The 72,089-nt window shown below is 43.9% G+C and overlaps 1 protein-coding gene across 1 annotated transcript; it reads right to left on the reverse strand.

Annotated features, from left to right (window-relative positions):
- Positions 1 to 14,012: 14,012 nt before the first annotated feature.
- On the reverse strand, positions 14,013 to 33,966 carry AADAC (arylacetamide deacetylase). The gene is made up of 5 exons (XM_035133582.2): positions 33,757 to 33,966; positions 22,231 to 22,453; positions 20,447 to 20,516; positions 18,339 to 18,510; positions 14,013 to 16,276 (listed from the first exon to the last, which is right to left on the reverse strand). Exons 1-5 carry the CDS (start codon positions 33,892 to 33,894, stop codon positions 15,671 to 15,673), a joined length of 1,209 nt encoding a protein of 402 aa, XP_034989473.1. The 5' UTR covers positions 33,895 to 33,966; the 3' UTR covers positions 14,013 to 15,670.
- Between the last annotated feature and the right edge of the window lie 38,123 nt (positions 33,967 to 72,089).

The raw sequence follows: 72,089 nt of genomic DNA on the forward strand, positions 1-72,089 counted from the left end.
ACATCAACCGCACTATTCAAAATGCAGATAAGCATGGCTGAACATTTTTGGTTTCTTGCCGGGGGGGGGGGGAACCTTGAACATTAATATTGCCACTGACTGCTCTATTTCTCAGATTTCGTATGACCTTTTCAGCTATTTTTTGTGGTGTAACATGTGGCTTATTTATTGCTGCACACTGTACTGTCTACAAAAGTTAAAATATAAAGCAGTATATATTTGCAAATAAATGAATGAATCTGAAAACAAAACATTTTTTGTCAATGGTACACGAGTATCTTGGGCTCTAGGAAGTAATCATTGGAATCTCCCTCAGTTGACAGCTGTTTGTTGACATTTTCAAAATGCATAGAGGAAAGGAGGTGAGATTCTGAAGGATACCAATATATGCTGTAGAAATCACCACAGGAAGTCGAAACCAATCTCTGGCGAGACTGGAATGTACTTGCAGATTGACAAAAAGGGTCACCGTGCTAGGAAGATGGATTGGTAGAACAGGCTGCATCCGTCCTGAAGATAGATGGGCAATGTATCATAAGACGGTGGATCCTAAGCTCTGCATCCACGACAAAACTCTCAAGAACAAACTTGCTCTGTAAGCAGCAGTGAGGCACCAGCAAAATCAAGGAATTAGAAAAATGAGGCAAGCAACAGTCTTTCAGATTTAGCATGGGTGTTCAGGATAATTGTCGACAAGGCGAAGACAGCCAAAGGTGATTGTTACCTGCAATTTTAACATCGTAAAAATCTGCTCCAAAAGCACCCCCATGTGGTGAGATTCAAAATTTACCATGAGTCCTGCAGAACTCAGGAGCCGGTTTAAACGTGGTGTCGGATGGGCACATAACACTGACGAATGCAGGTCTTTATATGGCCTGCATCGCATTTTAAAAGCGTCTCAGCCCACCAGCTGCAGACTTAACATACAGACTAAGAGAACAAGAAGAACATACATTTAAAGATTGGAAAACGTCTATTGAATATGTGGGATATAATTGTGTACAGCTGAAAACGCTGGCAGCATTAAGACAAATTCAACGGTGTACAGTAAATAAGTTTTGATAGATGCAATAATGGAATACTGAATGGTATAGTTCAGGGGTCAGCAACCTTTTTCAACCGTGGGCCGGTCCATCATCCCTCAGACCATGTGGTGGGCCGGACTATTTATTTTTTGGAGGGGGGGGGAATGAATGAATTCCTATGCCCCACAAATAACCCAGAGATGCATTTTAAAGAAAAGAACACATACTACTCATGTAAAAACACCAGACAGGCCCCACAAATAACCCAGAGATGCATTTTTAAATAAAATGACACATTCTACCATAGCTGTCAACTTTTCCCTTTTTAAAGGGAGATTCCCTTATTCTGAATAGGATTCCTCGCAAGAAAAGGAAAAAGTTGACAGCTATGCATTCTACTCATGTAAAAACATGGTGATTCCTGGACTGTCCGCGGGCTGGATTGAGAAGGCGATTGGGCCGCATCCGGCCCCTGGGCCTTAGGTTGCATACCCCTGGTATAGTTTTTGTAAAATATGCAGGGATTTATGATATGTAAAATGAACCATGGAAAGAGAAGGGAAGTCATTGATATCTTAAGAATGTAAAATGAGTATTTTTAATTGCAAAACAGAAAAATTAATAAAAATTATATATATTAAAAGCGTCTCAGCCCTCTTGTAGCATTCACTAGCCAGGACATGATGGCTTGTGTCTGAATGGTGTGTGTAGGGGCAAGTGCACAGCTTTTTTCTTTATGATGCTCAAAGCAAGACTTTTCACCATTTGCCACCCCAACAATACTATAAAATAGTCACTGTTGTTGTTGTTTAGTCGTTTAGTCGTGTCCGACTCTTCGTGACCCCATGGACCATAGCACGCCAGGCACTCCTGTCTTCCACTGCCTCCCGGCAGTTTGGTCAGACTCATGTTCGTAGCTTTGAGAACACTGTCCAACCATCTCGTCCTCTGTGGTCCCCTTCTCCTTGTGCCCTCCATCTTTCCCAACATCAGGGTCTTTTCCAAGGATTCTTCTCTTCTCATGAGGTGGCCAAAGTATTGGAGCCTCAGCTTCACGATCTGTCCTTCCAGGGAGCACTCAGGGCTGATTTCCTTAAGGTTGGAGCATTCTTTGGCACTGCCCTTCTTTGGAATTGGGATGTAGACTGATCTTCTCCAATCCTCTGGCCATTGCTGAGTTTTCCAAACTTGCTGGCATATTGGGTGTAGCACAAAATAGTCACTAGTTCTCAGCTTAACCTAAGTCACCCAGTTTTCCTACTGGCTAAGTGGAGATGTGAATCTACCCCTTCCCATTTCTAGCCTGACATGCTAACCACTACGGTGGTTATTATTAGCTTCAAACCATAGCTGCCAAGTCTCCCGCTGAAAAATGCAGGATCAGCAGCGACGCGGCACCGGAAGTCGCTTCTACATGTGTAGAAGCAACTTCTGGTGCCGCACTACCCATGTCTGGGCACTGGAAATCGGGCGGTGCCAGGACCCAAAATGGAGCCTCCCTGGCAGGTAGGAAATCTGGGGGATTTACGGAATTTATCCCTATCTGGGCTGCCAGCGGGAAATGGTTTAAAATATGGGGGTTTCCCATGAAAAACGGGAGACTTGGCAGCTATGCTTCAAACCCCTAAATTGTGAAATCATGCTGTGTGGAACCCTGAACAGGCATGTGATTATTGGTATAAGAAGAGCCTGCTGGATTAGGCCAGTGGCCCATCTCATCCAGCATCCTGTTCTCACAGTGGTCCTCCAGGTGCCTGTGGGAAACCAGCAAACAGGGACCCTGGGTGGATCTCATATCTGACTTGGTAATGTTATGGGTGGTCACCATACAGACAAATGGGTGCTGGGCAAAAATTCAATTTATAGTGATTTGCAGTATCTAAATAAAATAAATGGAACTGAGAATCAGGCATTAGGCTGCAGACATGTCAAGGGAGAGAGAGAAAATTGCCATTGACTTTTCAGAAGCCCTAGGTGAACTGAAATGCAACTATCCTTTGAAATCCTCACATTTCCAAACTTTGTGATGCAGTTCTCTACATGTTGTTGTTGTTTAGTCGTGTCTGACTCTTCATGACCCCATGGACCAGAGCACGCCAGGCACTCCTGTCTTCCACTACCTCCCGCAGTTTGGTCAAATTCATGTTTGTAGCTTCAAGAACACTGTCCAACCATCTTGTCCTCTGTCGTCCCCTTCTCCTAGTGCCCTCCATCTTTCCCAACACCAGGGTCTTTTCCAGGGAGTCTCATGAGGTGGCCAAAGTATTGTAGCCTCAGCTTCAGGATCTGTCCTTCCAGTCAGCACCCTTCATGGATCACTGCCTTGTCATGGCAAAGGGGCTTAAATAACTTAGAGAAGTTATGTTTTGACCAAATGTGATCCACCTGGGGAAGGAACTGGCAAGCCACTCCAGTATCCCTGCCAAGAAAACTCCATGGACAAAGACAACAGGCATATAAAAGTTCTCTACATAATACGCAGAAAAAAAATGTATGTATTGGGGCAAAGTGTGCATAAAATGTGGGATCAATGTAAAAAGCATACAAAAATTATCATTTCTTGGTGGAACAAGAATGCATTGTATTAGGAGAAATTGCATACAAAAATGTTTATACAGGATGTTTATACACTGTCTACACAACGTAGACAGTGGTTATGTTCTGAGGTTCGAACCTAAGCCCAAACCATGTATGGTCAAAATCCATTGGGTTCAATGGTGGATGGGATTGCCAAAGTCATTTTTCTCTCCTAACCCCACCCACTTTCCACCCCCTTTAAAAAAAATCAACTTTTTTTTTTGGCCATGCACATAAAACTGAATACACACAAGTTAAATGTGCATAAGTTGTGGGCTTACTGTACTAGGAAAAAAGCACGCTCAAATCCTTGTGAATCTTCACCCAGCTTTTAAGTACCGTAGAAAATTTGCACACTGATGAGAAAATGTGGAGATTGGAATTTAAGAGTGGAAAAAGAGCAACTAAAATGGGCAAATTCTTCTATCCCTGTACAAAGGCATACTTGGAACTATGTCATATGGAAGTATATCCAACTGAATATAGAACCATATAACACCAGTCCTAAAGGATCTTCACTGGCTCCCAGTACTGTATGTTTCCAAGCATAATTCAAAGTGTTGGTGCTGACCTTTAAAGTCCTAAACAGCCTTGGCCCAGGATACCTGAAGGAGCGTCTCCACCCCTATCGTTCAGCCCAGACACTGAGGTCCAAGGTCCAGCACCCGAGGGCCTTCTGGCGGTTCCCTCACTGCAAGAAGCCAAGTTGCAGGGAACCAGGCAGAGGGCCTTCTCGGTAGTGGCGCCTGCCCTGTGTAACGCCCTCCCATCAGATGTCAAGGAGATAAAGAACTACACAACTTTGAGAAGACATCTCAAAGCAGTCCTATATCGGGAGGTTTTCAATGCTTGATGTTTTTATTATTTTTTAGATATGCTATAAGCCACCCAGAGTGGCTGGGGGAACCCAGCCAGGTGGACTGTGGCGGTATAAATAATAAAATTATTGTTATTAATTCATACATAGGATTGTGCTGCACACCAAGCAAGCGGGACAACATCAGTTTACAACCACTGCAATCCTGCGCACCTTTAAGCTGCTTTAAATTCCCTTGACTTCAACGCGATTTAAGCAACCAAAATATATTAGCATGTAAATACTGCTTTCTTCAATGGAGCATACAATTAATCTCTGAGTATAAAAGGCCAAGCATTTCCAATAGAATACAGTACTTTATTTTTCAAAGAATCTGACCCTGCTATAAATATGTTTTTGAGAACCGTATGTGAAGCTGTCAGCCAACAAGCCTTCTTATCTAAGCAGCACTTTCATCCTTTGTATTCTTGGTGCATTGATGTCAGTGCAAAAAAAAAAAAAAACACCCTGCTTTTATCATAGGATTTGCTCTTAGCTTGCAAGCCCCATGGCAATGCCTCTGAACGCTCCACGAAGGCTGCTGTGCTCAGAAAGGCATTTCTTCCTGTGAAATACACAAGGAGGGTACAATGGAACTTCCTTCAATGGAATTCTTGATAGATGCAGGCCAGCGCTCTCTCCGAAGGAGATTCTTTCATCTAGATTGTCTTGCTCTGTAGAGGGAGGCCCTTAAAAATTGAAAGAAAGTGTACCTGTTGTTATTTTTCTCTCTCATTCCATGTGGCACTGTAGAGTGCAAATGTTTGTGCGTGTGTGCACAAATCAGTGTGCCCCCTAAATCTATTCTGGGCTTTCCCCCAACCCTCTGAAGCAGATTTGGTGAGGATGTGGGGCAGGGGCCAGCAACCTTTTTCAGCTGTGGGCCGGTCCACCGTCCCTCAGACCATGTGGTGGGCCGGACTATATTTGGGGGGGGGGAAATGAATGAATTCCTATGCCCCACAAATAACCCAGAGATGCATTTTAAATAAAAGCACACATTCTACCCATGTAAAAACATGCTGATTCCCAGACCGTCTGTGGGCCGGATTGAGAAGGCGATTGGGCCACATCCAGCCCCTGGGCCTTAGGTTGCCTACCCCTGATGTGGGGCATGCACACCAAAAAGTCCCATTGTAGAAAACCTTGCAGTGATGGGGCAAGGGAGTTGGAATACTGCCCCAAACTGCTCCGACATAGAAAACCCCTCTGGTCCAGGGGTGGGAAGCCTCAGGCCTAAGGATCAAATGTGGGCCTTCAGGCCTCTCTGACTCTTAGGACACCCCTTCCCCAGCTACACCACCCCTCCACAGGCTAGACCTCTTCACCAGTCTTGTGTCACACACTCCCTGAGTGTTTTGAGCTGGCTATGATGTGTCTCAAACTGTAACAGCTACTCTTGCTTGTCTGGATGGAGAATACAGAGTGGTATGAGCGTGAGTGTAGAAATTATTCTACTGTACAAAGATTTAAAAATTACATCTGTTGCTCCACCCATTTTTCCTCTGGTCCTGACCACCACTTGCATGTGATGCTTGAAAGCTGCCCAGAATGGATTGAGGCTCTCATGCTGGAAAAGTTTCCTCACCCATGCTCTAGCCCAGGGCCTCCCAAACTCGTGTTTCCAGCTGTTTTTGGACTAAAGTTCCCATCATCCCTGACCACTGGTCCTGTTAGCTAGGGGTGATGGGAGTTGTAGTCCAAAAACAGCTGGAGACCCAGATTTGGGAAACCCTGCTCTAGTCCATTGATGGTTAGTGATTGACAAACTCCCCTTGGCTCTGTTCAATACCCATGTGCTGTTCGTGATCTTTCCTTGTAAGTGCAGGGCACGGAGCCTGAGATATTCATACCTCCATCTTCTCTGACAATTAGCCATGCTGGCTGGAGCTGTTGCAAACTGGAGCCCCTTGACCTATGGGGATCCACCTCTTCAACATTCCTGCTTTAGGCAGATGGCAAAGCCTGAGTTAGACAACCACCCCACCCCATCCTGCAGACCACTCATGAACCCCTAAGACTACTTTCCTTCTCCCAAGTAACCCAGGACGCCTCAACCACAGCAAAGTGTGTAAGAGAAGAGTTAAATATACACACAGAGAAGAGTTAAATATACTGAGGAGAGAAGCACCAGAGTACTTGGTATGGTCTATAGCAGGCATCCCCAAACTTCAGCCCTCCAGATGTTTTGGACTACAATTCCCATCATCCCTGACCACTGGTCCTGTTAGCTAGGGATCATGGGAGTTGTAGGCCAAAACATCTGGAGGGCCGCAGTTTGGGGATGCCTGGTCTACAGTCATGGATGTGGTCCATTGAATGTTCCACCAATGTAGAAAAACAGGTACATTTTAATATTTCTTGGCGACTTCTCAAGACACTGCGTTGTGTATTTTCTCAAGGAGAAAAGTGAAACGCTACAGTTGTTCAGAGAACATATTGCCATGGTGGACAGGTTACAGAGACAGCCCTCAACCCTAGTCACGGGCAATGGGAGTGAGTACTGCTCAAATGACACAACAACTCTCCTGGGAGAGGAAGCAATTGCACATGTGAGGAGTGTGGCCTACACCCTGGAACAAAATGCAGAAAGTTTAGGTTCTTTATGTGCATGCTAAAAGAGGCAAAACTTCCCAAACATATGTGGGGAGATGCAGTAGCCACTGAAGTGTATCTCCAAAACAGACCACCAACCAAGGAAGCTACATGCACACCTTTTGAGCTTTGGCATAGGAGAACACACAACTTGTGTACATATAGTTGTATTGGGCAGCATTGCCTATAGCTGCAAACCCAAAGAGAATAGGCACAAGCTGGACTCCAGAACAGACCAAACACCTGACAGACAGGCCATAGTCATGGTAGAACATCTTTTTCACACTCCCCCCTCTTTTTCTCTGGAGTAGGGGTGGACAAATTACTGTAGTTATACAGTAGTGCCTCAGTTTAAGTACACAATTGGTTCTGGAAGTCCGTACTTAACCTGAAGCGTACTTAACCTGAAGCGAACTTTCCCATTGAAAGTAATGGAAAGTGGATTAATCCGTTCCAGACGGGTCCGCGGAGTACTTAAACTGAAAATACTCAAACCAAAGCATACTTAAACCGAGGTATGACTGTATGTTGTTCTTGTATTTACATGAAAACCAATAAAAAAATTGGGGAGGGGAAGAGTATGCTGACAATTTTTTTTCCTGTTTCTTTTTCTGAGCTCCTCCGGAACTGTTGGAGAACTTCCGCCCTCCCCTTGAAAACACTGAGTGTGCTTGGATGTCTTAATTACGTAGCTGAATCAAAGGGCTATCTGCATCTCTACTTGTGATCAGGTGCTTGAAGGGCTTCCCCAAAGAGATAAAAGGAAACTATGGCACCAGAACATCTTCTTCCTTTTTTTTAAAGGGATTATGACAGATTTTGAAAGCAGACGCCTTGATCCTTAAGATTAATCAAGCTGAGTTCAGAAGGAGCCTGGAAGATAGGAAAAGAGGAGAGCGTTACTTTGTCATCGACGTAGCACTGTCCTTGTACTGTCATGGGCAGACATTTGTTCTTTATCATCTAAATAAGCCGTAAAGAAGCGATTATACTAAATGAAGCATTATGCCAAATGAATGTGATTTAGGATAGAGAATACATGCAGTAAACAATTACAGCGGGAAGTTGTATTACTGCAGTTTTGGGTTGGTGGGGGAGAGGACAAGTCACCAATTTGGCACTTATTCACAGAAAAAACGGAAATGGGGATAACCGGTTTGATTTCCCCCCCACCAAAACAAAAATATGTACTTCTGGTCAGGAAAAAAAAATGAATCACGCTGCCACTTCAAGGTTCCATCCAGGATTTCAAGTCTGAGCCTGTGAGCTGTCAGAAAGCCCCCATTTCACCATCATTTCTCCTAGTTTTGCCGAGTCATTTCCCCTTTATAAGCAGCCAAGCTTGCCATATTTGGGACCATGTTTGCAAGTGCTCACAGCATACGACGTACCAGTTGCGCTTACATCACAATCATCCCCAGACTCCCCCCCCCCCGTTATTCTCTTATGCATCACATGTATTCACTGGGAAAGGCTATTCACGTCCTTGCAACTACTGTTCCAACTGGAGTATTTGATTTCCGAAACCCTCCAAAATGATCGGAGCTCTTTAGAGAATTCCCAGGCTATGTTCTGGAGGTGCGTGAGGCTAAGGTCTGCCTGGGTGGGTGGATAACTGAGAAATGTTGCAAGTCCTCAGATAATATACCCATCTCAGGGACTGCTTGGGACATTTAGCCACTTCAGGCAAAACAGAAAAAGCCATGCCAGCCCCCATGCCCACCTCTGCCTCCACGAGTGCAGTGGTGGGCTGGCATGGAGGAGGGGAGGCAAGGGGTTTGGTGAGCAGTGACAGAGGAGGCTGGATCTGCTACCTGAGGCAACTGCCTCGCCTCACCTCAATCTCCACTCAGACAACAAAAGAGTAAACATTAACCTACTGCAGTCTCTGGCATTCATGAAACACATAGTGCCCCGACTGGTGGCTCTCCTTCCTCAAGTTCAATAACAGACTTGAAATATACTCAGAGTCCTGTAGTGACCTCATGCTCTTTATTACAGCTTGTAAAACAGTGATTGAAATGCCCCCCAAACCTCAGGCTTCTATATACATGATTGGCTGATTCTGCTTCCCTCCTGGAGCCTGATTGGTCTTTTCCTACAGGCCAATCACTTGCATAGCTGCCAAGTTTTCCCTTTTCTCGCGAGGAATCCTATTCAGCATAAGGGAAAATCCCTTTAAAAAAGGGATAACTTGGCAGCTATGATCACTTGTTGCATTCTATGACCCTACCAGCCTAATAGGCTGATTAACTTCTTCCTGGAGCCTGATTGGTCTTCTCCTGCAAGCCAATCAGTTCTTGCATTCTAGGATCCTACTTGCCTATTGTTCTAGGATCCAAGCTTAGTACATAACAAGACCCTAGGGTGCGATGTATTTATTTCCCTGCTTATTTCTGTATCTCCAGTATTTGTACAGAAAACTGCTGCTGTGCTGGGGAGTCTTATCTAACTAAAAGGTAAAGGGACCCCTGACCATTAGGTCCAGTCGTGACCGACTCTGGGGTTGCACGCTCATCTCACATTATTGGCCGAGGGAGCCGGCGTACAGCTTCCAGGTCATGTGGCCAGCATGACAAAGCCGCTTCTGGCAAACCAGAGCAGCACATGGAAATGCTGTTTACCTTCCCGCTGTAGCGGTTCCTATTTATCTACTTGCATTTTTATGTGCTTTCGAACTGCTAGGTTGGCAGGAGCTGGGACCGAGCAATGGGAGCTCACCCCGTCACAGGGATTCGAACCGCCAACCTTCTGATCAGCAAGCCCTAGGCTCAGTGGTTTAAACCACAGCGCCACCTGGGTCCCCTAACTACAAACATACAAATTTGCACTTCTGGGCAGAGGGGAAGGGGCAAAGCACAGATATTATTCACTCTCTACTTCAAAGGAAAACCTAGACCCTGCTGTTCCTTCATTGGCCAGAAGTTTGAAAATATCCTTGTCTTCACAGCTTCTCTGTACAGCCTCTTGATTTACTGACATATCCATAGTTTCTGTAGTAGTGCTTGATTGGTAGTATAAGCAACCGCCCACAGTCTGCATGGCAAATCCCTGACCTTGGGAGGATATGTTTACTAGTTCCATACCCTCTTGGGGATATTAGCTTCTCTGTGTAGGACTGCAACCAAGGCAGAATCCTGTAACTTGTCTTTTGGTGGAAGCTGAGGCTGCATTCACGTGGCCGTTTATTCAATTTCCTTGACGTTTCCCCAACTGTTAATCGCCACGTTATATTTCAGTTTCCACACAGTGTAAAAGCCAATTCTGGAAAGCTGATGGAATTTAGCAAATGTTTCGCACTCGTTTTCATGTTATTTGATTCCAGGGGAAAAAAACCAATCTGTTTGCAGTTCCCTAAACCCAGAAAATTGCAGGAGCAAAGTGATGAAGTTTGAGGTGGTTTATCAGCATATAGTTCTTTTCCTGCTGATTTTATGGGGGACTCATGGGGAGAAAGAAGCATTCATGTGCAGAAAAGGTGGGGGAGTGATGATGCTGTCCAAGAACTTCCACTGTTGTGTCACAGCATGCCAACAAGTGTAAATGAAATTTAGCACAATACGCTGGCATATCTGTCAAAAGCCACAGTTCCGTAAAAACAATAGGTGCTGCACCTGAAAGGAGCATTAGGAAATGGGACAGAAACAGCTAGCATTATAACGCAGAAAGCTAACACATTATTCCCCATTCCCGAATGCATCCTGGCCTGTTTCGGTGCTCCAGATTGGGTGTGTGATGACTTCAGACTTCTGCAACCCCATGATGAGTTTTTAACTGAAACTCCAAGATCCATTAGCTGTAAACTAGTGGTTGTTAGGCTGGCGGGGGCAACTGTAAGCATTAAGGAATAGGGTACCCCTGTACGCATCATGCTCAACCCAGGAATTTGTTTTCAATACCACAACGAGGCTCACAGCTCTCTCACACACAAATCTGCCCCTGATTTCTCCACCCAAACTTTCTTTGTCTCCGCAGTCTAATTTAGAAGGGTGACATATTATCTCTTGTTGCCATTGGGAGTCAGAAACCTTGCAGAACTATTGCAAATCACCCAGATCTGCCTAACCCTACTCTAGAACAATTCAAGGGAAAAAAATCTGACCTTAAAATCTATTAAACACTTGAGTGAGACATACCTGAGGGACCACCTCCATCCAATCACAGCCTCTGCAATCTGCTACTTAAGGCACAGAAGACGTTTCAAGGTAATGCCAGACAGGGCACTGGCAACATCTGCTAGCACCCCCATTGTCCACTAGGTGGCAGAAGCACAACACACAATTCTGTCACATCAGAAACCTTACAAATTGGGCGGGGGGGGGGTCATATAAGCATCAAATCTGACTGATTAAAAAGATTACAGCACATCACATCAATAAAGACCCATTCACAACAGGTTCATGTGACTCGTGGCTTAAACAGACTGTGGTCTGCTTTCCTCAAATAAAGCAATCAGACTGTTCCAATGGTGTGTGTTTGTTAGTAGTGAGCACCTGGCTTAGCTGACATAGAATATGCACAGGCATTCTAGCTAGACCAAAAATAAAGGTATCAACCCTAGGGTTGCCATGTGTCAAAAAGTGAAAGTTGTTAAGCTTTTTTTATTTTTTGCACCCCTCCCCATTTTTTTTTTCATTTTTAAATGAAATTCACCAAAAACTAACACTTCCAACATGAACTGCCATGCGCCCAGTTTGCGAGGGCCGAATACCAGCTATGTCCGGGGAAATTCTGGACGCATGGCAACCCCAGTCAACATTGAAACCTTCATTCTGGCATCTTTGTTCCCCAAGTAGCTGGAATTTTATTATTATTCTACACAGCTGTGCCAGCTGCAGCCCATTGCCAGTTTTGCTGTTGCACACAGTCTGCCTGATCAAATTGCCATTTTCAAAAAAAAATGTATGTTTCTGATTTCTTTATGAAAATATAATTTTAAAAATCGCCCCAGTAATACACAGCTATTTCCTTTCCCCCATATGTTGTTTAACCTGAAACCTATAATTGTTCCCTGGAGAAGAGTTCTGATATATATCCTTTGGGATTCCTGGGTGTGCTTTTTAAAGGAATCCCATAAGCATAATCTTCTTGGGACATTTATTTTAAAAGTAGAGTTGAATGTTATTTCACAAGTTTGGGGGAGCTTTCTGGGGCAGTTTTGAATGGGAAAAAAACTTTTCTCTGGCGATGATGTGAAAGCTCTTGGTACAGGCAAAACACAGAGGCTGAAAAACTGAGGAGATGTTGGTCAGGAAAGCTGGGAAGAGTTAATAAAATTAACATCTAATACATATGGGCAAGAGCTGGTACTGAATATCATCACTGCCTGAAACGAAGCATGGCTTTATTTGCAATAAGCTTGCTGGGAGACAGCTAATTGTAATTGGCCGTGAACAGAATTCTAAGTTTCTCCTTATTCCCTTATTTTCCAAGTCACATCTGAAATTAAGTCATTTGCAATGAGGTCACTGGAAGAGAGCTGAGCTACATGGGTTCTGAGGGTAGCATTGATTGCTGGCCTATCACATGTAAAATAAAATTTTAAAAACACCTCCAGCTTTTTTGCTTGAAAACCATCTTGTTTAAATTGCTAATATCATCAAAAGGGCAAAGGGTGTTTTGGGTTTTTTTTTAGGAAGCATGGAATGCTTTCAAAGCTACATTCTCAAGCAGCAGCCTCCTGGGGGGAAATGCTATGTTCCATGGGCATCACTCATTGCAACATAAAGTGCAACAACAACAACAACAATTGAGTTTGCTTTCGAAGGCAAACTTACCAAATTCACACCTTTCCCAAACAATGTGCAAACCAGAAGGCAGCCGTCCTTCCAAGTTTGCACTTTTCTGAATTTTGCGGAGTAGTTTCCCAGCCAAACAAAGTGCTTGCAAACATGGGTATACAGTGGTGCCTCGCTAGATGAATTTAATTCGTTCCACGGGTCTTTTCTTATAACAAAAAATTCGTCTAGCAAATCCCATAGGAATGCATTAAAAAAAATTTTTTTTGCCCATAGGAACGCATTAATTGAATTTCAATGCATTCCTATGGGAAACCGCGATTCGCTAGACGAATTTTTCATAAAACGAATTCGTCTAGCGAGGCAACCTCCGCTCGAAAAATCCTTTCGTTAAGTGGAAATTTCGTTAAGCAGGGCATTCGTTAAGTGAGGCACCACTGTATTTGTAAAAGCGGCATACAAAAATGTGTTTATTGGGAGAAAATTGCACTCAAATGATGATGAATATTTGTAAGTTTTTTTTTAAAAAAAAGGATGCAAAAAAGTGGAGAACAGAATTTACGATTGGAAAAATTAGATACAGAGAAAGCCACAAGGACTGATCTTCTTCCATCCATACTGATGAATATAGAACAAACATGTAACCAATCACAAGACACCTTCTAAGCAACTTTGCTTCTTATCTCCACTCCCATTGTAAATATAACTCTTCCTTGGGATCCTAGAACATTGAAAACCGAATCACTTCTTTTTCACAGAACTCTCATACAAAGCCAGTGTCCCAAGCCCCACATCACCTATTGATCAATGTGGAGTGACATACTGCTTTACCAGGATATTAGAATCATTTTCTTAGTGAGTGCTACAATACCATTAATTTGCACAACAGTAAATGAATGTACAGTACAGGTGAAACTCGGAAAATTAGAATATCATCGAAAAGTGCATTTATTTCAGTAACGTGATTTAAAAGGTGAAACCAATATATGAGATAGATGCATGACATGCAAAGATAGATATGTCAAGCCTTTATTTGTTGTAATTGTGATTATTTGTTGTTAGGCGGTTCAATTATAAATGGAATGTAATTAATGAAATGTAATAGTGATGTTTATTTTTGTATTATTGTAACTATTAGTTTTATTACTGTAGAATTTCCAAAAGAAAGCATTTGTAAAAATAAAAATAATAAATAATAAGTTGCATTACTGAAATAAATGCACTTTTCAACGATATTCTAAGTTTCCGAGTTTCACCTGTATAGCATAGTTCTATTATCTCAATGTTCAGAGTGATAAACACCCACAATATACTGAAGCAAACAATTTAAGTCAACATGCATTTTGTTTATTGTGTAAGGCACACCAAGTAAACGAGTCAAGAAAATAACATATAGTGAGCCTGTAAGAATTTGAGAGCTCTGTTTGAGTTGCAGTACTCAATAGTTTTAAAAGATAAACATCTCTGTTTCCCTCAGTAGGGGAAAAGAGAGAGAATTGCTAGACGAGATAAGATCTGGTCATTTGAAACATGACATTCCAGGCATGGATAGGGGAGAAATTAGTTTGATTTGCATTTTAACAAGATTCTGAATTCTGCAAAACATGAACCAAAACACATGCATTTTTCTAAACTTCTCTAAATGTTGTGATACAGTTATTCAACAAAAAATATATGTGGAAATGTATATATTAGAGGAGTAGGCATATATTCGTGAAAATGCATTATATTTGGGAACAGGCTTTCAAAAATGTGTAAAGTAGGTAAAATTCCATAGAAACTGCACAGGTGAAACTCAAAAAATTAGAATATCGTCGAAAAGTGCATTTATTTCAGTAATGCAACTTATTATTTTTTATTATAATTTTTATTATTACAAATGCTTTCTTGTTGAAATTCCACAGTAATAAAACAAATAGTTACAATAATACAAAAATAAACATCGCTATTACATTTCATTAATTACATTCCATTTATAATTGACCTGCCTAATGACAAATAATTACAATTACAACAAATAAAGGTTTGACATATCTTGCTTTGCATGTCATGCATCTATCTCATATATTGGTTTCACCTTTTAAGTTGCATTACTGAAATAAATGCACTTTTCGATGTTAATCTAATTTTCCGAGTTTCACCTGCATAATAGGAGAAAAGGGCACCTAAATACTGGTGCGTTTTTGTGAGGACTGTTTTTAAAAATGCAAAGTGGAAATGTGACAAATGGAAGTTTGGGGAAATGAGCAAGTGAGATAAATTGAAAATAACAGGTCCACACATTCTTAACCCAAGGCTGCTTTTACAGCAACAGCTGTTTACATCTGAACCCCATGAACTCTGTTGAGCAGACAAAAACTTGGAAAGGTATTGTCTACTAAAAGAAAAGATAGAATGGGCTCATATGAAACTGTCAAGTGATCTCAGCTATGGAAATTGGTCCAAACCCTTCAAAATCCTTACCTTTAAGTCAAGTAATAAACCTGCTATTCATCCAAAGTCTTAACTCGAGACAAATACCTGAAGGTACTATGAGCCATCGGCCAAAAGGTCACTTTGCAGAGCCAGGTAGAATCACATGAGTCCTCACAAAAGCAAGCCAGAACAACATGCAGGTCCAAAACAGCAATTTCACACCTGAAAAGCACCATTCATTTTGTTCCAATGTTTTATTTTAAATTAAGCATAATTTGACAGATACAACAAAAGAAACCCCAAACAACCCTCTCAGTCTTGTTCAAAGAAAGGACTCTATAACAATGACCAAACCACCACCAAAGTACAATATCAAAGTTACTCAGAGAAAAGATCATTTCCTCCTGTATAAAACCCAAGTCAAATTGATCGGAGCCAAAGGCATTCCGCAGATGTGGCTTCATTTATAAGTTCTTATTCAACCACTCAATGTAGTCATTTGCCATCTTCTCTCCCACAGTTAAGATTAATGGGCCTGCACTAAACATTGCAACCCCATGAACAGTATTCTCATGTTGATGTTTTACAGTAACTCCTGCCTCCCTAAGTCGCGAGACATACATGAGTCCATCATCCCTCAAGACATCATACTGGCATGTGATGACATATGTGAGGGGTAAGCCACGCAGTTTGCTTTCATCGACCAGTAGTGGCGCTGCTCTTGGATCCAGAAATCCTGGGTATTTTTGTCCGAGCTCAGAACTGCCATATACCGGCTTGGTATAAACGTGACCCTTCTTATACCTTTCAGGTAGCCAGCGACTCCAGTTTGCAAATTTAAACAAATGGCTTTGCTCTGCAGGAACATGTTGGTTGGCTTCCATTGCCCTGTTTAGAGACATGTCAGTCGTAAAGTATTCGCTCCAGAATCTCACCATTAACGGTTTAGGCAGAATTGGCATGTTCCCATTGTCTCGATAAGATGGCAAATCCAGATCAATAGTCTGAAGAGCAGGGTAAAGCAAAGCCTGGATCTTGAATTTAATTTTGACATCAGGATCATGTAGAACCTGTAACAGTTAAGGGGGGGGGGGCTGTCATTGATTACACAAGAATCCCTCCTCGCTCCATGTCAGATGGATCACCATACCAGAAAATATTTACAGTGCAAGGAAAAGGACACACACACACACACACACACACACACAGAGAGAGAGAGAGAGAGAGAGAGAGAGAGAGAGAGAGAGAGAGAGAGAGAGAGAGAGAGAGAGAGAGAGAGTACAGGCTTACAGATTGCCCGCCTCTTTTATTGAAAATTACACGTGCTGATATTTATACCTCCAATATTTACACTATCTACCATCTGAAGTGTTTAATATTCTTTTTAAAGTGATTCAGATTTACTAAGCTCTCATCTGTACCTGTGGAAGTTGCTATTGGAAACTCAAGATATACCCTGACACTACATCAGTCTTCCCCATCCTCGTGCCCTCCATATTATGTTGGATTAAAACTCCCATCATTGCCAATGGTAGATTTGGGCAGAAAGAAGTTACAGTTCAAAACATACAGACAGCACCAGATTGCGGAAGGCTGTTTTACACCTAAGCCTAAAAGACAGAAGTCAGAAGCCCACTAGGTTCAATGTGATTTTCAGCATAACCCTAAACATTCCTGCTCAGAATGACATTATAGTGTTTGATAGCATTCACTCCCTAGTTAGTAAATGTGTTTAGGATTTAAGCCTTACTTGGTAAGTAAACTAATTTACATGTGCTGTACTGCTAAGCATAAATAGGGACCCAGATGGTGCTGTGGGTTAAACCACAGAGTCTAGGGCTTGCTGATCAGAAGGTCGGCGGTTTGAATCCCTGCAATCGGGTGAGCTCCCGTTGCTCTGTCCCAGCTCCTGCCAACCTAGCAGTTCGAAAGCATGTCAAAGTGCAAGTAGATAAATAGGGACCGCTCCAGCGGGAAGGTAAACGGCGTTTCCGTGCGCTGCTCTGGTTTGCCAGAAGCAGCTTTGTCATGCTGGCCACATGACCCGGAAGCTGTCTGTGGACAAACGCCGGCTCCCTCGGCCTATAGAGCTAGATGAGCGCCGCAACCCCAGAGTCGGACACGACTGAACCTGATGGTCAGGGGGCCCTTTACCTTTTCCTTTAGTTGAGAAGCTCAGCTCCACGTTTTCAACAAGCTGATTGACCTGATAAATATTATGAGAGCTCCAGACACTTGATATATCCAAATCTACACATCCAGCTGCCCTATAAACTCCACAGAGGGTTGACTCAATTTTAGTAGTGAGATCACATTTTGAAATGATTTATACTAAAAAAAAAAGTCTCCTGGTTTTTTTTTAACCTCTCTCGAAAGAAATTCTGCAGAATCTGGCATAGTGAGGTACTATTTATGCATAGCCAACAAAATAGAATTATCATTGGCAACAAGGCAGTGTTTCAACATTCTTTTTCTTTATTCGGGGAACCTTCTCCATGTCAAGTTGTCTGCCAGAATATCCCTCTGATCATCCGATGGAAAATCTCAGCAAACGGCACCTGGATTCTGAAGGCATTTTTAGGATACCCACTTAGTTTGGGCTGGGCACTTTCCCAGTGCTTGATATCAGCAAGTAACTGCCACAAAGGCTTACTAGGGGAACTAGGTCACACTGTAAAGGCTTGCTGTAGGATGGACCATCACGGATGCTAGTGAGGGATGGCATGCTGGTGGGGGGGGTGCTACTTGGGAAGCATTGCAGGACCCAGAGGAAACCTTGCCCAGCTTCCTCTCAAATCTGACATGGAGCCTCAACACATAGCATGTAGCATGCTAAACAAAGGTAAGACTTTCAGGCATTGCTTGGTCCACCTTTGTTTTTGGCCCTGCACACCATGTGCTGCTAAAAGGTTGCCTGTGATGAAGCTCCCATATCCAGTCATCAAGTGTGGGATGCCTAGGGTAAGCTCCTGTTGCAGGATCCCAGTGACCTAAGGGTACCGGATGACGGTGTCAGCCCTGGTTGTTTCCCCAAGGTAACAGGTAGGCTTCGGAGAGCAAGGGTTTAGATGCATAACAAAGATGAACGCGACTCCTTCCGAATGCCCAACTTTCCAATACATTACGACTCACCTGCTGTGCCACTGCTGCGGCTAGGTTCCCTCCTGCGCTGTCTCCTGCAACGCACACCCTGCTTGCCTCTACGTTGTATCGCTCAAGGACACTGCTCTGCAGGAAGTACTTCGCCACTGTGTACACGTCTTCAAACTGAGCTGGGAAGTGGTGTTTCGGTGCCAGTCTGTACCTTTGTGGGGCAGTTTTCAAAAAGAAGAATTGGTTGTGAAAGAAAATCAAATCTAATTTGTGACATGGATGCTAGGTGTCCCCACCCACCCCCTTCAATTAAATTGACTTGCTTCAACATACAGTTTGGAACAGTCACTTGCAAACTTGTGCAGCTGATTACCCCCCACCAACTTACCCTTCACCAGGCAAACTAACTCCCCCTTTCTCTCTCACTGAATTACAAATATTTTACAAACTCAATGCAGTTTAAGAACTGATCTGGCAGATATAAACACTGGGTTTCAACTTGACCTTGAAGAGTCCCACCTTTTGCTGTATGGCATGGTTCACACATAACATCCAACTCCTATCACCCCTGACTGATGGCCATGCTGTCTGATGGAAGTTGGAGTCCAACAACATATGGAGTGCACTACATTGGCTAACCCTAGTTTAGAAGGTCTTCTCTGCATTGGTCCCACAGTTCCGAAATCCCTTCATTTGGACCTGCAACAAGTCACCATGCTGCAGAGTGTTTGGAAAGGCCTGAAGACCTGCATTTTCCATTTTTAATTGAGAGCTAGCCCACACTGCAACCATCCACCCATTACCACACCCCATCCATCCGTTACACCATGGTGCATCTGCACCAGTGAAACTGGATGCCTTCATCTGTCCCAGCTGCAATAAAACATGTCTCTCCCTTATCGGTCTCTATAGTCGCAGCAGGCGCTGCAACTCTCCAATTGTTTGGATTGACCCCCGATGGCATACTCTTTCATTGCCTCTTGAGACAGACAGATGCCAACAATCCTCTGACTCAGGTTGAGAAAAGTTAGCAAAACTATGTCCTTCTTCCCTCCTCTCTTGACTGCTGCATGCTGGGAAACTCACTTCATTCATGATGATGGGACTGATGGCTATGCATTACTCCCATGTTATGTATGCAATTGCCTTTAACTGTCGGACTTCGTTCCCCTCATGCTACAAAGTCCAAACAAAGGTTGCATTGTGCTTCACTGTAAACTGCTTTGAGGTTGCCTGGGGTTTTAACCATCAAGCAGCATATAGTGCTTATTAAATAAATAATCAGTGGGCTTTTGTATGCTCAGTGCATGTGTTGGATTATAGCAATTAAGCTTAGTTTTTTATTTGCAAAGGATTAGGTATATATATATATATGTTTGTTAAACTGCGGCTTTCTCCAAAACCGCTTGCCCGATCGCATTCAAATTTGGCCACAACGTCACATGGGTATACGTGAGTGTTACCATGCACTTAGATAGGGCAGTGCTTTAGAAGACTAAACTCAGAGGGCTGGGGATGCTGGGAAATTGTAGCCTGGAACTCCTCCTTCGAGGGCGGGGCCCGTCCCACAGCCTGTGACGCTCGCCAGAGACCTCGCCGCCTCCAAGGAGCCACACTGCCCAGGGAGCCAGGCCTCTCTGCAACCCCCGCTGCCCCCCCAGACCCACACTCACCAGGGAGCCAGACCACTCCACAGGCCGTGCCACCCCCCAGACTGGGAGCCAGGCTGCTCCAGACCCTGTGGCCTCGCCCAAGACCCGCACCACCCAGGGAGCCAGGCTGCTCCAGAGACCACGGCGCCGCCCAAGACCTGCGCCGCCCACAGACCCGGGCCACTCCAGAGCCCACACTGCTGCCCGAGACCCTGACCGCCCATGGACCCAGGCCGCTCCAGAGGTCTCACCCCCCCCCCACCAAGACCTAGACCTCCCAGGGAGGCAGGCCTCTCCTCGACTGGAGTGAGGAGGATGGGCATACAGGTAGGGGGGGTCGAGACTGTCACAGGGATGTGCTGGGGGTGGGAGGAGGAGGGGGCAGAATAATTCATAGGTCGGGACGGACTGGGGGGAGTCACAGGGATGAGCCACAGCAATGCGTGGCTGGGTACCGCTAGTTCACAATAAACACTCTGAAGCACCATTCCTTACTCGACTGATACGACGACAGCATTTAGTGATTCTGAAGTCCGTCTCGACAGGAGGTCATAGGGTTGCATGGCTGCAACAAAGTAAGTAATAAAGAATATTTTATTGCTCTTCTGAAACAAATAGACACACAGTTCCCTGTTTCTTTTGGCAGTAGCTTTTTGTGCACTTTCTGTGAATCCCTGCAGTTCAGCGCTTGGCAATGGAATAAACTCCTGCGCACACCGCTTTATCAAAAGACAGGAACTCAACCATTCACAAGTGACTTGGCTGCAGTCCAAGAAGATGTCCTCGATGGGATCTTAGTTTTCATATCTCACACCTTGGATATAATATGTCCTTCTCAGCCTTATATTCCCTAAGAGACATCATTTGCACTCGGAGTATTTCATTTTATTTTTCAAAAAGATTAACTTACAAAATCTAATTATACAAATTAGATCTGATAGGGGGAGGGGGGAGAGCAAGAGTTAAACCAAAATATGCAGCAGACTAACCAGAATATCAATGCTAACGATGTATTAAAATTGCAATACTATGGCCCACTTATGCTCTGTCCATCTGCTCACTATGGGCGATTCTCTACCCATCCCCACTGAAGCCCTGAATGACACTGCTCCCAGGGTTCAGAGGCTGAACCCCTGGATATGGTTTGATCTAGCACAACAAGAGGTTGCTAGAGGAAGGAGGAGGAGGAAAAAAATTGGTTGCTAGATCAGGCCAATGGCCCATCTAGTCCAGCAACCTGTTTTCACGGCTGGCCAGATGACAGGGGGAAGCTGGCCTGCAGGACCTGAGCACAAGACCACACACTCACTTCCTGTGGGTTTCATGCAACTGGTATATCCTCCATAAATTTGTTTGGCTGCTGTCAGGGTTAGGAGGAATGGTGGAGAGTCCCCACCTCCTTCTGCACCTCCCAGAGAAGAGGAAGACAATATAAATCAGGCACCCCCAAACTGCGGCCCTCCAGATGTTTTGGCCTACAACTCCCATGATCCCTAGCTAACAGGACCAGTGGTTGGGGAAGATGGGAATTGTAGTCCAAAACATCTGGAGGGCTGAAGTTTGGGGGTCCCTGATATAGATTTACAACAGTTGTTTGCAGAAGGTCATGGCTCTGAGACAGAAGAGGGGCAAAGCTGGGAGATAATGGGAGAAGAGGAGGGGGGAGAAGCAGAGACGGAACAGCTGACTGACATATTATCACTAGAAAGCATTCCAGAGCCCCCTCCCAGAACCTGGCGAGCAGTGAAAGTGGTAGAGCAGAAAGCTAAAAGCCAAATGGCCTTAAGCAGCCACGACTGAGAGGGAAGGGGAGGAGATTACTTGGAGCAACACCATTACCCCGAGAGGCGGCATTCTAAGCCTCTCTCTGTGAACATTGAATAAAATACATTGGTAAGAGCTTCTTATCTATTGGTGACTGGCAGACTGCCGTGGGGAGGGAAGATCGGATTCCCTGAAGCCTGGCAGCTGCCTTCTGCTTGCATAACCAATGGATGCAATCTGATTATTTCAGTTCTTTCATCGCGTGCCATATAGTTCATCTGGTTTACCTGTTAGATGAAATCTACAAATTAATTGCTTCTCTCAGATTTGTGGAGAATTAGATGGCTTTATACATCCTCTGCAGGTATATTGGCGTTTGAGCAGAGGAGACGCTCGCCGAAAGCTCATTGTCAAGTAGCAGCCACCTTGCTATGTTGTATCATGGCGCCTGTCTCAAAGACATTTCAATTTTCCACTCAAGACCCACATTAGTGGAAACAAGCACACATGCTTACCTGCTGCTCCTACACACCATCCACCCCCGTGAATAAAAATCATGGCCCTTTTCAAGGAATCGGGCTGCCCTTTCGGGAGATACAAACGGACTGGAACACCATTAAATTCTGTGTCAGTCACAGTGACCTTTTCATCCGACGTTGGCGCTGTATGTTCGAAACTTGTGAGGCTCATCATAACATCCATGTGGTGCGCAAGACCCAGCTTGTTGGCAACTGCAGCCTGGAAAACAAGAGGTATATTAATGTCAATATATTATGCAACTCTCAAGCTACATAATAGACTACATTCATCAATGCCTCTTTCCCTTCTCCTTCATATCAAAACTGGCCTAAAGAGTTGGGCATGCATATTAACATCATCGTTAATCATTTGGAATGGTATGCACACCCTGGAACATGAAGAAGTTCCAGGGGTTGCAAAGCAGAAGTGGCATTTTGCATTAGAAAGAACACTGGATACTTTGTGATATATCTGTTTCTAAATATCCATGTTCAACATCAAGGAGGGACTAGGCACCCAAGTATATTGTCTTCAGCTACAAAGCAACAGCAGTTTCCCCAAAGCAAGCAATATCCACTTGCAGCTCCTCCTGCTGTTCCTTTCCTTCTTTCTTCCAGCAAAATGCAAAACTCAAGGCTCCACCAGCTGACCTGTTTATTCAGTATTTATCTTAATTTCCTTGCACAAAGTTCATGCAAGGGTTGGACCAAGGCTGGTCTTTATATAACAGTTCTTATTTGTTTACAGGGTGGCTATATGATAGTAAGCATTCATCTTGCATTCAGTAGTTCATCCCACACATTTCAATCCATTTCCCTGTCACTTTCCAAACTGCAAAAAATCTCTCTCTCTGTGTGTGTAAGTGGAGTTGTTCTGCTAAGGTGAAATACTGCTTGTCTAGGTCAGATGGAATTGCCTATAACATTGCACTCGCAGTGAATACATCCCAAGGTGTGTGAGATGCAATCCCATGTACTTTTCTTGCTCACACTACTGTGAACACAGATTTTGGTTAGCTTTCATGATAGCTAAATGCTGGAGAGGGGGACAAACACTTTCCTCACAGCCATATTCCCACCATAAATCTCACACTCTCCACCTGACATTTAACTATTTTTTTACTTCCTAGAGGAGACAGGGGGTAAAGAAAAGAATGAAACACAGTTACGGGTCATCAAGTGGTTCATGCAAACTGTCGTGCTCTTGGAGAGAAATAAATTAGAAGTGCTTCTAGCCATTGTTAGAGAGTTTCTCTTTTCTGTGTGTGCTGTATTTTTGTTTCCAGCTCCTCAGGAGAGATTCCAAATTCAGCTCAGCTCCAATAGCCCTGTCAGTGCCAAAATAAGTGGTTGTATGCAATGATAGTCATACTCAAGAGCAGACCCATGTGTGTGACATGGTTATTAATTTTCATGAGTCTACACTGAGTAGATATGACCTCATAAGACCAGAACTGTCCACATTAACCATTGAGACCTTTAGTGTGATAGCCTATTATTTTTAAGGCTTTTTTTCCTTTTGAAACTCCCAAACTAGAGAATCTGGGTGGGTTTGGACGTGCTTTTTTTAGAACCTGAAGCTGCTTTTATATGTGATGGAAAGAAATTCACATACAAAAAGAAAAGTAATTAACTTCTGGACAGGATCCATGAAAAACCATTTAAGTGCTGTCTGGGTGGTGATGCCATTATTGCATGGGAGCCAAGCATGGTTTCCATATGTGGTGGCAGCCCACCATTTTCATTTACTCACTCCATAGACCATGGGTAGGCAAACTAAGGCCCACGGGCTGGATCCGGCCCAATTTCCTTCTAAATCTGGCCTGCGGAGTGTCCGGGAATCAGCGTATTTTTACATGAGTAGAATGCGTGCTTTTATTTTAAATGCATCTCTGGGTTATTTGTGGGGCATAGGAATTCATTCATCCCCCCCAAAAAATATAGTCTGGCCCCCCCACAAGGTCTGAGGGACAGTGGACCAGCCCCCTGCTGAAAAAGTTTGCTCACCCCTGCCACAGACCTATGAAATCTCACAGATCTGTGGTTCATGGCATAGTGTATTGAATCAATTAAAATGGCAGGTGGCCTCTATGGAGGGGAGTAAAATTTGGCTGCCATTCAAAAGTGACATGCTACTTGCCCAGTTCCCAAACACTTCCCAGAGGCACAGCAAGCAGGGTGGCAAGTGAAGTAGCTGCTACTATCATGGCAGCGACAGCAGGGAGGGAAAAGTGCCACGGCATTGTGTGTTGAGGCGAGTGTGTTGCAGAAGTTGGAAGCCATTGATGGCATCGTACCAAGGCCTCAGTGAAGTCTGGTGCTGTCCTTGGATTGGGGGCAAGGAGAAATTATGCACAGAATACAATTCACAGAAAACAAACAGAAAGAAACGAAGATATCAAAACCCACAGAAGGCAATATCACACTGTGCAAGAGGGGAAATACTCGAGGAACACAAAAACCGCCCCTTTTGCAGTCTGTTTTTACAGCACACATAAAGACTAAACTGCCCCTTCGCACACAAACTACAAAATATGCACTAACTGTATTCTTCTGAAAGAGATGGCCGCACCCTCACCAATCAGTTATGCAGCTCAGCCGGCTTGAGCTAGATATTCCAGTTAAGGCTCTTAAGATCTATAAGCCAACAGATTTTTATTTCAGATATAGATATGGGCATGTAAAGGATTGTCCAAACAATCAGCCAAATATAACTATGTTTATATGTTCATATCACTGCAGTACGAACGTATATGGATTGTTTGTTGTCTTTGGTGGGGAGAACGGTTTTGCACACCTCTTCCCATCTGAACCCCTCTCTCCTCATAGTCCCGTGTTCTGCTGCATTCTTGGTTCGTACAAATGCCTCATGTAAACAAAATTGTTTTTTTTTTAAAAAAAAAGCCAGTCAGCATTGATAGTTACACCAATTCTTAACATTACAAGGAACCCAAGATTCTGAAGATAACGCTTGAGAACCAAAAAAAAAAAATCCTTCCTTCCAGTAGCACCTTAGAGACCAACTAAATATGTCATAGGTATGAGCTTTCGTGTGCATGCACACTTCTTCAGATACCATTCTTCAGATACCAGTTTGGGTTAGCACCCCTATTCAATTTCATATTTGGTCATGCGCAGGCACTACTGGTTCAGTGGAACATTTGAAAACACAAATTCCCCTCACAGACGGGATGGCTTGCCCATTGACTCTAGTGGCGCGGGGCGCCAGGGTGCTGGGTCGGCAGGGGGGCGCTGCACGGCAGAGCCATGCGGAAACCACGCTGCATGCTGCACCCGCCCACCAGCCGCGGGAAGAAACGGGGCGGGGTGGGGGTGCCGGAGTGACCTGCGCGCCACGGCGCCCGGGCACCCGACCTGCTTAAGACGGCCCTGCTCACAGGGCCACAATTCCCAGAATTCCCTGGGAAGAAGGATTGATTGTCAAGCCACCCTGAGAATTTTAACTCTGTGTGGTGAACCGGGGTCTCCTAACAACTCTCAGCACCCTTAACAAATCTCATTTCCTAGAATTATGGGTAAGAAAAGCTATGACTGTTGAAAAGCGGTACCATAGTGCTTTAAATATATCGTGAGAATGTGGCCCTAGCAGAAAAGAGGCTGTGGCTACATACAACCCTATGCTCACTTGCCTAGGTGAACACTGAATTCAGCAGGGCTTATTCCTGGGTTGGCGCATATAGGATTGCACCATAAGACTTTCATTTACATACCTCTCCTCGAGGGAAAGAGAGGATTAACACTCCAAGGCTCCCAAACCGTTTGTATGACAGGTCTTTTGTAACAAAATATATTTGCATATGTGATACCATCAAGCTGTGACACAGCCTTTTCATTACATTAATTACTCCACTCACTTACTTCACTCACACCTGACAATGATTTATTGCTATTGGTTGCCTAATGACGCTGGGCATGGTGCTGGATTGTTGCCAGTGATTATATGCAATCCCTGATGGCTAAGGATTTGCTCTTCTCAAGTAATTTTGGTGTGTAAGCCTCAGGGCCCAGAGTGATTCACCAATCAATCCCACGCTTTAAAAACTACAGTTCAAACGAGGCTCGTGTCAACAACTTTAAGTTTCTTGCTAAGTTTTATATTTTACATTTCAAGTTTTGCTGAAGGCCAGAGGTGGTCTGACCACACTCTTACACAATCATTTCATTATACCATCATGGCCTGATCCCGAAACCAACAACAAACAATGGCCCCTACCCAGAAACAGCTGGACTACTCCAAACCACATGCAGGTTGAGAAATGTCAGCAGCCTATTCTTGTTTCCTTCCACAGGAAGTGAAGGCAGCCCACCTGCAAATGCTGACCTCCAGGCAGGTAATCACCGGCCTCCTTAATTCACAGTCTGCAGGAGAGGCCAGATGTGAGGAGTAAGTCATAGCAGCATAAACAAGCAACAGCAGGAGGCAATAACTGTTAAGGAGACAGGCAGTGGAGCCAAGCAGAGGCGCTGCGGGGATCGTATCTGTGCATGTTCCTAGACTAAAGCACAGATCAGAATACAGTTATCCTCAGACTCCATGCTTCTCTGAAGTTTTCTGGTGCAGTATACTAAGGGCTGCCTTTGTAAAACAACATCATCATCACACCCCTCCACCTATTCATAGTAGTAGTAGTAATTTATTATTTATACCCCACCCATCTGGCTGGGTTTCCCAAGCCACTCTGGGCGGCTTCCAACAGAAGAATAAAATAATCGATTAAAGATTAAAAGCCTCCCTAAACAGGGCTGCCTTCAGATGTCTTCTAAAAATCTGGTAGTTGCTTTTCTCTTTGACATCTGATGGGAGGGCGTTCCACAGGGCGGGTGCCACTACCGAGAAGGCCCTCTGCCTGGTTCCCTGAAATGGCTTCTCGCAATGAGGGAACCGCCAGAAGGCCCTCGGCACTGGACCTCAGTGCCACCCCAAGTCATGCTGCTACATGTTGTTTGAAAAACAATGAATAAAATCATTACTACTACTGATGTGTCACAAAATTGCAACAGTAAGGAAGTGGGATACAGAGACTCCCTCTTTAAAACCTGCTGATAGCTCAGTAACATAATACCATAACTCTGTATCATGGAACAAGCTAGTGCAAAATGTTTGTTCTAGTATATATTCAAATGAAATTTTAGCGTTATTCAGGGTTTAGCCAGCGACAAGCCCCTGTGGGCTCTGCCCCTCTGCCATCTACACTGAAGAGGGGGGACATTGTGACTCAGGCTATGGAACTCTGATCATGCCAGGTTCTAGGTAAAAAAGGTAAAGGACCCCTGGATTGTTAAGTCCAGTCAAAGACAACTATGGGGTTGCTGCGCTCATCTCTCTTCAGGCCAAGGGAGCCGGCGTTGGTCCACAGACAGCTTTCTGGGTCATATGGCCAGCATGACTAAACCACTTCTGGCGCAACGGAACACTGTGACAGAAACCAGAGCGCACGGAAACGCTGTTTACCTTCCCACTGCAGCGGTGCCTATTTATCTACTTGCACTGGCATGCTTTCAAACTGCTAAGTTGGCAAGGGGTTCTACATCACAGTCTACCTGTGTAGAGCAGGTTCATCTCTTCAGACATTCCCACTCCACACCTGTGTTTGTGAATGGGCTGGGAAGCTGCTGGGGCCAGAGGATGCAGCCCTGTGCTCCCTCTGAAACAATGTCAATTGCACAAAAGGGTAACGCCAGAAAAGGGCTGTTGAAGTTCATTAAAAGCCTCTTAATTCTTTAGTAAACTTTGGCTGAAAATGACAGGATTAAGAATAGTTTTCTTAATCCTTCTCTTTCTTTTAAACCTAGAGCAGCCTAGGGCAGGTTGCATCTGTGAAAAAGAACAGGGAAAGGGAGAGGCTGCTTATGGTAATCCTTTCTCTTCTGGTCCTTTGTTTGCTCAAATGTCCTCTCCTTATTTTGCTTTTCCCCCCTACAGCGGAAGCAATACATTCCATGACCATAGCATTCCACGGCTGGCAGCATATAAATCTTGGTTATAGTATCTGAAGGAAACTGCATAGCTGATATAGATGCTATTTGAACATAGGAATGATTCCTGAATTTACTTTACTCCAGCATTTGTGGTGTTAAACATATCTTCCAGAACTATCTGCTGCTAAGCAGAGGAAATGTCCATGGATGAACCAATCTTATTTATTCTGAAGAATTATCATCTAAAATTAGAATGTTGTTTAAGCTTGCACAAAGAGCTGTTTTGCAACCCAAGATTTGGACAAACTGACCAGAAATCATTTGAGTCCAGAATCCATTTATAGTTAGACCCACACCCTCTCTGGCAACACTTCCTGATGTCAGCACATTATGCTGCCCAGAATCCATGATCCTTGGTGTTAGACATGGTGCATTCAACATTCTTGTGAAAACAGTGCAGTGTTGGGAAGGAACTGCATGCAAACTGTCATAGAACATAGAAAGTTGCTTTATACTGAATCAGACTCCTTGGTCCATCTAGCTCAGTGACTCTCCAGAGCTTCAGTTAGGAAGCAGTGTGGTCCTTCCAAGGCCGAGGTTCAAATCCCAGCATCTCCAGGTAGAATAGGGAAGGAGTCCTATCTGAAATCCTGGGAGAGCCCCTGCTAAACCGCAAAGCCATACCAAGCTAGATGGAGTCAGTGATCTGACTTGGTCTATGGAAGCTTCCCATGTTCCTATCTGCTTCGGGTGCTCTTTCTGTACTGCATTAGATTTGCACAAAACCAAAAAGGGGACAAGGGTCTACATAATATTTGCATATGCTAATTTATTTGCACAAGTACTAATTTATAAATTTTAAAAATGAAATTATTTCCAAAGATTAAGTGGTTAAGTGACTGGTTAAGTGACCTGTGTGCCAGATCAGTGTGCTGTCCAGCAGCTGATGGGCAACTTCAAGGTGCTTCTAAACTGCTCTCCTTCTGACCGACTGGGACCGTACTCCTCCGTCAAACAGAGGGCTTGACCTCTGGAAAGTTGGACACACAGCCACCTACACTGTTTTGGTTGCCATTCAAATTCATAGCCTAGTGGTGAAACTCGTAAAATTAGAATATTTATTTCAGTAATGCAACTTAAAAGGTGAAACCAATATATGAGATAGATGCATGACATGCAAAGCAAGATATGTCAAGCCTTTATTTGTTGCAATTGTAATGATTTGTCGTTAGGCGGGTCAATTATAAATGGAATGTAATTAATGAAATGTAATAGCGATGTTTATTCTTGTATTATTGTAACTATTTGTTTTATTACTGTGGAAAGCATTTGTAAAAATAAAAATAAAAAATAAGTTGCATTACTGAAATAAATGCACTTTCCCATGATATTCTAATTTTTCGAGTTTCACCTATAGACAGTAGGGCACATTTTGCCGAAAACAATGCACTGTGGATAGAAAAATAGCTACACATACATCCAATGTGCCCCGTGATCCTTTAAGGTTGGCAGCCGAGCTCTCAGTTTAAAATATACTTTAGGGGTTGGAACTGGGCTTAGATAATGTGCATTATGTGAGGGTACAATTTCCTGGCCACGGCCCTGGGCAGTCTGCTTCCCTTCAGCCTAATTCCTAAAATGGGGAGGGCTTGCACCTATGCACTGATTTCTCCCGCTAATGGTAGTGTACACATGCAGGTTGTTGTTGTTTTTTAGATGGTGATGGTGATGATTAAACACTTTCATTAATAAATATTGTATTAATATTTATTTATATACTGCCCTTCATCTGCAGATCTCAGGACAGTTTACAGTACAAAAGCACAAAATACATAGCACACAATAACCCTAACACAATAACCCTCCACCCACCCATAGCCCCAGAAACATTTTGAAGGCCATAGATTCTTCAATGCGCCAAAGACCTGGGTTAAAAGGAATGTTTTTGTCTAGCACCAAAATAGTAGTAAGAATATTATCTTCAAAGGCGCATCCCCATATGAGCAGCTGAACCCACAACAAGGACCCCTGTGTGATCAGAGGTCCTGGTGTGTAGGGTTTCTATATACATCCAGCTGTTCATGGGCACCCTTTTGCAGGCATTGCACTGAACATGTGGGTATCAAGGAGGCAGGGTTGGTAGTGCATGATTTGTGGGGGTGGACTAGTGGCATAGTTCACTTCTCTCCGTCTCCATACATTTACCGTACACAGAAGAAGGTATGGATGCAGCTCAAGGCATCTGGCGTGGGAACATAAGAAACTGCCTTATACCAAGTCACAGAATTGGTCAGTCTTTAGCTCAATACTGCAGACACTCCGCAGGATTTTCCCCTGCCCTACCTGGAGATGCCAGGGGTTAAGACGGAGAACTTTGGAATGCTCTACCTCTGAGCCACAGCCCCTCCCATTATGTAGCAACACCACACATTGCCAGGAAAAACCCGCAGTATAACAACTAAAGTTTATCCAGGATCAATCTTTTGATCCATTTATACTGTGTTGTCTCACACACACGATACCTGAAGAACAAGCAGGACGAGCAATTTCACGTATGTAGATCACTATCTACGTATATAAAATATAACCGGGACACGGTTTAGCGCTTGAGATTTGTTACGAGCGTCTGTCTACAGTGGTAACTCGTGTTAAGAACTTAATTCGTTCTTAACCTGAAACTGTTCTTAACCTGTGGTGCCACTTTAGCTATTGGGGCCTCCCGCTGCCGCCATGCGATTTCTGTTCTCACCCTGAAGTAAAGTTATTAACCCGAGATACTATTTCTGGGTTAGCGGAGTCTGTGACCAGAAGCGTCTGTAACCTGAAGCATCTGTAACCCGAGGTACCACTGTATTTTGTTTTTCTCACCTTCATCCTGTGACTTTAAAAAGAAGCCTGCAAGAGAAAACTAGAAGTGAAGGGAGAAAGCTTAATATCTAACCGTTAGGCTGCTATTACAGGCAGAGGAGCAATGTCAAAAAAAAAAAAGGTATGGCAACCCAACACTTGTTGGAAGGGTTTGCTATGAGCAAAGAAAACAAAAGTTGTGTTTTCTCTTACAGGCTGTTACCAGCAGCTGCTGCAGCATTTGCTAGTGGGACTTGCAATGCAATGTTGCAGTGTGGAGCACTCCTGTTCATGAAGCCAGCCAGCCTGCCATTCCCCCTTGCAGGATACTTCATTCTGTTCTCCCTAGTTTTTTCCTTCCCTACTCCCTGCAATCAATGGCCATGAAGTGTGCTTAGCCGTGGTCAAAGTGGCTCTTTTGGAGGGGAGGGAATTCCCACCCCCTTAGAGATTTTTTTTTTATGTCAGGGCTCCCTCTGCTCAGCCTGCTGATACCTCCCTGCTTCTGCGCAGATGGTGCCATTTGCTATTAGCGCTAGACAGCCAATGGGGCAGTGGTTAAAGTGTCAGACTAGCACCTGCGATTTAAACAACGCTGGCATGAAGCCATGATTTAGCAGGCACACATAGATAAAGCCTCTTGGGATGCAGAGCCATGATTGGAGAAGCTGAACTCATCAAAGCTCTCCCAGGCTAAACTAATAAAAGTTTTGGGCCGTACTGGAACTGCATCATCTTCTGTTCATGCTTTTTTTTAAAAAAACAAAACAAAACCAGAAATGGCTCTCATGTGGAATGGAGAATACTAGCCCATGCAGCTTCTTCCATCAAAGTCAGGGTCCCCAAACTAAGGCCTGGGGGCCGGATGCGGCCCAATCACCTTCTAAATCCGGCCTGGGGACGGTTCGGGAATCAGCATGTTTTTACATGAGTAGAATGTGTTCTTTTATTTCAAATGCATCTCTGGGTTATTTGTGGGGCATAGGAATTCGTTCATATTTTTTTTTTCAAAATATAGTCCAGCCCCCCACAAGGTCTGAGGGACAGTGGACTGGCCCCCTGCTGAAAATGTTTGCTGACCCCTGGTCAAAGTGATGGGGAAATCACATACCAATATGCTCCCTGTAATGCAGGAACTCTCTAGTTCCATGCAGAATTCGACAACCCTACCTACCTCTCCCATGTTAGTCATACTGCACCCGTTTGCCTTGCCACACACCTCCCAACGATCAGATTCAGCCATGTGCTGTATGCCTCCCCCCTCCCTTGCTTTGCGCAACACTTTTCTTGCTGTTGCTCTTTTCTGTTTGTTTTCCTTTATTTTCCTCTTTTCTAAGGCTGCGCTTTTATGACCTTTCCACCACCAGGCAATTCAAACACCCAGGGAGTGACATGAAAACTGATGCCACACCCCTAAATTCTGCACACCTCAGCAAGTGCTCAGAAAGCTACTCTTTTAGCAGCATGCCAGCAATAAAACACACAAACCCCGAGCTGTGATCACAGTGTTGGCTGGAAACCAGCAGGCAAAGCCCTAGGGACCATGCCTCAGAAACAGGTCAGATTCCCATATGTATCTGATGCCTTATAGTTGGTGAATAAATGCAGCTGTTGGGTGCTATTCGGCTTACCTGTTCCTTAAAAGTAGACTCATTGAAATGAAAGACAATGACTACATTCAGTCAATTAATTTCAGTGGGTCTACTCAAAGTAAAACTTACTGACTACCACCCATTGGGTCCTCTTTCTGCATATGCAAGCAGATTTTTACACTTAGGGACAAAGATGTCCAGCAACTTAATAGAATCAGAGAATTGCAGAATTGGAAGAGACCACAAAGGTAATCTATTCCAACACCCTGTAATGCAGCATTTTTTTGCCCAATGTGGAGCTTGAAGCCACAACCACTTGCTACCCAGAAATGGGAAATAATTGTAACGAGTTCTGTAATTTTATGCGTATCTCTCTTTTTATGCAATCCACCCTGCAGCTCCTGGGTGATGCTATAGGTAAATACATAAGCAGGCAAGCTGGTGAAAGTCATGCATGTATGCAGTACAGCAAAACAGATACCTGAAAGAAAAGTAATTTCAGTCTATGCTCAATTGCTGCGGTAGCCACAATTCACCCGGAGATCATTAACAGTGTCTGGCATGGTAGATATATTAGCAGGGATGTTTCCCTCTCCCTTACACCAGATTTCAATTAGAAATTACATCAGTGGCGAGGAAAATTCTAAGAGCTTTCCCCTTGATTGATTGCTTCGAGCATTAAAACTGGTTATTTATAGCAACAGCCGTGCAGACTAAAGAGTGTGTATGAAATGTGAAGCGTGGTAATTATATCTGTTATCAAAGGGAGCTTTGCACTGCTTCGGACTCAAAAGTGGGGTGCTCGTATTTCAACAGCAGCTAGAGAATAACAGAGAAAACAGGATGCAGTGCCTTGCAAAGCTATTAAATGGTTTAAAAAGCTAACAGGTAAGCTTCCCTTCTATCAGCATTCATTTTCATATATAGGGCATTTCTGTCCAGAGAGTAAAAAAGAAGAAGAGACAAATGAATTCTATTTCATGATGCCCCCACCCCCTGCCAAATAATGCAACTAATAGCCTGTTAGTTCTCATTTTGCACAATCCCAACCTTTTTCTATAAGCTCCCCCACCCCCCCACCCTTTTGCATTCAAGCAATCTCACATGCACAAGACGCCTGGAACAAATAAACGTCTAAGCTTACCACATGGTCTAAAGTTCTAAAGACAGCACCAATGAACATCAGCTTCCAGCGGTCCTCAACATTCTCTGGAAAGGGGCTGTATATGTAATAGGCAGTCAAAACCGTAGCAATGAGAAGGCACAGTGATTTGATTCCCATCTTTTACTATCTACTTCAGTCAAGACTGATTGCCATTGACTAGTCTCGGTGAATTTTAACGGAGGCAAGTCAGCTGACAGCAACAAAGTTAGTCTGCTGTTACACAGCATGACTCACACAGACCCGGAGAGACCAGCTCTACTTTGATCACTAGGAAACAGGTTCGGCTTCTAGAGTAAAGGCAAAACTTCACGCTAGCAAGCATTCAGCCACCTACAATAGGATTACTGGAGTTGTTTGTGCTGCTTGAGCCGAGGTTTCAGCAACAAAGCAACAACGACAAGTTTGCACTTACTGGTTCTACAGATTCCACAGCTCTGGTGTTTGAGAGGAAAAAATTAAAGTGAGGAAATATAGAATATATAGAAATACTTTATTGTCACTGCACCACTTGTTTACAGTGAGATTTAACGAGCCCCCCCAATCTCTCAGTCCTTGTTACACTCTGTGTAACACCACCAACCCCGAATGTCAGCTGAAATGTTGCTGTCTTCCATTCAGCAGCAGGAAATGCAGCGTTCTCATTATAACTACGTAACAACGTAAATCAGTGATAAGCAAGACCTTTGAGCCTCCGAGTGACTGATAAGCTAAAGACTTCGTCTCAGTAGGGAAAGACTAAGAAAAGATATGCATTTGTTCCACTGACTCCATACTACAGCAGACCAGATTTTAGGTGCCCCTAACTCTGGTCCATGGGGGGGTCAGGAAGAGTCAGACGCGACTAAACAACAACAAACTGATGGTCTGTGCTCAGCTGCCACATACCAAGACTGCTCAGAGAGACTGATTGGCTTTAGACTGAAATATTTAAGATATGCAAAATTTCTACACTTTTGCGCTTGTACTAGAAAGACTGGAGGTGTGTTGGTTGCAGAGAGTGGGAGGGAGGGAGAAAGAATAAAGTTTTGGGTGACTGTCACAGGAAGAACAGTTGGAAAAGTTTCATCACTCCAACTAAGTTTTACTTCCACATTTTCAAAAGCTGCTATGTGAAATGTGTCAAAACAGGACCTCAGGGTTAAAGCTTTGCCAGCAGCTCCTCTGGCTGGGCTGATGTTGCGGTAACATACTGAACATTTTCTTCTCCCTCAGCAGATGAGAGATTACAGAAGATGCAAGAAACTAATGCAGTCTGAAAGGCTTTGGGCCACCCTTGTCTGCAATCCTCTTGCCACTTTACATAGATCTGGTGGCCAGGCTACCAAGCTGTTTCCCTTGTCTCTTAAGACAAGCCTTTTAGCCCCTCTCACCAGGTGTGAGGGGCTGAATGCTTGCAGCAGAGAGTCTGCTCTACTTGAGTGTGCTTGATTAAGAACCCTAGAAGAGCCACATTTGCACCATATGTTGAAAGCACTATGACACCACTTTAAACAGCCACAACTTGCCCCAAAGAATTCTGGGAGCTGTAGGTTGCAGAGAATTGTCAGGAGACCCCTGTTTCCAGAGTTACAATCCCCAGAGTTCCCTGGGAAGAAGGACTGAATAGGAGAATAGGGGTCTCCTACCAACTCAACCTTATCAAACTACTTCTCCCAGGATTCTTTGGGGGAAGCCATGGCTGTTTAAAGGGGTGCCACGGTGCTTTAAATATATGGTGTGCATGTGGCCTAGGGCTCTAATTTGCACAGGGAGCTTATTTGAATATGTCCTGGCACCCCAGCTCAATCCTGGGCCAGGTCATGTGCTGTGATAGGAAGGGAGATCTGTTCAAAGCGAGTGCCCGCATCTGTTCTTGCTCCCTTCCCATGAACCTTTCACTGCCACCAGCTGAAAGGTTTTATATTGAGAGAGAGAGAGAGAGAGAGAGAGAGAGAGAGAGAGAGAGAGAGAGAGAAGGAAACAGGAAGGACTACTCTATAAATGAATACATGTGAAACTGACATAGAATAGAAATAGTCTGTACACTCAGTCTCAGAAGAAATGGAGCTGCACAGGGGTGCCAGGTATAATCAGTGTGTGACAGAAGCATCTTGGGGCTTGAATGAGGAAAGTGCCAGATTCTATTTATGAGCCAATGGGGGCTGGTCTGCCAAGTTGCTTTGGAGTGAGTACAGCATGCAGGCTTCATCCTTCTTCTGAAATCTCACGGGGCAATAGTAGCACCTTTGCACGAGGCCATGAGACAAAGGGGAAATGCTCACCATTGCCACCAGAGAATGTCTGTCTGGCATCCTTTCTTATCCTTTCTGAATAGTTTTGGAATGTGCAGATTCATCTCAAAGTAGCTTCTTTCCAGATCCAATATTTGGCACAACATTGTGGGAACCAGCATCCCCGCCTTTTGTTGTTGTTGCCTGATCTTCTCACAACTGTCACCGACAAGTCATGGAAGCAGAGGTGCAGCATAAGGGGGTGAGCTGAAGAAGCAGATGGGGCTAATCACCACAGGGGCTGACCTCACCCACTCAAGGCGTTTTCATGGTCCTGTACAAAATATTCTCTAATTGCATTGATAAAACAACAACACATACACAATAGGGTTTCTCTTCCCGCTTCAAAATTTACCAAAACTCTGACGGTTGCTGGGGAAAGTGTGTTGTGTAAAACTATTATGCATGTGGTGGTGGGTTTTTTTTTGATCCCAAGCATTAGAAAAGATTTGGTACACTACAACCAATAGTGTGGTGTAGTGGTTAAGAGTGGTAGACTCATAATCTGGGGAACCGGGTTCGCGTCCCCGCTCCTCCACATGCAGCTGCTGGGTGACCTTGGGCTAGTCACACTTCTCTGAAGTCTCTCAGCCTCACTCACCTCACAGAGTGTTTGTTGTGGGGGAGGAAGGGAAAGGAGATTGTTAGCCGCTTTGAGACTCCTTAGGGTAGTGATAAAGCAGGATATCAAATCCAAACTACTCCCCCCCTCCTCCTCCTCCTCTTCTTCTTCCTCTTCTTCTTCTTCTTCTTCTTCTTTGCTGGTAAATTTTAAAGTGAAGGAGACTACTCCTATTGCCTCACTCCCAAGGGGTGTTCAAAACATGCACACCGGTGTGTTGAACCAGATGATAGATAGATAGATAGATGATTGATAGATAGATAGATAGATAGATAGATAGATAGATAGATGCAAACAGCAGCAATACATGGTACAATTGGCATACTACTGTACACAGTTTATTGGGATCAGCAGCAGTGAGCTGGAAAAGGGTGGGAAAGTATGGTAGTTAGCATGTTGAAATTTGGCAGAGCACTCTGTGCACAGTTGCTCTGGGAACCACCCAAATCCATGGTGTTTGCTTCTAGCTGCATAGATTAGAGTTTGTAAAACATACTGAGCTGTAACAAAGGATCTCCAGTCAGCTGAAATGCAACCTGTAGCTTTTAATCAGAAATGCAGACAGAAAAGCAGTGTTATCATTGAAACTGCTACTACGAAGTTGGAATAGCATCAAAGGAAAGTTTCCAACCTCTGCTTAATTATGTCCACATTCCTTGACTTTCTCCATGCTAATCTGCTGCAAATCCGAGTTAACACTTGAAAGCCTCATCACCATCTCATTTGCTCACCATAGCAAGGAACGTTGGTCAGTGATTTTAGGCACTGTGGGCAGCTGCTCTGCCCCACCCCACCACTAGGAGTGCTTCCTAAAAAGCCATTCCAGACTCAGGGGAAGTCTCTAGAAAAGTGTGTGTGTAGCCTACAACATAGGAGGAATGGGTTGCAGCTGGGGGAACAGAAGCTTCCATCCCCCAACAAGAATCAGAGGAAACTCCAAGAGTGGTGTCTGTGTTAGTCTTTTGCAGCAAAACAAGAAGTCTTGTGGCACCTTAAAAACTTAACACATTTCCCATGGTGTAAGCCTTTTGTGACCACAGGCCAAAACGTCCGGTAAAGGTGCAACATTTCAGCATCTGCTGCAGTGGCCCACAAAACAGAAGAAGAAGAAGAAGAAGAAGAAGAAGAAGAAGAAGAAGAAGAAGAAGAAGAAGAAGAAGAAGAAGAAGAAGAAGAAGAAGAAGAAGAGTTTGGATTTGATATCCTGCTTTATCACTACCCGAAGGAGTCTCAAAGCGGCTAACATTCTCCTTTCCCTTCCTCCCCCACAACAAACACTCTGTGAGGTGAGTGGGGCTGAGAGACTTCAGAGAAGTGTGACTAGCCCAAGGTCACCCAGCAGCTGCATGTGGAGGAGCGGGGATGCGAACCCGGTTCCCCAGATTACGAGTCTACTGCTCTTAACCACTACACCACACTGTTAAGCCATAACAACATAATAACATACCATCCAACATTTCTCTGATGAAAATAGAGGCAATAATAATAATAATAATAATAATAATAATAATAATAATAATACCCCGCCCATCTGACTGGGTTGCCCCAGCAACTCTGGGCAGCTTCCAACATACACAACAAAACATTAAACATTAAAAGACTTCCCTGTACAGGGCTGCCTTCAGATGTCTTCTAAAGTTTGTATAGTTACTTATCTCCTTGGCTCGGCGGCCGCATAACTCCATACCCTCCAACATTTCTCTGATTAAAATAAGGACGTCCTACCACAGCCTCCAACATTTCTTCAGTAACAAAAAAGAAGTCTTAAGGAAAAGCAGGACATTACACGATCAAATCAGAAACTAGGATTGGCTTCTGTAAATCCGGAACTGTCCCTGGAAAATAAGGACACTTGGAGGGTCTGTAACAAATGAATTAGGCCACATTCACACGATACTATAATGCCACTTTAAACTGCCATGGCACCCTCCAAAGAATTCTGGGAGTTGCGGTTTGGTAAAGGTGCTGAGAGTTGTTAGGGGACCCCTGTTTCCTTCACAGAGATACAATGTCAAAGTGGTTTAACAGCCAGTCCCTCTTCCCAGGAAAGTCTATAAATTGCAACTCTGTTAGGAAAAAGACAACTCTCAGTGCCCTTAACAAACTACAGATCCCAGAATTCTTTGGGAGAAGACATGATTGTTTAGAGTAGAGCTTTAATGTGTGAATGTAGCTCCAGTCATTAAAGGTGCCACAAGACTCCTCATTATTGGGGTATTAAAAGAATGCAAATACTCATCTCCCTGAATATTTACATTATTTTCATGGATCCTGCTTCATAACAGCAAAAAATGATACATGGCTCCAAAAAGCTACAGCAGCCACATAGAGAAAGGAATGCTGGATTTCAGTGAAGCAGTATAAATATAATTTATGAGTGTTAAAAAATAATTAACCAAAGTGCTGTTTGATAGTCATGAAAACAAAACATGAAACTTGGTGACATGCTTTGTCTCTACCCTAAATTTGAGAAATAGTCACTGGCTGCCACCAAGAGGCAGCACAATACCATAAATAATAGTCTCTCGTAACTGAAATAAATGCATTTTATTTTGCACCTATATAAACACTTTTAGAGTAGCGTGTTTATAAAATCATAGTGCATAGTACATCCACATCTCGTTCAATATTAAAAAAATGAATATAAATGTAAAACAATACAATTAAACACTGTCTAATCATTTACATAAAAAGGGTCACAAGTTTCTACTTTTGAAGGAACTGACAATACATCTTCCCTTAAGGCTTGAAGGTTTAAAACATGTGTAGCCAATGTGGAATTCTCCAGAGGTTGTGGACAACTCCCATGAGCCCTAGCCATCATAACTAATGCTTAGGGATGATGGGAGTTGTAGTCCAGATTTGCCCAGAGTGGCTGGGGCAACCCAGCCAGATGGGAAGGGGGTATAAAGAATATTATTAGTAGTAGTACAAAACTTATGGAGAGCACATTGAACTTATGGAGAGCACATATCTTCATTCATAGCCACATTGGCTATGACTTTAAGGAAAAGTGATTAATTTCACTATAATGAATGATGAATTATGTAATATTTGAAGGGAACAATCCTAGGCTCCCGGGGAGGGCGGTGGAGGGGACTATAGGACACGGGTGGTGCTGTGGTCTAAACCACTGACCCTCTTGGGCTTGCCGATACGAAGGTTGGTGGTTTGAATCCACGTGATGGAGTGAGCTCCTGTTGCTCTGTCCCAGCGCCTGCCAGCCTAGCAGTTTGAAAGCATGCCAGTGCAAATAGATAAATAGGTACTGCTGTGGTGGGAAGGTAAACGGCGTTTCTGCGCACTCTGGTTTCAGTCACGGTGTTCCGTTGCGCCAGAAGCAGTATAGTCATGCTGGCCACATGACCCAGAAAGCTGTCTGTGGACAAACACCGGCTCCCTCGCCTCAAAGCAAGATGAGCACCGCAACCCCATAGTCACCTTTGACTGGACTGCATACCTGCCAAGTTCCTGTGGGTGAAATAAGGGATTGGACCGGAAGTAGCAGACCGGAAGTAGCGCTGCCGCCATTTTGGAACTGGGCGGAGCATGCTCAGAAGCGACTTTTGATGCTGCTTTGCCCAGTTCCAAAATGGTCGCCGCGCCAGAAGTCACACTGCAGCCATTTTGGAACTGGGCAGAGTTGCATCAAAAGTCGCTTCTGAGTATGCTCCACCCAGTTCCAAAATGGCCGCCACGCCAGAATAAACCGGGAAAAAACAAAAAAAAATCTGTTTTTTCAGCTGGGAACAGCTAGAAAAGCGGGGGTTTCCCGGGCAATACGGGAGACTTGGCAGGTATGCTGGACTGGGTCCTTTACCTTTTACCTTACCTAAGATGCTGCAGAACTTCTTCCCTGTGGTCAGAGGTGGTGGTTCACAGGTGCACAAGAAGTATAACTTAAAGGGTAGCACATGGTTAATTAGCTGTGTCTAAATATATAACACAGTAATCACTTCGACACACTCCACTAATGGGTTGACTGCTCGTCGTGGAATGGTTATTTTACTCTTTGTTAGTTTTGCTTAGCTATCCAATTACCTTTAACCCCTATGCAAAATGGGGTCCATTGGAATTTCTCTCTGAATGTTCTTTGAACTGATGTTAATGAGGAGGAAGTAGTAGGGTTCTCTGTATTGCTTTCTTTCTAATCAAATGAGGAGATGTGGCTTCCACCATCATTTCTGTAACAAAGCCGTTTTGGATTTCGTTTTCCCCCATCTGCTTCTTATTACTGAATCATGAGCTATGTAAATGGAAACAAATGTCCTCCTCAGTGCTGCATTCATATTCTGTCATCTGAGCAAACAGAAATTCACTACAGTGCGAAAGAAAAACAAGCATTCATTCAGCACGTGACATTTCTGAATGTAAAGGCTATGGAGTTATGTAAGTTTCCTGGGCATGCCAAAGTTATCTGTCCCAAAGCAGTCTCCTTTGTAGGCTGCATATCACAGCGCCACAGAGACTTCACAGAACTAGGCTAAATAAACAAGACTGCAATGCAACCATCAAGGTCCTTTACTTATTTCACAGGGGTTGCATCTTTTATTTCTCTCTATGTTCTCTCCAATGTCCTTAGAAAATATGAAAGTTTGGGGCATTCTAGTGAGAACTTATGGCTCTGCCATTTCCCCACTCAGCTAAAATATCCGTTACATGAAACAACACTCATGCTTTCTAAGCTTCACATTTCAAGATGTTTAAAGTATTACTGGCAGCATTATTATTATAAGCCTAGCCTGGCAAAAAAATTATATAAAGCAAATTGTACAGATGCCATTCAAACACAGTGAAAGAAAATCTAGGGGCAGAAATTAGGTGCATAGTCACACGTGATATTTTTTGGATATGAATCCAGGGGTTGGGAAGTGCATACCTGTGCACATAAACTGTGATGGCTAGTTCCAAAAAGCCATTTTGGCAGGATCTTCTAGATGTTCGGTGAGCTTGTTTTTGCACTTCATGTCTAGAAAAAGTACATTCTAGCCCCAACCCATCAACTTCTAAGTCACAAGCAATTAGACTCAAGCGAATAACCACCAACTGGTTGCACTGATTTCAGTAAGATTTAAGAACAAACTACACATGATGCTAATTTTGCAAGAGCACTTAATGTGCCCATTTTTAGCCTTTAAATGTTAGGTAGTATTTTTGAGGATCAGGAGGATCCTGAGATCGGATATGGAAGGACAACCATCTCCCTGATTGTTGCCCAGATAAAGTTCCCAATCCAATACAATTTACTGGTACAGTACGTAGAATCATAGAATCCTAGAGTTGGAAGAGACCACAAGGGCCATCCAGTCCAACCCCCTGCCAAGCAGGAAACACCATCAAAGCATTCCTGACAGATGGCTGTCAAGCCTCCACTTAAAGACCTCCAAAGAAGGAGATTCCACCACACTCCTTGGCAGCAAATTCCACTGTCGAACAGCTCTTACTGTCAGAAAGTTCTTCCTAATGTTTAGGTGGAATCTTCTTTCTTGTGGAATCTTCTTTCTTTCCGTGTCCGCCTATTGAATCCCACTGAAAAATGTTAGCAGGCTGAAAGCACCCTGTGGCAGGGCCATTGTGTGCTCTTGCCAACTTAACATTTAGTGAAAATTTGCTACGTGATGGTACCAAGAGACACAAGCATTATCTAGATGGGGAGTAAATCAGAATTGGTGGTGGGGTTAGCAGGTCTGTAGAGCTTCTAACATCATTTTTTTAAAATAAAATTGTAAACAATTTTTTGAGAGTTTGTGGACAAGGTGGAGCTGATGAGTAGAACAGACATTACTACCATGAGATTATTTGTATAATAAGTTATGTTGTAAACCGTCCTGAGATCTACGGATGGAGGGTGGTATACAAATTGATTGGTTGGTTGGTTGACTGATGGAATTAATGAAAGAATAAAATAGAATTTGTGGTGAAATGTGAGGACCATGGTACCTGGTTAAGCCAACAGAGTGATTTTGCATCATAATTTCAATAGTAGATGAGCTACAGATGAACAAGGAGGTTTAACTCAAGATTTCATACTTACTTTTTTGAAACATAGGCATTGTGGCCTCCTTGGCAAATTCTGGAGCTTGTTTCCACAAGGGTGGCACACCTAGTGGAAAGTTGGCAGTTTCATCTAGCAAACTCGAGGTCTAGTCAGTGTATTTTCTGTTTGTAGATCTAGCAAAAGAACAGGGTAAGGAGCAAATATGAGCTGGCAAATATGAGCTCCAGGCATCTCCATTAACTTCAATGCTTCACATAATGATGAAGAGAAGGTAAGGAATTGAATAATCATATCTACATTTTCTGAAATATAGGGTGGAGTGGGATTATTATGTGATGACCATGACACCTAGAAACCCTTCTCAAATCTTTTGATGGGATGATTGGCTGAATTTCTCAGCACTTTCCAAAACACAGAGCAAGCCTAGAGTCCTTATGAACACCCACCCAAAACTATGGTTTGTTTCTTACTATCAGATTACAGAGCTGCTCCTCATTGCACTTACACACGTGACTGCAAGGGGAAAGGTAGGCACACAAATGTCTGGTAGCTGAATCACACATTTTCTCTAAGTTAAATTGGGTGCACTGCAGTCTTGCTGCTGAAAAGTTTCGCATTTGGATTGTGTAAGTGTTAAGAGCCATGCAGCCTCTCCAATTTCCTGTGCTTCTGAGTGGGTCTCTATTCTGGGCACAACTGGTTTTTCTTGCCTAAATATTATCCATGGGGTGGTGGGTGGCGATCAGAATCAGAACTGTGTGGCATGATGAGGGAATTTGATCCTCTGCCCCCTTTAGGGTTCCAATCAAGATATTCTTCCAGCAGCTGGAATTTCTCCTAGGCTCACTTAGAATGTTTTGTGCAGCGAAGGACTTATCAGTTCATTTTACCACTGTAAATTTCTAGGGTGGGAACATCTGGATTGTCAGCTACCTAGACCAACATATCTTGGTGAAGCATTGGTTTTGTGTCTATCTAGGTGGCCACTCTATTCAGTGGTAGCTTGTGGCTATTTATCTTTTTTGGCGGATATAATGGCACAGGGTATAACCTCATACAGGGTGAGTCCTTTAAAAGAGGCCCCATGGATACAGAGTACACATGTTCCACGGGGCCTCTTTTAAAAGACTCACCCTGTATATATGAAGGTAATGAAAATCAGGACCAATGTCTTGGTAGGTCTACAGTTCCTAGAATCATGTGTTTCCATTTGACTTATGGTAGAAACATCACAATTAGCTATCAGATATCCCAAAACCATTCCAAGAACCTTGAATTTAGCTGGTTTTATTCTTAAAGAGATTTCAATGAGTAGCATGTGTTTTGAAGGAGCAGCCTGTTTATTATTAGTTGAAGCATTTTGCTGGACCACAATTGGTTATAAACATTTAAAGAGCTATGAACTTCAAATTGCTCTATTTGAACTTTGGAATTGCCTTTCTGCATTGATTGGAAGTACAGTATGTGAGGATTTGGTAAATGGACTCTAGTCTAGCTAAAGTTGTTGTTGTTGTTTAGTCGTTTAGTCGTGTCCGACTCTTTGTGGCCCCATGGACCAGAGCACACCAGGCACTCCTGTCTTCCACTGCCTTCCGCAGTTTGGTCAGACTCATGTTAGCAGCTTCGTAACTAAATCCTATTGACTGAAATTATTTGTGACCAACAGTGCACTCATATACATGACTACTCAGAAACAAGCCCCACTGACTTCAGTAATAGTGGGTTACTGAAGTGGGTCTTCTTTCCAGGTAAGAGTGTATAGAACCACAGCCCAACTTATCCCATTTAGCTGAAGTGAAGCTATTGTAATTGTATGACTCTTAATACAGACATGTTATATTTGAGATGTCAAATGTTTCCTGCCTGTGGTTTTTTGCTGCTGCTGTTGCCCCTGGGGAAGTGGCTTTAATTAAGAACTATTTTTTCCTTGTATCTTAATAGATGCTCCTGTGTCATATTTCTATTCCAAGAAGAATCTCAGGATTCTTCTTTCATGCAAAGGGGATGTGAGTTGGTCGTGATCAGTCAATCCCGTTACGAGTAATTAATGACTTCACTGCAAATGTGCCAATAATAACAGTGAGGGCTAGAGTTTTGAAAGGAGCTCAGAGCCAGATTCACGAGAGTGCTCTCCCTCCTTCTCTCTACCCCAAAATAAATACCAGATTTTGAACAGGACTTAGCGCTTTCTTTGCACACAAAGGAAAGGGGCAGGTTTTTCAAAAGTGCCAGCCGACTAGAATCTGGGGAAGTATGAGGGTCATGACATCAGGCTTATTATATTATTATTATTATTAGCTATGTTTGTGACGGCTTCAGACAATGGCCTTCCCACATGGATACAAGAATCATGTGTAAAGCTTTCAAATGGTGCCTGCGTGGGTGGCTCCCCATCCATCTCCATCTATACCAAGACTTTGCAAAATGAAGATCAGATGGGGAGGAGAGGCAGAGCAGGTTGTCACTGGCATACCAAAGCTGCCTCTGATCATTTATGATACGTGAGCAACACCTAGCTTCTGGTATTCAAGTGCATCACTACTGTGAAGTGGGAACTGACAGTTGCATGCCTAGGTGTGTTTGTTCAGAAGTGTGTCCCATTCTGCTCAATGGGACTTACACCCAGGTAAGTGTACATAACTACAGCCTTAGACAGGTTTCCACACAGATATGTGTATGTCTCTGATTCATAGAGTCAGCATACCTCTATCCCCATAGAGTGAGATGCAGAAGTACCCATTTCAGATAAAGCTATGTGTGAGTACAGGAAGTGCTGTTCTGTCCAATTCTCCATTTTGACAGAGCAAGCAGATCAGGGTCCAAGGAACCACTGGTAGGTAGATTAGAGTCTGAGGGGTAAGGGACAGTGGCCCAGTTTGTTTGTGGTATTCCTGAATCACCCTTCCTTTATATGAATAAAATTAGGGTTGGGTAAAGCCATCAATTTTGGTTTCTCTTTGTTTCTCACCCCCCGCAGTTCTAAACATATTCACATCAGCCTGCATTTTTTTTAATGTTCTCATGAAAATTCATCAGTGAATTAGTGTGGATTTCTCCTAACATGCACATTTTTGTATGGAATTTTGCCTCCTATACACATCTTTCCAAAGCAGTTCCCTCTAAAATATCATATTTTTGTATGTTATTTCACCAACATATGCCTTTTTTTATGGACACTTCATCTCATTCTGTGCACACATTCCCTGGCTGCAGAACTGCATCACAAAATTCAGATTCAAAGTGTGGATTTTGAAGAATGGCTGTATTTCAGTTTGCATATTGTTTCAGAAAGTGCAGAAGGCTTGTCTTTAAATGCAAACAGAATTGCTTGGCTTTATAGATGAGCTGGATATGGATTTATAGATGAACTGGATATGGAACAACTGATTGGTTCAAAATTGGGAAAGGAGTACGACAAGGTTGTATATTGTCTCCCTGCTTATTTAACTTATATGCAGAATTCATCATGCGAAAGGCTGGACTAGATGAAACCCAAGCCGGAATTAAGATTGCCGGAAGAAATATCAACAACCTCAGATATGCAGATGACACAACCTTGATGGCAGAAAGCGAGGAGGAATTAAAGAACCTTTTAATGAGGGTGAAAGAGGAGAGCGCAAAATATGGTCTGAAGCTCAACATCAAAAAAACCAAGATCATGGCCACTGGTCCCATCACCTCCTGGCAAATAGAAGGGGAAGAAATGGAGGCAGTGAGAGATTTTACTTTCTTGGGCTCCTTGATCACTGCAGATGGTGACAGCAGTCACGAAATTAAAAGACGCCTGCTTCTTGGGAGAAAAGCGATGACAAACCTAGACAGCATCTTAAAAAGCAGAGACATCACCTTGCCGACAAAGGTCCGTATAGTTAAAGCTATGGTTTTCCCAGTAGTGATGTATGGAAGTGAGAGATGGACCATCAAGAAGGCTGATCGCCGAAGAATTGATGCTTTTGAATTATGGTGCTGGAGGAGACTCTTGAGAGTCCCATGGACTGCAAGAAGATCAAACCTATCCATTCTTCAGGAAATCAGCCCTGAGTGCTCCCTGGAAGGACAGATCGTGAAGCTGAGGCTCCAATACTTTGGCCACCTCATGAGAAGAGAGGAATCTTTGGAAAAGACCCTGATGTTGGGAAAGATTGAGGGCACTAGGAGAAGGGGACGACAGAGGACGAGATGGTTGGACAGTGTTCTCGAAGCTACGAACATGAGTTTGACCAAACTGCGGGAGGCAGTGCAAGACAGGAGTGCCTGGCGTGCTCTGGTCCATGGGGTCACGAAGAGTCGGACACGACTAAACGACTAAACAACAACAACAATAGATGAGCAGGGATTAGCTGGTGGGATTACATAATAAATCCTTCAGCCATAGGGTTGGCATATTTAAAAAGCATTATTATTATTATTATTATTATTATTATTATTATTATTATTACTCTTTCTTCAAATTTATGGGAGACAACACACTTGTGCCTTGCAGTCATTAATTTATTATAAGCTTCCACAAATGCATTTTAATTTTGTGTTTTCATATAGGAAAATGCAGCAGCAGCTGATGGACCTTAGGGATCAAAAATATCACGTGTGCAACTTCTTTCTTCCAAACTGGCCCATTTCACAGCTTGATTTAGACAAAGCTTGGAACGAACAGACATGCATGCAAGTGTCTTGCAGGAGGAGCACCATGGAAAGCAATCCCCTTTGTCCCAGTCTTCAGACCACATGTAATCATTCTTCAGAAACACTCATATTTGTGGCCAAGCCACTGGTCCAACCCGATGAATAATGCTTGCTATAATCAGACCAGCTGGCTTATAAACTGGGTATGAATGCCAATGCCTATGCACTCTCTCTCTCTCTCTCTCTCTCTCTCTCTCTCTCTCTCTCTCTCTCTATATATATATATATATATATATTTATGGGAAAAAATCACAACAGCAGATACTGATAAAATACACTGCATGTTTTGCAATTTAACTTTGAAGGTATTGAAGGGTATATTGGGACCTTTGGGTGGAGATCTCACCATGTAATGCTGGAACCCATTTGTTGTTTTTGTTAACTGTTATGGACTGTTTTGTGGTATTTTGCACATTGCCTTGGGAGAGGTGATGCTCATCATACTAAGACACGGAAAGCTTGGCAAGGAGCTGAAAATAATCCCCCTTTCCCCTAAAAACCCATATCATAAGACCATAAGAATGGCCCTGATGAATCAGGCTTATGGCCCATCTAGTCCAGCATCCTATTCTCACAGTGGCAACCAGGTGCCAAAGGGAAGCCTGCAAACCAGACATGAGTGCAACCGTATGCTGCCCACTGCCCACCTGTGACTCCTGGCAACTGGTATTCAGAGGCATAATACCTCTGAAAGTGGAAATAGAGCCTAGACGTTGTGGCTAATACCGTGTTTCTCATATTTTAAGGCATCCCTACAAAATAAGGCATGGCAGGATTTCCAAGGGTTGGTGAAATATAAGGCATACCTTGAAAATAAGCCGTACCGGCTTATGGTGGGAGGAAAAGGAAGATGTCTCCTCAGAACCGGATGCTGCCGCCACGTGCAGCTCCGTCCGAGTGGGAGCCGGCAAGAGCTGCAGCACACCCGGCTGGACCCACAACCGAAGCAGCGCTAAGCCCCAGGAGCCGGCAGGAGCCACGGTGCGCGAAGCTCAAGGCGCGCGAAGCCCCGGCACCTGGCTGGAGCCTTAGCGCACAGCGCGGGAAGCCTGGGACCTGGCTGGACACGCAACTGAAGCAGCGCTAAGCCCCGGGAGCCGGCAGGAGCCGCGGTGCACGAAGCCCAAAACCCTGGGACCTGGCAGGACCAGCGGGACCCAGCAAGAGGTGCAGCTCTCCCAAGCCCGTTCTGGTAAGTGCACTGAACTCTTGTTGGGCTGAAAACATTGAGCTTGCACGGTATGCATGCAATGCTATTCTGTGATGCAGGAAAAGTTTGTGAAAAGCATGCTTTTATCATGCTTGTTTGGGCTCTGTTCTGCTGCTTTTGATCTCAGAAAACTTTCACTTTGTGCATGTTTAATGCAAGCTTTAATTGCATGCAATTGCTCCCCCTCAGTGTGCTTTTGCTTGGTGCAAAAGTACAATATTTATGCATGGTTGGTGCAAGATTAAATTGCATGCAATTGCTCCACCCCACCTGTAGAGTTTAGGTTTGGAGAGTTATGACGATCTTCCAGAAGAGGACAACTTAATTATAACTGAATAAATGTAGTTTGCTTTACCATACTTAATTAAAAAATAAGACATCCCTTGAAAATAAGCCATGGTGTGTTTTTTGAGGAAAAAATAAATATAAGACGTGTCTTATAATATGAGAAACATGGTAGTAGCCATTGGTAGCCTTCTTCTCCATGAATTAGTCTAATCTTTTTTTTAAAAAAAAAGCCAAATCACTGGGCAACCACAACAATGACCTGTGGCTGCTTAATCTTTTCCTTTGTTAGGAGATTTAAATATATGCATCTGTTGACCAGTTTGCAAGGAAGCAACCCCTACTCTGAGTGGTTTGGCTTAAAATGTGTTGTTCAGGCCTGGCTTCAAGTTTGGGGTGTTGTGTGTGTGTGTGTGTGTGTGTGTGTGTGATCCGGACCCCAGTGGGGCCCCTGGCAGGCTAGTTCCCCAAGACACCAAGTGATTTACCTGGTGGCGGCGTAATTACAGGACCGGAATTAGCAGCATGGCAGAGAGGACACTCCCAAGTCCTGTCAAATTAGGGGGCATCTCAGCAGTGCTGTCCCCGAGTGGAATTTTTTATCTACATGCTTGTACTTGCTGTCACAACTATCTGAATTACACTGACATTAGGGATGGAACTGGTGTATTTCAGAGAGTGGCGCTGGTGGACTTTGAGGTGCTGTGTGGGCTCAGACACTTCCCCAATCCTGACTGCCACCCTGCTGGGGGCATTGGTGTTAACCTGAGTACGAACCTACTCGAACCCTGTGGCCATAATCTGAAGCCTCTCTTCTTTGTGGCAACACAAGAAGAGGCCTTTTCTGCAGCGGCTCCCCATTTCTGGAATGCTCTCTCCAGGGAGGTTTGGCAGGCACCTTCCATTATACACCAAGCAAGACCTTCTGCTTCAACCAGGCCTTGGGCTGATACCTTTTACGTGTTGTGGGAGTGGGGGGGGGGGAGAGACAGGCGTTATTGTTTTTTTTATTATTACTACTACGTGTTTTGTGTTTTGATCTTGTACTTTAATGTTGCGAACTGCTTTGAGATCGGGGGGGGGGGTGTTATACAAATTTAATAAATAAATAATATGGCACATGCTGGCGCCAGGTAATCATATGGCAGAGTCCAGCGAAACACGCGGTTGTGTCGGAAATGTAGCATCGGAGTCTTTATTTACATCAAAATAAACAAAAACATCATGACGAGCTGTAAGCTGCGCCTTCTCACACAGTCTCTCAGAAGAGAGTGAGAGAACAAAGAGCAGAAGTTCTCACAGACTTACTTCCGTTCCCATACTGAGGTCCAGCGCCGAGGGCCTTCTGGTGGTTCCCTCACTGCGAGAAGCGAAGCTGCAGGGAACCAGGCAGAGGGCCTTCTCGGTAGTGGCACCCGCCCTGTGGAACGCCCTTCCATCAGATGTCAAAGAGATAAACAACTACCTGACATTTAGAAAATACCTAAAGGCAGCCCTGTTTAGGGAAGTTTTTAGTCTGTGATCTTTTAATGTATTTTGATGTGTGTTGGAAGCCGCCCAGAGTGGCGGGGGAGACCCGGCCAGATGGGAGGGGTATAAATAATAAAAATTATTATTTTTAATAATAATAATAATTATGATAATATACTCCCAACAGTACAGAAAAGTAAACACAGGATCATATGATCCAGCAGTGAAGAATGAAATACTAACAGAAACATCTGCTCCTCTCTATGCAGAGCATCATCATCATCAAGAAAAGAGAAAAAAGAAAATACCTTAATGTGTATCTTGGCTAAGAAGTTACTAGACAGAAGAGAGTGCCTATGCAAAGATTGCTTTGCACGACGATGATGTTTTAGAGCAATATTTCAGATTTCAAAACAAGCTTACACAGCCGCCTTATGTGCATTGAATCAGACCATTGGTCAATCTAGCTCAGTATTGTCTCCATTCACTGACAAGCTGCTCTCCAGGTTTTCGGGCAGGGAGTCTCTCCCAGCCCAACCTGGAATTGAACTTGGGACCTTCTGCAGGCAAAGCAGATGCTCTGCCACTGAACTACAGCTCTTCCCCAAATTTAAGTAATTCTCTATTTCACTGACATAGCACAGGGTTTGTTCCTGCTAGGTAATAAAGCTGCTGCCTGGAGCAGACATAAAGCAGAGCAAGCAATAGCCAATATCTGTTCCCACAGATGTTGCTGCAAACCCTGTGTGAACTAGCTCCAGCCTGCCTCCTCGTAAATTATGCTAGCTAAACCCCAACCTATACTTATTTCATGTATATATGCGTATGTATGTGTGTTAAGTGTAATTGGGCAATTTATGGTGCTGGAGGAGACTCTTGAGAGTCCCATGGACTGCAAGAAGATCAAATCTATCCATTCTTAAGGAAATCAGCCCTGAGTGCTCCCTGGAAGGACAGATCCTGAAGCTGAGGCTCCAATACTTTGGCCACCTCATGAGAAGAGAAGAATCCCTGGAAAAGACCCTGATGTTGGGAAAGATTGAGGGCACTAGGAGAAGTGGACGACAGAGGACGAGATGGTTGGACAGTGTTCTCGAAGCTACGAACATGAGTTTGACCAAACTGCGGGAGGCAGTGGAAGACAGGAGTGCCTGGCGTGCTATGGTTCATGGGGTCACAAAGAGTCGGACACGACTAAACGACTAAACAACAACAACAACAACAACAACAACAACAACAACAAAGTGGAATGCAGATTTTGTACATGAACATAAGTCAGATGAAATGTGGCTTCTAAGAAATTCTGGAAATTTATTTAGTATGTGAATGTGTGTGTTTAAAAGCAACATTATCTTCTAGGAGCAGAAAAATAGCTGCATATCTCCCTGGCACCAACCCTAGTTATAGTGAATTAACAGGATGTGGCTCACCTGCTCCATTTCTGAAGTGCACAGGTCCTGCCTTTGGTGCCTGCTTCATTTTATAGGATCTATTCCTACACAGAGCCCAACATATGTAGATACAATCAATGCAGTCATGGGGGTAAAGTTTGCACGGACAGAAGAGCATATAGGAATGCCTGAACTGGGCAGGTGGACACAAGTTCTGATTCCTCACTCCAGAGAAACATAGAACCACATAGTTGGAATCTATGGGATCTAATAATTGGATAGCTTTAGCATATCTAAAGTTTTGTGTCCCCTTTGTAGGAAGTGTATACGTTTTTGTGCAATTTCCAGTTTTAATTGAATTAAATTTTGTTGCATTATTTAATGGAATGGTTCCCAAACCACTCCACCATGGACCATCTGAATTTTTTTTAAAAAAAATGTTTTTATTTATTCCCATGGTACAGAAGAGAAATTTTGAGAATTTTTTTGAGGGTCTTAGCAAACCACCACGTTTGTTTGTTTTTTGTTTTTTGCCTGTTGTAGCAATTGAAATGCCCTGTGAATGATGCTGTATCTTTTTAAATTGTATTTTTATTGCTTCTTTTATTTCTTATAGATTGCATTTTACTGTATTACAATTTGATTACCACAGAATTAGCATGGATAAATATGAATATTTAATGCAATGGATGTGCCTGTTGCGTTAAAGTTATTAGATGTTCAGTGTAGTATCAGTCAACCTGAGTACTATGTAAGATACAGCATCAAACTTTTTAATTTCTAGCCTGCCATTAACTTTGCTGCTAATCCTCTCCACTCCTTTCAAGTGCCTCCCCACCACTATAGATCTGCCCTGCTTACCATCTGTGTGGACTATGAGGTTCTAAGAACAATGGAGCAGTTGCTGTGCTTTTGTTTCACAGCTGTAGCTCCCGATGTTCTTCACACACCTGAATGAAGCCTGGACCACTGTTTGAAAACTCCTGCAGTGTAAATCAGGGTACACTCCATGCAGGCTAAAGCTACAACATTCAGCCTCTGTTTAAAAGGAGAGTCCGCCACTCTGGACACTATCAAATGGCTCTTGCCATTATAAAGTTTTATCCCAAATCTGCTTCCCTGCACTCTTCTATCAATAGGTTTTACACCTGTCCTCTGGTGCAACAGAGAACAGGTCTGCTCCATCTTCTGCCCAAATTAGGACATTTGCAGACCACTATTGGAGACCACATTAATATTCTCTTCTCCAGGCTAAACATATTGTTCCTCATAAACAACTGTTCCTCATAAAACTTGGGCTGGATCTAGAGGCATTAAAAAAAAGTTTCAAGAAAATGCATTGTAAACTCAAAGTGGGAAATCATGTTGACGAAAGATGTGACTCCACAGCGCCATCTGGTGCCATGGCATTATAATGCATACAAAACACTTTTTTCTTTACTAATGTAGCTGAGTCCTTGGTTTCCAAAATCCCACAGCAACCTGGCCACCCTCCTCTGGGTGCAATCTAGGACAGGGGAAATAATAGAATTGCAGAGTTGGAAGGGAACTCAAGGGTCATCTAGTCTAACCCACTGCAATGCAGGAACCCTGTATGATTCAGAGGGCATTAAGGAAGCAAGGAGGGCAAAATAGGGGACAAAGGTTGTGTTCCAGGGGCACCAAGGGAAGCAGAGGAATTTGTGCTCAGTACCAGTAGCCTTGTTTTAAGAAAGCCAGCGCATAAACATCTCACCATCCAGACTGCCCTCCTCTGGACACATTCCTTACAGCCCCTTGGAAGTCAGTGAAGCATGGATAAGATTACAATTAACCTTATTCAGGGTTCTGATGTGTGCATGGTATTCTGTGCAAAAGGATGTTGCTCTCCTCTATTTAATGTCAACGAGAGCTCCACACATGTGTTTTTCCACTGCGTCTGCAAAGCTGTTCCAGCATCAGCAAGAATGAGGCAACCCCTGGATCATGTCGAACATCCTCCAAAGTTTCCACTGGAGTGCTTTCATAGACTTCAAATCTGGGGGACTAGGAACACTGATCGGATCCAAATGTTTAAATTTAATGCTATTTTTAAAAACTCTGAAAGGTCACAAGAAGCTTCTACTTAACAAAGCAGCATTACATAACTCCAGAACAAACTATCTGCTGTATGCAAAAAGAAAGAAAGAAAGCAGAACAGGACATTGCTGGACTGATACATATGTTGGCAGAATCATAAGATTTAAAAAGGACAGCTATTACATGCTGGCTCATTAAAGTTACTGCTGTTAAAACGCACCCTTCTTTATCTGCGGTAATGTGAAACTGCTGAAATGACTAAACTGCTTGGGAAGTTTATCTAGGGAAGTGAAGCAGGCCACTGGGGTGGGGGGTGGGGGGAGAGTAACCAGTTCTCCAGAGTCAGGCACGTAGTAGCTGATGAATGTGCATTGCGGAAAATGTTTTAATCAGAAACTGACTTGAATGGATGCCAGGAGGATATCTGTGCTAGTTTGTTGCAGCAAAAATAACAAAGAGTCTTGTGAACCGTTCAACAGAATTACTGTGGCATCGGCTTTCATGGTTCAGAGCCAGTTACTATCAAAAGTATCTAATGATACTTCTAGTCCATGGGCTGCCTACCACACAATCAATCTGTTAGTCTTTAAAGTGTCACACGACTCCTACAAAATAACTATCAAAGTAGCTTTTCCACTTTCCATAGGCTATGATGATGGAGAGGTCTCATCAAATCATGTGACCTGCTTTCCAAGGGCAGTCCTCTACGTGAATGTATCAATTGTGGATGCATTTGAAGAGCTATTCAGTTCACATTCCATAAGAAGGGTGAGGAACAGCCTTGAGTGACCCCCTCAATGGAGGGAACTACAGCTCCTGTGATTCTTTGGGGGCATTCATGTGCTTTAAATGTGTGTTGGATTGCTTTAAATGTGTTCTGTGGATCTGCCTCTAAGGAGGCACGCGTGTCACTTAGACACAGGCTTCCCCACTGTAGGGAGATGCATTGCATTTCTTCTTATGTTACAGTCATGATTTCTGCATTTGCATCTACGAATCAAAGGGACACACACAAAAACTCTGTGTCCTTTTTGGGAGCAATGCCTAAGTGGGCACCCTGATGTGGCCAGTTTATTGGTGAACAGACAAATGGATCTGGGCTTCATTTTCAGGACACTGTTGTATCTTGGAAACTTCATATAAGAGAGAAGAATGGGGAAGAGGGTTCGTATTGCAAGAACCTTTGTTCTTGTGGCTAGCTCTCAGGAAAAGTTGAGGCTAGCTCTCAGCAAAGCAGCAGTGGAAATCTCAAAAGATCCAGGCCACAGAGGTTTGGGCAAGGAGAAAGAAACATACAAAGCGAGACCACACATCCAAAGGAAAACCTCTGAGGTTTCTCCTTCTCTATTCATCCACATGTAAAAAATATTATACTGTAGAAAGGATGTAACAATGCAGACTCCTGTTTTCAAAACATTTCCCCAACCCTGGCTTCTGTCCCTTCTCATCCCTGGCTGGCAATTTACCAGCTTCTGAAGGTTATTGAACAGGCCCCCAAAATGTTCTGTAACCACTGTGTGGCCACAAGGCAAACTGATTTCATATTGGACCTTACTGCATGTTCATTCCTCTGGGTCGAGCTTGGTGATGGGGAAAGAAAGGCAGTTTCCCAGGAGTGTGGCCTGGTGAAACTATGCAAACAAGTTTCAGTTCAGCGTGATTTGCAGTGCAGATATGCTCTTTGGGCTGATGCCAAACAACATTGTTCATAATTCCTCTTCACACCCAGCATCTAAAATAGACACATCATAATGCCCTACCTAGCACAGCAACACAGAAGTTTCCAATGATCTGTATAAAGCTATACAGTATATTCCTGCGTATAAGACTACTTTTTAACCCAGGAAAATCTTCTCAAAAGTCAGGGGCCGTCTTATACGCCGGGTCATATTTCTTATACGGCAAATATATCCCAAATTCTATATTTTCACTGGAAAAGTTGGGAGTCGTCTTATATGCCCAGTCGTCTTATACGCCGGAATATACGGGTACAAGGGACAGCCAGTGGCGGAGCTTCATGCTCCGGCACCGGGGGCGGAGAGCAGGCGGGGCGGAGCTGGCACGCGTTCTGGGGGTGGGGACCGCCATCTGCGGGGGCAGGGCGCCCCGCGCGGGGGGCAGCCGTGATGGCGTCCTTGGGATCGCGCTGCCCAGGGCAGAGCGCCCCTATCGCCCCCCTTCCTACGCCCCTGGGGACAGCTTATATGTGACAGAAGATGGAAGCAGCTGGGATGTGGGCAGGAGGATTCTTTGTGCTTTGAGGATGCTCTCAGAGAGATGGACCCCACCCCCACCCTCCAAAAAAACCCATCCAGATATTGTAATTAAATCTTTGTTGCTTGACTGGTGTGCCATGCATTTTCACTTGAAGCAAAACTACAGTGGGCTCTAGAGCTGATGTGTCATTTATATCCTCTCCTTGCAATTTTTTTAAAAAACCCAACCTTAAGATTGCTAGATATGTATAATATTTAGCAGTACTGCATTCAACTGAAGGATAAGTAAGAGTAATGAAACTTCTAAATTGCTTCCAAGGTGAATGCTGATTTTTTCCCATCATCATGAATACCCCCAGGACAAGCTTTCCAGATGGATACTATTTACACAGGTAGTAGCATTTCATCCCTGCGGATTACCTTAACTAGTGAAGAAAGCTATAATGAAATGTCATACGAAGTTCTGGAAAAGTTCACGAGGGATTTAAGTAGTGAAGAACAAGTTGTGACCAAATCAAGTACTTAATGTTATGCTGCAGTGAGTATGTCAGAGCTTCAAATTAGATCCGCAGCTCTCCGAGGTGGATTTTTTAAAAAAATAAAAAAAAATTGTTTCAGCAATCAGTTTGGATACTAGTCTATTGAATCCTAAATTGAGGATTTATTTCAGTGAAACCTTCCTTAGAATTGACTCCCAGGATTTATAGCGAGCCAAACCTTTGACCAGATTGAAAAGCAATATTCTCAGGTTCTCTATACCAAATATGTTTCTTATGACATTCAGTATGTTCACCTGCTTTCTTAAAATAATAAAAGGCCAATACAAGTGCTTTTAAATTGCTCCCTATGGTAACTGTTCCCTGTAGCAGTGTGGATCTGGCAATTTTCTGTACACAGCAAAAACTGCATGCATGCAAACATACCGTTGCATGCCACCCCAATCTCTGAGTGGTGCAAGATTCAAGGGGTTCCAGGCGCTTATCCAGGGTTTGCATTTCCTTTGGAATGCGGGACATCAGAGACTGTTGTGTCTTTATGATATACGGTTATTTACACATATACGACCTGAGCCTACGTTGGAGGGGTTCACAGCCTCAACACATCAGTGGGGTCTTGTTTCTCCCATAGCAACAGCCTCCAATTCCAACAGAAATCAGGCACGACTCTGTCTTCCAGCTGCCCAGGCTGCAGTCTGCCAGCTTTTAGCTTGCACACACACAACTGCCAGTGCCGGCCTTTGTCTTTCTAAATACCAGCGAGTTGAGGGAAGCGGATCCCACCCATTTGCCAACTGACAAGGAACCATTTCCTTTGTTACCTTAATGGTCTGTACTTAGAGGGCCATTACCTCAGTGGGAAGATAGCCTGGCTATTCCAGGTATTGAATCTGTGCTGGAACCAAGAATTAGAAGGAACTCATAGACATTCAACCTAACACACACAGAGAGAGAGAGAGGGGAGGGGAGAGAGACACACACACACAAACACAGAACAAAATACTCTTCTTCTTCTATCTTCTTTGGCGATCACTCATATCCGAGTAAGATTGTCTTCCATAAACACGGTTTTAACAATGGGTCCGTAAGTGACTGTGGAGGCCAATTTTGGATCCACACCTCCTTCCACAGTGGGGACATTGGTTTCTGGGCGGGAGTTGCCAAGTGCACCTTCCTCTTAGCACATTTTCCCCTTGCGTCCTGAGATCGAGTGTCTTCAAAGCCCATGACACCTTTGGTAAAGGCTGTTCTCCAACTGGAGCGCTTGCAGGCCAGTGTTTCCCAGTTGTCAGTGTTTATACTACATTTTTTAAAGATTTGTTGCCCACCAGCATTACGCTTTCCATTTTTAAGTTTGGAATAGAGTAGTTGCTTTGGAAGACGATCATCAGGCACAACATGACCAGTCCAACGAAGTTGATGTTGAAGAATCAACACTGGTGATCTTTGCTTCTTCCAGTACACTGATATTAGTTCGCCTGTCTTCCCAAGTGATACCACAATCATGGCCACTTATTCATGCACATAAGCACTGGGACTGAATTTCTTGTGTTTCATCTGGAGAAGCAAGAAGAGAAATACAGTGGTGCCTCGCTTAACGAATGCCCTGCTTAACGAAATTTCCGCTGAACGAAAGGATTTTTCGAGCGTAGGTTGCCTCGCTAGACGAATTCGTTTTATGAAAAATTTGTCTAGCGAATAGCGGTTTCCCATAGGCATGCATTGAAATTCAATTAATGCGTTCCTATGGGCAAAAAAAATTTTTGAAAAAAATTCAATGCATTCCTATGGGATTCTCTAGATGAATTTTTCGTTATAAGAAAAGACCCGTGGAACGAATTAAATTCGTCTAGCGAGGCACCACTGTATATGTGATGTACAGGGCCAGTTCTACCATTAGGCAGAGTGAGGCAGATGCTTTATGTAGGGAGGTGAAAGGAACATTGGTGAGATATTGGAAGACAGAGCATTGTGCGTCCTGTACCTCCTAAGCTAGCTAGCTGCCCCCCCCCCCCAGAGCCATCACAAGAAGCTGTCCAGCACTGGAAGTAAGATTCAGAAACTACCAGTCTTGTTAGGATGTGAAGTTATCTTTTCCAGGGTCAGCCCTAAGCAAAATCCATTGGGGAAAGGGATATACCAGGCTGTTTTGCTGCACTGCTTTCAAGAGGTGAAGCTCTCTCTACTTTTTCTATATGGAAGGTTCACACACTTGCAATCTAACACCGTACAATCCAGGGGCACTTTTACCACCTCACCTGCTGGTTTGTGTAGACCAGGCCACGTAAGTTTTCATTCTGAATTTGCTCCAAAATTCACTTACTTGAAACCTGCTGACTGTTCTGTTCTCCAAACTGGGCAGACTACCAGCGTTTTACGATTTCCACTGCTTCCATTTCCTATGATGGAGAAAGCAGGCGTCGTATTTTGAGCTCTGGGGGATGTTAAAGGCATCACTGAGAGCAGGGTAGGCACACTCCTTCTACAATGAACTATTCTTGGGCTATTGCACTACATCATGGGAACAGGAAGGCTCTGACTTTTCTTTATAGGATGCAAGACAGTTATTAGCTAGCCTAACCTGGTTACCATGCTAAAAAATACTATGCAGGCATGCAGGTGGGGAGCTGGCTGAGGGCAGACTGAAGTTGCTGGGGCAGTGCCCCATTTCCCCTATGTACCAGCCTCTTTTGGGCATGGTATGAGCCAAGCCACTGAGGGAGGGGTGACTCAGCTTTGTCTTAGGCACCGAGTCCTAGAATGCACCTGTGACATTATTCCAGGTGAAGCAGCACCAAGGAAAATCTATATTGCACACACCCCCTCCCAGTTTGAACTTATACCGGTAGTACACATCTGCACATTGATGACAAAAAGTCATAAAAAGAGGGGGGAGGCATTTAATTTTCCTTGCTTGCTTAGCAAGTAGCTAAGCAAGTTAAGGCTATGTCTCAACAGGTGTTACTTGCAAGGAATAGGGCAGGCAATCAGCAGCATCCAGCAGAATGGATGAAAATAAATAAATGGGGAGACAGAGGTGGGACAGGGTGAAGAAAGGATAGGAAGAGGGAGCAGCAGCAGCTGTGGAATGACCGGGGGATGCTGTTAATGTGGGGTGAAGGAGGTCCTACCCTGCTGTCTCCCCTTCCCCTACACACTTTTGCAAAGTGGGCCTCCAGAAAAACTATTTGCTGGCCAGGGTCTTGACATGTATTTGGAGGTGAAATGTGCTTCTTGGCAGGCACTAAATTAAAAGCACATTCAACTACTCAAATAATGCACCTGCTGACAGTGGCCTGGTGTACAACTTGAAAATGGTTAGCCTGGTTTCTCTTGAAGAAATGCAGTGTAACTGTAGGCCCCTGTTTGTGAATTTCAAAGTGAAAAAGTAGCATTAAGTCTTCCTAGGATGGAGCAATCAATGCCATGTCACAGACTGGAGTAGCATCATTTTAGCACTCCGGACAGGCACAAAATTGCTCCTGGCAATGTTTAGGTTTAGGCCAGGCCTAGGCAAACTCTGCCCTCCAGATGTTTTGGGACTACAATTCCCATCATCCCTGACCACTGGCCCTGTTAGCTAGGGATCATGGAGTTGTAGTCCCAAAACATCTGGTTTAGGCTGTCAGGCTATGCTGAGTCACAAAAAATTCAGGACACCAGTAGGACTACAAAACTAGATAGGACTTTAAGCACGTGATTCAAACCGACACATAGAATGGTCATATCTTATTGTTTACTAAAAGCAGCCCAGGAGGGGCTGTGATTCAGATTGGGAATACAGCACAGGGGAGGGTACTAAACTTTCCAACCATGTCATTTTTCTACTGACACCCAACCCCATATACAAGCTGCTATTTTTATCAACTTCAAAACATTTAAACTTGTTTTGGGGGTGATTTCCAAGGGTTTGGGGTAGAAAGCAGTAGAATCCTTTGCCAATGCCATGCAACAATGTATGCAGACATGCATAATCTATCATGCTAGCTAGCCCCAAACAAGCAGCTTTAGTCTGCAATCCTATATCCAATTACCTGAAAGTAGGCTTCATTAATCTCATTGAGAGTTGCTTCTGAGTTCATATAGGATCATGCTGCTAGTGTGTTGCGCTTATCATTCATTAAACCATCTTAACTCTGATAGCATCCAAGTACTTAATCTTAATTGATTTGTGGACTGAACTGTCAATGACTTCCACGAACCATTCCAAAAGCCACTGGAGTCTTACTTTTAAATGCCACCTGGGATTATGTAAGTTTATAACATCAAAGGAATGCGATTCAGTACATCCTCCAGATCATAAGCATCTGCTACCCCTATTATCGTTGACCCCATGTAGCTCTTAATGATCAGAACAGAATGGGACATTTGTGAGTTGTAGAAAAACTATGGGCGTTTATTACTTCCATTCTGTCTCAAGTCAGTTTGATCTGTTCATAATTTCAGAAGGGCTCCTGCCCTTTTGCTTGGATCAGCCTGGAATAACAAACCTTTCAAGTTCGCTAACTTCCCTAATACAAGACAGATTGTGGTCAACAGGGTGGCAGTTTCATGGAAACCCAAGCATGCAGGTGATGTGCCCTGGTCTCAGTTCAGTTTGTTGTTTTCCTGACTCCATGTGGAGTTATGCAACTACCTATCCCAACAACAATAGGTGTTTTCAATTGCCACATACTGAAAAAACCAGGATGGCTTGCAGAACAATGTGGAGCCGTGATGACTTTCATTCTGTTACGGATGAGCAGCAATGGTTGCATTTTGAATGCTTCAGATGTTTTGTGGGAAGCAGCACACAGGAGGGTTGCATGATGAGGTGCTTGGAGGAAGCCACACAAGCAGAAAACCACCATAGTATTTCAAATCTAATGAACAAACCAGACAGAAACTCAGTAAGCTTCTTGAAATAGAACCAATTTTTAAAAACAACATGTTGAACGGATGAGGTTAGTGAATGTCTTTCAGTGCTCCCTTTGGTGGACGATGTATGTGATTCACACCTTACCTGTGAATTCATACATAGATCACAAAGAACAATGTTGCAAATGGAAAAGGAAACAAAACCAAACAGCCCCGAGAACTTGTGATGAAGGGTGGTAAATAAATTTTAATTTTGAAGAAGAAGAAGAAGAAGAAGAAGAAGAAGAAGAAGAAGAAGAAGAAGAAGTAGAAGAAGTAGAAGAAGTAGTTTTGTTGGTGATATGGAAAATTACTTTGGATCCAGATGTTACAGAATGCATGTGTGTGTTTGTGTGTATCCCACCTTTTCTCCAAGATGCTCAAGATGGCAGGCTAAGTGTGTTTCCTCTTTACTCTCACAACAACCCTGGGGGTAGGTTTGAACAAAACCTAGTAACTGGCTAAAATCACCCGGTAAGCTAGGGATGGAGGACCTGAAGCCTGGGGCCAAATGTGTCCCTCTCTATCTGTGCCTTGAACTCTACACAGCCCATACCCCTTCTGCAGCCACATTCCTCACCAGCCTTACCGTCTTTCCCCTTTTTTAAGACACCGTCTTATAACTTTTTTTCCTCAAAAAAACACAGGGTGGCTTACTTTCGGTGGGATGTCTTATTTTTTTTATTACCGGTACAGTTTTTACAGCTCAGGGCGCTGGCTCAGGGCGCTGCTCGGTTCTCTTGAGTGCTCGGCGCTGCAGCAGCCACTGGTTCCGGGTGGCGGGGCAGCAGGCATCCTAGGCCGGGCCAGGCAGAGGCCGCTGGCTCAGGCGCTCCGCCTGCCGCTGCAGGGCGCTCCAAGCTCCTTGGCCAGGCCAGGCAAGGAAGAAGCAGTGAGCCCAGCGGTGGCGACAAGCACAGAAGCGGCAGGGCGGCGATGGACGAGAAGGCGGAGCGCGGGGATGCAGCCAGCAAGGCAGGAGCACGATCAGCTGTTAAGCGGAGCTCTTGGAGCGCCACTTCAGAGCTGATCGCGCTCCTGCAGTGCCAGCTGCATGGAGTGACTCTGAGTGGAGGTGCCTGTGGGGGTTGGTTTCCGCGGAGCGGAAGTATGGCTTATTTTGGGGGTATGTCTTATATTTCTCAAATGCTTAAAAACCCTGCCATGGCTTACTTTCTGACTACGTATTAAAAAAGGGGAAACAGGGTACTTTGTACTCTCCCCGAGTGCTTTTGGCCTGGCTGGAATGTGTACTTACACTCTGGTAATGCTTCCTGCTTGCCTGGATGAGGATAGAGTGAGTGTATAGGAGCTAACCTACAGTACATAGGTAAGTTCACATTGCTCTGCCCACTTTTACATCTGTCCTCACCCACCACTGACACATGGCACCGGGAAGGCTTTCCCAAAGGGGATGTGGCCCTCAGGCTGGAAAGAAAATTTACTTATGATTGTGAATCAATGGCCATTGGAACCCAAGTCTCCTCAACCTATTTCCAACCCTCTACAGCAGTCCCATGGACTGCAAGACGATCAAACCTATGCATTCTTAAGGAAATCAGCCCTGAGTGCTCACTGGAAGGACAGATCGCGAAGCTGAGGCTCCAATACTTTGGCCACCTCATGAGAAGAGAAGAATCCTTGGAAAAGCCCCTGATGTTGGGAAAGATGGAGGGCACTAGGAGAAGGGGACGACAGAGGACAAGATGGTTGGACAGTGTTCTCGAAGCTACGAACATGAGTTTGACCAAACTGCGGGAGGCAGTGGAAGACAGGAGTGCCTGGCGTGCTATGGTCCATGGGGTCACGAAGAGTCGGACACGACTAAACGACTAAACAACAACAACAGCAGGCATCCCCAAACTGCGGCCCTCCAGATGTTTTGGCCTACAACTCCCATGATCCCTAGCTAACAGGACCAGTGGTCAGGGATGATGGGAATTGTAGTCCAAAACATCTGGAGGGCCAAAGTTTGGGGATGCCTGCTCTACAGTGTCATTCAAACTTGTTTCCCCAGCTGTTGTTGGACTACAACGCCCACCATCCCTAGCTAACAGGACGATCATCAGAGATGATGGGTGTTGTAGTCCAACGACAGTTTGAGGAAACACTGCCCTAGCCATTGGACCATGCTGGCTCTCAAAGCAGCACAAGAGTTCTTGAGTGCTGCTTCTGTGATATCAAGAGGCAGCAGGGCTTTGTTTCAGAAGAGCAGCTTTGCTAGACCCAGTTGATGGGGCAGTTAAGAATAAAAGAGCATAAGAGTAAGTCTTCTGTGCCACCAGTGGCCAACCAGATGCTTATGGAAAGCCCACAAGCAGGGCATGTTCTTGCTCATGTTCCTCAGCAACTGCTATACAGAGGCACACCATCTCTGATCAGAGTAGCTCTATTTGCCCTATGCAAAAAGACTCTCTAGTCCAAGCCCAGCTTAAAGGTAAAGAACCATAAGAAGGGCAAATAGCTACCTGACAAGAGATCTAGATCGAGAGATGTCTAGTATCTAAAGTGCCTATGAGGACTGATTTATAAGGACAGGCCTCTATTCGAATGTTTCCTTTTTTGAAGAGCTGTCCAACCCAAGTCAATTTCAAAGAACAGCAAGGAGGGGTGAGCAACAGCCTTGAAACCGTCCTTCAACCATTAGAACCTGGATAGCAGATTGCACAGACAGAGGTCACTTGAGAGTCCACCTCATTATGGATATTTCTAATTAACTAACAGCATTTCTTTCTACATCTGCACCTATGCAACAAATTAGCATGTTTCAGCAAATCTAAATGTTATCCAGTTGCAGATCTCATGAAAATCCATGTCCACTGTTACCTTCAGTCTGTTCCCCCAGTCTGCTCAGGAGTGAAATGGTAAGGTGCCATTTCCCCAACCTCCAAAGCCTCACCAGTGGTGGCGGCGGCGGCTTCTGATGAGATCTTGCCAGAAGCCACAGCTGCATGGTCCTGGTGGCAGGGTGCCCGCAGGGATGCCAGCCTTCAGGATTCCACCGGAAGCAGCTCATGGGTGAGCCAGTCTGGCTACTGCTGATACTAAAGAGTATTTTCCCCCACCATGGCAATGCAGTAATGATAAGGAACACCTTCTGGCTTGATCACACAGCTGTAAAAAAAAAGGTACAGAGCTTCATGCCACATAAAAAAACAGGACAGCCCTTTTGGGAGACGATCGGTTTTCAGGAGTACCACAGCGATGTAATGTGGTTTCCTTGCCATGTGTTGGTTTTCCTTTTACCAAAATGTGTGAACAAGTTATTGAGCCACCACAACAGCTTCCTCGACTCATAAAAGACCATCTGTCTTTATCAGCCCATCTGCAAGATATTAGCAGCACGTACAAATTAGCACAACAAGGAAGACCATCTCTTGCAATCTCTGTTTTCCTCCCCCCCCCTTAAACTCTTTAAACTGACCGGCTAGTACAAACTAGTTGGACTTTTGTGAAAACAAACATACATACAAATATATATAGCCATAATTTAAACAAAAACAATGAAATGGAAAATTGGTTTTTCAGATGATCTTCTTAAAACCCCAAATCGTATACATACAATATTCTAACAGTTTGTACTAAGTGGAAACTAAGTTCATGGAAAATTGCATTGGTTCTGGATGGGGCTTTGTGTATATGTTTATGTTCTGCACTGTGTGAGCAAAAAAAGTTGGTTTTCTTTTTGGCTTGAAAAGGGGGAAAGTTTGCTGGCTTTCGTTACCCAGCAAGTTTATTTCAAAGACAATCTCGTAAACCTAGGTCAAACATACACACATATATTTCTATAAAGCACAGTTTTCTAAACTGTGTGTCGTGACACATTAGTGTGTCAGCTGTTGTGTGTTGGTGTGTTGCGCTCCCTGGGGCTGAAAAGGGGTTAGTGTGGTGTAGTGGTTAAGAGCGGTAGACTCCTAATCTGGGGAACTGGGTTCGCGTCTCCGCTCCTCCACATGCAGCTGCTGGGTGACCTTGGGCTAGTCACACTTCTCTGAAGTCTCTCAGCCCCACCCACCTCACAGGGTGTCTGTTGTGGGGGAGGAAGGGAAAGGAGAATGTTAGCCACTTTGAGACTCCTTCGGGTAGTGATAAAGCAGGATATCAAATCCAAACTCTTCTCTTCTTCTTCTTCTTCTTCTTCTTCTTCTTCTTCTTCTTCTTCTTCTTCTTCTTCTTCTTCTTCTTCTTCTTCTTCTCTGGTTTGCTAGTGAAACTGAATTAAAGGTTAAGGGACCGACTCTGGGGTTGCGGCACTCATCTCGCTTTATTGGCCGAGGGAGCCGGCGTACAGCTTCCAGGTCATGTGGCCAGCATGACTAAGCTGCTTCTGGCGAACCAGAGCAGCACACAGAAATGCCATTTAGCTTCTGGCGAACCAGAGCAGCACACAGAAATGCCATTTAGCTTCCCGCCGGAGCGGTACCTATTTATCTACTTGCACTTTGACTTGCTTTTGAGCTGCTAGGAGCAGGGACCAAGCAATGGGAGCTCAGCTCACCCCGTTGCGGGGATTCGAACCACTGACCTTCTGATCAGCAAGCCCTAGGCTCTGTGGTTTAACCCACAGCGCCACCCGCTGAACCCGCTGAATTACTGTGTCGCAAAATGATGCACGTCTAAAAAGTGTGTCACCAACATGAGAAGTTTAGAAAGCTCTGCTATAAAGTATTATACATATCAGCAAATGCATTCAGAAACAGATTAACCCCTTGACAGCCATGATATTGTTTAAATTACCCAAGTTCCTCGTGCTAAAATGTTTCATGAAAGGAATAGGAAAGTGGGATACTAAGAAGCTGGAAGGGCCTTTGTTCTCTCTGTGTGTCTGGAAAGAGATCAGCACTAAGAAATCCAGAGGTTATGCAAGGTCCCCCGCTAGACGTGGCAGGGGAACAAAAATAGATCTAAAGGGCAGAGAATGCTGAAAACAAGTAAAAGAAACAAGGCAGAAATGTCTCGTTATAACACATTTTAACAGAAGACTCTTTATGAGGAGTGCAGTTGTTAAATGAAACCAAGAACATGGGAGATTCCACTGGCTCAAACATTACATTGGGCAACTCAATTGTTCTAATATAGCTTACACCAGGAATCTTTTTCACCCTGGGGGCCACACTTCCTCCAATGCAAACTTCCAGTGGCTGCTTGCCACAGGTGGGTGCAGCACAGAGGCAACTCTTAGCTTTTTACAATAGCCCTACCATTATGTAACATCACACTGCCCCGAAGCCACATTTTACACCACAATGACACCTGCACCCATATACAAGAACTGCACATAAAAATCTTTCATGCTGTAGTCAACACAAAAGCAGTTTTGATGAAGGAAGCTTGTAACAGGCAAAACGGAAAGAATAAAGGGAGAAAGAGAGAGGGGCTTCTGCTAATACACTTTCACTAGAAGTGTTTTCCATTGGCATACTGGTGCACAGGATTTAGTGGTCCTGAGTATACACCATTAAGAATAGAAAGGGTGCTGAATAGAGTCAACATCCTCCTAGTTGCCTATTCTCTTTCCAGTAATAGCTAGCCCCATGATCCTAGAGAATCTCCAAGCAGATCATGTAAGCTGCCCAGCTTCTTCCTTCTTTGGCGACCACTCGTTGCCGAGTAAGATTGTCTTCCATGAACACGGTCTTAACAGTGAATCCGTAAGTGACTGTGGAGGCCAATTCTGGATCCACCCGTCCTTCCACAATGGAGACATAGGTTTCTAGGCAGGAGTTGATCATGGTGAGATTTGCCTTGAGAGCATCTTTGCTTCTTCCAGTACAATGACATTAGTTCGCCTGTCTTTCCAAGTGATGTGTAAATTTTTTCGGAGACACTGTTGATGGAATCTTTCAAGGAGTTGGAGATGGTGTTTATAAGTGGTCCATGTTTCACAAGCGTATGGTAAATTTTGTAGTACAATAGCTTTGTAAACAAGCATTTTGGTTTCCCTGAGAATGTCCCGATCCTCAAACACTCTGTGCCTCAATTGGAAGAGAGCTGTGCTCACAGAGCTCAAGGAATGCTGCATTTTAGCATCAATGTCGGCCCTTGAAAGATAACTGTCGAGGTAGGAAAAGTGATAGACATTTTCCAACATTACACCATTAAGTTGGACTTCTGGCACTGCAAAGGAGTTGTTTTGTGCTTGTTGCTGCAACCAACTTTGGGGTTGTTGGTTTTTTATATTGAGCAATAAGCCAAGCTTTCCATAAGCTTCTGTGAAGATATTTAGGATGGTTTGGAGGTCATCCTCTGAGTGTGCACACACTACATTGTCATCAGCATAATGAAGCTCTATGATGGAAGTTATGGTAACCGTAACCCCCCCAGCAACTGGTATTGAGGAGCATTCTGCCATTCTACTTAGCTATCATGGCTGTTGATATAGACATAGATACTCCATGAATTTGTCTAACCCTCTTCCAAAAAACACTACACATCATATGACAGGAAATCCCACAAGTTTAGTTGCACATTGTCTGAAGAAATACGTTCTATTGCCTGTCCCAAATCTACTGTCAATTAGTTTTCTTAGGGGGGCCCTGATCGCAGGGAAGCAGGGAATTATAGGAAATGAATAAATAAATTTCGCAAATGAGTATCTAGTATTCTTTGGATATAATCGCCCCAACCTACTATTGCTTCCCAATATTTTATTTCTGAAAGTTTACTGTTCTTTGGAGAATGCGGTATGTATAATCCGATCACACTTAATGAGCTTTAACCCAATGGTGAGTTAATTCTCACATTCACCCTCTGCACAACGTCTGTTCAATAAATAGCAACACCTAGGGCAAATTTATTTGTGTGTGTGTGTGTGTGTGTGTGTGTGTGTGTGTGTGTGTGTGTGTTTAACATAGGACTATCCAGTCAATCTCCCAAAGAACCTATCAACTTGGATCAACATGGGCTCAACGCCTTCGCAATGTCAGCACATTTTCCAACCAACTTTTTCTTTCTTTCTTTCCAAAAGGAGTCAGAAACAAGAACTGGATCGCACACTCTGCCACCGAAGCCAGGAAAACAATCTCTGTCTCCGGAAATGAGTTAACGTATCAGTAATGTCATTCAGCCCTCTTGGCTTGTGCGTCTAGTCCTGAAATAAATTCTGCTTAATCAGCTACAGCTGAAAACGCAACACAGACCCATTACTGTGCTCAGCTGTGCCAGGTGCCTCTAAGTAACGCCAGTATAACCTGGGGATCTTCGCACGCCGTGTGATTGGTCTAATAACAAGAGCAGCCTAGATCCTATCTGGAAACATGCGGCCCTTGATGTCTCTAAGGCAAATGAATGAAGGAACCAGATCTTTAAAAGTGTGCAATTATTCTGAAGAGGGGGTGGGGGATGGAAATGAGGTGGGGGCTGTGTGGTTGTTCCAGGGGTGCTTCCGCCACACTAATCATTTAGGGTAGAATTGCCACAATTGGTAGCAGCAGCTGGTGTGGTGAGGCAGAACAGCCTCTCTGCACCATTGTTGCCTGCAGCTTACCTGGGTGATACTGGGATAGGGTTGCACAGTCATGCACAGTCATGGTTTCACATGCCATTCTGCCCCATGCCAGCACCATCCAGGTAAGTTGCAGCGATGCTGGTGATGGAGGGCAGCTGCACCCCACCACATCAGCCACTGCGGCTAATTATTTGTTCACTCATATTTTATGGGGTGTCCACACTCCTATCACTATCAACATGTATTTCCTCTGTCTTCTCTCAGACCACAAAAAGCCTGACTTTCTTTTCATGAGGATGGAAGAACAGCACAATCTTCGCAGTGCAGATGCCCTTAATGCCATTCCTACATCTTTTTTTAAAGGTTTTGCTTTGACATATTAGGAGAGTGTGGACCTATCACATCTCGGCACAGGTTCATTATAGCAGTGGTCCTCAACCTTGGGCCTCCAGATGTTTTGAGACTACAATTCTCATCATCCCTGACCACTGGTCCTGCTAGCTAGGGATCATGGGATCATGGGAGTTGTAGGCCAAAAACATCTGGAGGCCCAAGGTTGAGGACCACTGCATTATAGCATTTGTGCTATGCATCATTTCGTGACCACAGTTTTGTTTAATCAGCATTTTAGCTATTGCTAATACGCTTTTTGGATAGACCATCATTTCCGTTGCTGTTGAACGTTTTTGAAAATACAATTTTTTTAAAAAAAACAACAGATGCAAAGGGTATTAACACATCCGGCTTCAGGCAGCTCAGTAACTATGCATACTGATAATCTTAGCATTTTCTCCTTTAGAATTTCGTTACAGGGCTTCAATATAAAGAGGGGGGAAATCACTCAAAGGTCCATAATCTAGAGTACATCAGGAATGGAGAGCAGCCATTATCCTTCACACTTCTGCAATCAATAAATGCTTTCCGTATTTTCTCAAATGAGCCCTTTATCTTTTGTTCCCTGGTTACCCTTAGTTTTTGTATTAATTTCACTAGAGAAAATAGCGTTAAAACCTTAGGTCAAACTTTCAGTTTATTAAAAAGATTTACAAGAAACCAGTCCCCCCCCCACTTCCCTTCCCTAACTGTATTATCATTTATTATTATTATTATTATTATTATTATTATTATTATTATTATTTTAGTAAAGCAAGTGAAAACAGTGTTTACAATAGCAACATTGCAAGACTTAAACACAATCCACTATTTTAACCGCAGCTAGTTGGTTGGGCAAGAACTGGGACATTAGCATCTGAAGATACAGCTTTCAAACAAAATGCAAAGGGCTGTACAATCAATAAAACTGAAACATTAAATATAAACATTAACATTTAATAGGTCCCAAAATACCATGCTGACATCTGCATAATACATAAATCAACTTTGCTGCAGCGTTGCCTATGGCAATGTATCAACAGAACATGGCCCATGGGACATTTGTAAAGCTTTATTGAATATTGACAGCACCAATTTAAATCTGGGTGAAGAAACATGGAAGTTGTCGTTTCATATAAAGCTGGTTAATGTCTTTTCGTTCAGCTATTTTTCAATATTTAGCACTGCTAAAATACCATGAGATTACGGCTGATGGCATATATGGTATTCAATATATTTTCAACTTTATTTGTTCTCCATCCTTATATCCAAGACAATATCATTTGTATGGCAGCTTTGCATTCCGCTGTAGGACGACATATGTTGTGAACAGAATTTGTAAAAAATTCTCAGTGATTTATACAGAACGGCAGACTTTTTGGTTTTTCTTTTTCTTTAAGAAAAAAAAGTCTGCCATTCTATATAAATCACAGCATGGTATCTGTATGCACCACTTTTTATCCTGAAAGTCACTGAAGTACATGTCTGCTTTCAAAGCAATAATTTATTCTTCTTAACTTGCTTTCTTTTTCCTGATATATGGTTCTATAGGCTTTCCTGACAGGAGAGAAATGGGAATTCAACAAGCTATCATGAAGTGTTTTGATAAGCCCTCGTTTTATGGTTTTAAATTAAATTAAATTTTAAAAATATATTTATACAAAACAGTGTGCATATACAGGGTGAGTCCTTTAAAAGAGGCCCCATCGATACAGAGTACACATGTTCCACGGGGCCTCTTTTAAAAGACTCAACCTGTATATTAATTACACACACACACAATAAATTAACAGCACAAGGCTATCCATGCCTCCTAGAGTGCAATGAGGTTTACTCCCAGAACCTTTTCCACAACTTTGTCCAGACCCCAGGTGTGACCAAGACATCAAGTCAGAGGTTGCAGATCACTGACTAAGGAGTCAGGCTAGGTAGCTGTAGCTGAGTCCAGTGCAGGTGACCAGGGCAACACTGAACCCAAAGCTCATAAGCAACAGTCCACTAGCTCAAAGCCAGAATCCTCAATGTTGCCTTCCCCTGACTACATTCCAGCCTACCTTACCAGCCCACACCAGCGACAGGTATAGGGAGCACTTGGAGCTCCAGCCCCCTCAATATTTTGAATCAGGGGGGCCAGCCCCCCTCCCATCCAGGAGTCAGGAGGGGGCTGGGACGAGCAAGAGCGAAGATCGTCATCCGCACATCCTGCCCCCACTGGGCACATGCTGCCAGGAGGAGGCAGACCATGGAGCCCAGCGCTGCGCTGCGCTGCACCTCCTTTTCCCCGCTCAATGCCACAGTGGCAGGATGCGTCCCGTGCTGAGCCCCTCCAATGTGGGGGGCAAGTCAGCACCCCTTCCTGTCGAACACTGGAAGGTGTACACCAGACGGGATGCCAGAGAATTTTTTATCTGTTGACCAAAAGTGTTGGCCCTCTAAGGACTGTAGTTCTCACAAAGGGGGTGAAGCCTTGGTGGGGTAGACTAGAAGCAGAGGCTCAAAAGGAGCACATTGTTCACTCCACAGTGCTGCTGTTTTGGCCTATGGGCCCCTCAGCAGAACCAGAGCAGAACATACCTGACCAGGAGGCTCTAGCATCTAGCCTAGGTGGGGTCAGTCCAGGGCCTGAGTATATTCAGGATGCTTAAGGATGCGGAGGACATTAAGGTCCATAAATAGTAACACCTTAGAGGTCCTGGGCCTGAAGGAAATCAGATTAGCCTCAACTAGAACCAGGGCCTTCTCAACATTGGCCCCGACCTGGTGGAACGCTCTGTCTCCTGAGACCAGGGCCCTGCTGGACCTGATTTCTTTCCACAGGGCCTGTAAGACAGAGTTGTTCCGCCTGGCATTTGGCCTGGAGCCAACCTGATCCCTTCCCCCAATTCCCCTTTCTTTTT

The sequence above is a fragment of the Zootoca vivipara genome, chromosome 5 (genome assembly GCF_963506605.1).
Source record: "Zootoca vivipara chromosome 5, rZooViv1.1, whole genome shotgun sequence".
Lineage (NCBI taxonomy): Eukaryota > Metazoa > Chordata > Lepidosauria > Squamata > Lacertidae > Zootoca > Zootoca vivipara.

What these genes read in the sequence shown, in the direction of transcription:
- AADAC (XM_035133582.2), bottom strand. Translation starts at nt 33,894, where the DNA reads ATGGGAATCAAATCACTGTGCCTTCTCATTGCTACGGTTTTGACTGCC. An exon ending in ATGGTGTGTAGGAGCAGCAG is followed by an intron (nt 20,517 to 22,230) that starts GTAAGCATGTGT and finishes ACTTTGTTGCAG; the next exon opens with CCATGCAACCCTATGACCTC. An exon ending in GCTGTCGTCGTATCAGTCGA is followed by an intron (nt 18,511 to 20,446) that starts GTAAGGAATGGT and finishes TGCCCCACAAAG; the next exon opens with GTACAGACTGGCACCGAAAC.